Genomic DNA, 60,948 nt, shown 5'->3' with positions numbered 1-60,948 from the left:
AAGTTCATCAGCAATACATTTTGTGTGAATCAGCAGAGTTAATGAATGAATGAATTAAAAACAAATCATACGGTAAAACTACACTTGAAAGTCAGGCAGGATTGATACATTCATATTGTGCATGCTCTCCAGAAATTCCTAGTGGAGAGAGAATGAGGATAAGACTTATTTTTAGGAAAACACCAATTCAATACAAATTAAAACGGAACAAAAATGGAAATGACATATTTGCGAAACAAAATGATATGCTTCTTTTCTATGTGTGCTGCTTGAATGAGCCGTAGTGCAAAACCCATGTTTTAAACAGACCGATGCTTCATTAAATTCAGTATGTTTCGGCTTCATGCACTGCTATACTGAAGTACATGAAACGCACTGAACTCTCTTTGTAAAGAAGCCATGAGTTTTTTTTCTCCCCCCCTCACCACTACTTGTACAACGAAGAGTACATCTGAGTGTTAACACTTACAATTCACAGCAGGCCATATGGTGCGATCGCTGAGAATGGACACAAGCAGATGTTACACTCACAACAGATTAGGGGTTACAAGCATACTTGGCACCTTAATATAAAAGCTAAACGGAAATCAATCCGAATACTAGATCCGTGACAGCAAATCAATAGGGGTGACACGGGAACATGTGGAGCGCGCTCACAGGCTCTGTTTGATCACGCTGGACCCTAGATTCAAAGCGAAATGTTTGACCAGTTAAACGATAAAGGAGGGGCAGGAGAAGAGCGGAGGCCAGTGCTTTTTAGATCGTTTTCCAAGATCGCTCCTTTCTTGTTCAAAATGCCCTTTTTAGATTTATGCCCACCAGCAGCAGGGGTCAGCTGCAGCCCGCAGGCACTGATGTCTTTATACTAACGCTTGTTCCTTCACGCACACGCACGTGCACATACACACCCTCACATACAGTTAAATTAGCTCAGTCTTTTACAGTCACACATGACTCTTCATACGGGGAGGCTTGTTAACCACTTGCTGCCACCCTCCATGCAGACCAAACAAACAAAATGGACATTTAATTAGGACACACCCCTACACTGACCAGTGCCTTAGTGCTATAACCGTAGACCACAATACTCATTTCCTTCTGTTTTAACACTGGGGTGAAAATCCCCCCTACAGCATAGCCATGTTTGTATGTTGGAGGAGGCAAATGTAAAAACTGACTTTAAAAATCACGTTTATAAAACCTGCTTGTTTTTTGCACATCATCCATCTTCCATTCAGCTCAGCTCTAAAAATACAGTATCTCAATAAATCATTAGCAATGCACATAAAAAGTGTCCCTCAGTGTGTTTAAAACAAACAAAAAAGGCTCATAAAAATGTATCCCTCTGCTTATCCAAGGATGCTATGCCATCTGAAATTAGCAAAAGCCCCTTTAGGAGACACCCTTCCATTCACATTTACCGCCACTATGAACGATACATCATCATTACTCATTATTATTACTATTATTGTTATTGTTTGTTACGGTTGCCTGAACTTGACCTTGAGCCTTTAAAAAAGGACAACAGTCCATGGAGGAAGCCCGTAAAGAGAGGAACTCTGATATGGTCGTGAGAGAGATGGCGGATGGAGTTCCTGGGCCTTGAGCTGTGCAGTCCTATCTGCTTTAGCATTGGCCTTCGTGGTGGCCCCTGAGGCACACCGCACCTCGCTGACTATGCAGCCATTAGGTACTGGTGGTAGAAGAGGCCAAAGAGGGACGTGGAGAATAAACAGGCAGCGATCCACCAGGTGAGAAAAGAGAGGAGGCCACGAAAAAGCAAAGGGGTGAAAACGGTCCTCAGTCCCCCTAAAGCCACAGACAACTGGGCTACCGTTTGTGTACCTTGTGCCTCTCCTTGCCCAAGTGTGGCAGCTTCAGAGTCTTCATTCACAACGCAAGGCGAACTATTGTCTTCAGGGTAAATCCCCCAGGAATGTCCACCTGAGAGGAGACAGTTTAAGCAAAGATCAGAAAACCTGAGATTTGCGGAAACAAGTTGAAGCCTTTTCACCTTCAACATACATGCTGCAGAACAGCACACCTGATCTACTCACCTAACGTTTTTAGCAGCAAAGTCATGTGCAGCAGCATCACCAGGGGCGCCACATACTGAAGAGCTATCACACATAAGTAGTAAAAGACACGAGCGACCTGGGCAGAAAAGGGAAGAAAACATATTTGCAGTTAAAAACAGCTCATTTACACAAATCCACTTCAAAAACAAGCTACTTCAGGGCAAGAGGAGCTCATCAAACAGACTTATGGAGAACGTTCAGTGGGAGCTTAACTATGGAGAAGGGACCGAAAACTCATAAATTCCGCGGATGGCTGTAAGACCAGACGCCGCCGCAGCCATTTGTGAACCTCACTTATGGCTTGGCACATCAAACAGGCTCTTTTCCTCAGCTCAAGCTTTGGAGTGCTGGGGGTTTTGATCTCGACTGAGGCTCTGCTAAGCCCAAATAGTAGGCTCATTTTGGAGCTCCGAGGGCAACAATACCACCCCATCCTTTTTCATACCGACACATTTCTGCCATTGAAGGATGCCGCCATGCTAATGTAGCAATCTTGAGCGAATGGTGGATGTAGGCATCTGGACACATTTATACACCTGTGTCTGGTGGGGGCAGCGATTCCTTCTCATCTTACCAGTCAACATGGTACCAAAGAATGACTTAGACGCTCATTTGATGTTGGAATTGTAACAGGAGCTACATCAGAGAAAATGTGAGGTTGGCTTAATACTGGAATAATTTATTGGAACAGTATAATTGAGACAGTAGGCCTCATGATGGAACCAGTTGTAAGAAATATTTGTTTCTTATGTAGGTACAAATGAAAGATCCACACTTATGTATTAATCATGTACAATTGGTGTGCCTTTCTCTAAAGATAGAAAACTGCTTTTGACTTAAGGCTTGTATCCATTTCTTTTCCTCTGAGAAAAAAAATTATATACAGTAAACTTTATAATGTTTTGAATATCTCAAATTGCAAATTCAGCATCTCAAACTGAAAAAAATAAGCTTCCACATTTAGTTTTTAAATTAGTTTAAATATTTGTAGCTTATTCCTTCTTTTAATGCTAGAATGTCTTAGACATGTTAATTCACAAATCTTATGAGCACACTCTCTTTAACAATCAGTGGGCATTCATCTTGCAGGTAATTTACGGCACTTTTTTGAAGTTACATGCATCAGCTGAATTTGAATTGGCACGCTCATATGAGCTCACCATTACAAGAAATTTAAGAATACAAAAATATTATTGAATAAGGTCCAATGTATGCCATTAAAGAACCAACTTTCCGTTTTCGGTATAATCCAATGAGAAAGACGGACAACACAGAACAAAGGGGTGCATCAGTCCACTCACCATCTTCTGCAGGTCCACTGTGCTTATGCGACCTGCTTCCTTCTTCATCTGCTCCACGCCCTTCTTGGCCAGGTTGAGGTAGGCCTGCAGGTGGTGGCGCATCATGGCCAATCTCAGCATACACAGCAGCAAGATGGCCCACAGGCGTAGAGTGTCATATGTCTTCTCTGACATCCTTGGCATTGAAGAAAGATTAAATGAATGTTTATTAAAAGTGGTAAACATATTTTATTTTGTATTCTCTGCAATGATATGATCCTGTAACGAGTTTATCTCACATCTGATTTCGTTTTACTACAAACAGCTATTTTTTCATTATATTAGCATATTTATCATGACACGGATTTAATTCTGAAGTATCGAAGTATCTGTCAAGTGCAGAAAGCCTACTTATGGGTATGTTATGTTTTAGACGAACGACAGCAGACTTCAAGGCAAAATTCTTCTGAGAAACTATTTAGATCTAAACATGTACAGTAGTGTCTGAGACCACTAGTGAAAATGCTTATTTTGCATCTTTTTCTAACTAAATACAAACGTTTTTCATTACAAATGATAATATCAGCATACCAATCTGAGTGTAAAGTAGAATCTTTGAAAAAACTGCATGAATTTAAGAATTTCTTTGTACTTGGTACGTCCCTCTTTTGCTTTAATGACAGCATGCACTCGTCTCCACACATTTGTACAGAACCTTCAAGTAGATCCATTCTTAACAAATCAAATCTGAACATGAGCTTCAGTGGAAGAGGTAAAACCTTGTTGTACTAAGGCCTTAACATGGTTAAAATTTGCTTAAATTTGAATAGTTCCATAGAAATAGTGCAGAATCTTGAATAATTCATTTTGCTTGTTCTAACTTTGTCGTTAAAACTTCTTGTTTTAATTCTTTTAAATTCTATAACTGGCGTTTATATCCAGGTTTAAATAAATAAATAAATAAAACGGACAGATTTTCAATGTTCAACCTTTTGGATCCCACTGTAGGTGTTTTCCACTGACTATGTATAACTGTCAAACCCTACTATGTTTATAGTGGTGCCTGAAACATTTGTCCAAACCACACTAATCCTGTCAGGTTCAGACATCAATTTCCAAATGTTTCAAATGTTTCATATGTTTGTAAAGTATTTATGTTTTAAATGTCGATGTCGAAAAAAATAAATAAATAAATAAAAGTGTAAGCTCTGTTTACAGGACACAGTAAAGTTTCTTCCAAGTAATTTGGGGCATTTCTGTTGGTCCATTCACCATGAAAGTTTCATACAATGTAAAGGACAGCCACTGTGTTCAAATGATGTAAAACTTTTTTGGACAGCATTTTTCCAGATTACAAGACATTTGGGATGTTGTTCAAAAGCACTGCTTGATAAATAAATCTGTTAAAGCTGTATTTAAGCTTAATTTTGGATGGCTGATTATTGTATTATAGTATATTATCTTACATTGTTTTTTCTTTTATTTATCAATGATCTAATTATTATTATTGTCACTATATAAGAGGGTAATTGGCGCTATTCTATCAGGTTTTATTTGGTGTGTTGGGCCGATTTGGGGGGGCGGTTATATTTGCAAAACTTAATGTGGTTTGGATTGAGCTCAGACTTAAAACTCAAGCATGTCATTAAAAGTAGTAAATAAAATCACTTATTTTCATTGTTGTAGTTTTTCAAGTAAAAGCTTCATTTTGTGAAAATAAAATAAAATCAAATATCAAAACAGAAGTACCCAGAGAATACAACAGTACACGCTCACAAGCAAACACAAAAGTTCTTCACAGCATCAAAGCTACACAAACACTGAAATGGAAATAAAGGAACTTACAAAGGCACACTTTCTTTCCCCAGTGTGGGATTCATTATGTAATCCTTGGTTATGGGCTTCACCCACAACAGGACCATTATAAGAGGGGCCAAGAAGTTGATATGCAGCAAAGTCCTGCGAAATGTCCAGAAAAAAAGAGAAACACATACTCAGACTCACTCAGACTCTGTCATGAATCCCCGTAAAACACATGGTCTTAAGTGCAGTCCGTCAACAGCCTTGGAGCACTTCTATCATAAAAGTAGTCCCTAGCGAGAAACAGTCGTGGCTCAAGCTCAGGCTTAAGCCAAGAAGAGTGGTAGAGACGGTGGATTTAAAAAGGACAGGGGATAGGTTGGGGGTAATCCAGGCTAGAGAAAGGGGTAACTATAAGCTGTGGAGTGAAATGGGAGCAGGTCTGGAGAGCCGGCCACACTGAAATGGATTAGCTGAGGGAAGTGTGCAGCTCCTGACCCCTCATCGACACCCTCTCCTCTGACATACACCCTGGTGCCTCACACAGGCTGAAATGGAGACTAGGTCCATCTGTAATAATACTCATCTGCTGACTACAAAAGGTGGAGGTCATGTGCTGATGCTCTGTGGAGAATTATGTGCAAATGCTAATGCGGTTACTGTGACCAGGTCGTTTTTGCCGCTAAAAGATGAGCCAGTTGGGCAAACGTATCAAACAGTGGTCAGGAAAATGGACTAGAGAAAAGAGGTGGAAAGTATTATGTATGAACAATTCTGTGTAGTACAGCTGCACATTATGGCCAAAATAGCAGTATTGTGCTTACATATGTTACATATACCAAATGCAATACATCTTGCAATAAGTTAACAACTGGTGAATCAATAATAGGTCATAGTTAAAAGATCCTTCGAAGATCTCAGTATTACAAAAGCTAATATTGCTAAAATTTGGAAGTGTTCACACTATAGCAGCAAATGCAATTATAGTACTTCCCTTTATATATGCTGGAGTGAGTTTATTGGTGATCTTTTGCAAACTTTGGTGTTCAAACAATGAAATTGCATTAGACGGCATTATTAATAGAACGTCCATTAACATGCAGCTCTACTATGTAGACATACCAATATGTTGAACCAAGATTCGCAAGATTTACTAACTGCAGACAGAATAACATACTACTGACATGCGAAAAAAAAAATTCATTAGACCATTATCTTTACTGTAGCTTTTTATTACAAATGAACTTATTGTGTTGCAGGTTATTTCTAGGATGGCTTCTGAAGGCACTCACTGTGTCATTTTGCCAGTGTTCAGGGTGAGGGCATCAAGATGCATCTGGGCCAATCTTAGACCAGGGAAGGTGAGGAACGCTCCAATCAGAGAGCAGAGCAGAGCCAGAATCAGCTTAAAGGTCAGTTTGGATATAGGGCCCCTGGAGAGAAACAGACAGAAAGCAAAGCCTGTTCACAGCAGGATCGCACACAAACACAGACACACACGTACATGAACACCTACACACACACACACACACACACACACATACACACACACGTTACTCACTGGGACTCGAGACCTTGGTTCTCCAGAAACTGCACAGCACTTTCAGAGAAATTTGCAAAACCTGTAAAACAATGATAATCAATGAAAGTTGGCCTTTTCTAAGCATTGAGTGCAACACTCATTCTAAAAAATGTCAGGCTTTTGGCATATTCCGTGTAATAGTGTTTCCTAATCTTGTTCCAAGACTATCCTGCTACCAACACACCTCACTCAACTCATCAGCTTATTAACAAGCTCTTGTTAACCCCTCTATCGAACGCTTAACTGTATTGAACTGAGTTTGACTTGTTCAAATCTGCTGCTAGAGGAGAAACAGTGCATCCAAGTTGGACAAATGGCCAATGAAATGTATTCACGCCCAGGCCTGTCACAACCATAAAATTTTAGCTGACGATTAATTGCCGTATAAATACCTGTGATAAATTTGACTGTCTTTGTTCACTGTATGCAACTATTAAGAGTACAAACCTATCTTGCCTCCTAGCTGTCGAAACGCAGTGGCTCCCCATTAAGGAACTATGTAATAATTATGACAGGCCTAATCGTCATTTTCTGCGTGCTCCTGTGTTAAAAACCTGAAAATCACGTTCTTTACACATATATAAATCCAACATCAATATTGTTATGAAATGGGTAATGGGTAAATGAGTTAAAATAAGAACGTGCAATACCTAAATAAGGAATCTGGGAACCTTGCTGTACAGCAGAGATCTTTAAATCCAGACCTTAAATCCAGATTCTAATCCTGGATTTTGTAATCACTGGTAGTTAAGTGAACTACTGATGTGACTCATTGGCCACTCAGTGCCATATCTACCAGAAATGGCAAAATCCAGGACTGTAAACTTTATTCGAGATCCAGACTTGGAGGCCTCTGCTGTATAGGTATAGTCTTCTATGTTCTTGTCAGTTCGACCACTTGGGGTAATTCAAAACTAGAAGCTTTGACACCTAAAATATGAGGTTTCTTCTAAAACTCAAACAAGATAAACCCAAGAGGACAAACTCAGATCCAAACCTAACATCTAATCAAGATGGCACCAAAGGCAAAATATGGCTGGACTTTGAGATACAGCATAGTAGTAGGTCATAAACAAAATGGTCATACCTGTTTCAAGTCCAAACTCCAGGTAGTTCTCAGTGACAATAAGGATGGCCATGGCTTTGACAAAGAAGAAGAAGGCAAAAGTGATGCAAAGAGAGCGCTCCCCACCTTCCTCCAGCTTAAAGTAATGAGCAGTGAGGGAGAAGAGGATCTTTCTAAGGGGAAATGCGTTAAGGAGTGGTTGTACATAAAGATATCTTATGGAAAAAAAATATGGAGAACTTCAAGAACACTGCTTCGGGCGGTGGAGCTCCAATTCTCCTGCTAATCTTCTTTTTATTTCTTCCTTTTTTCCCTAGGGAAAACAGACTGATTTCTAACTTTGATTAGTGCTCATGCTTATTATCACACCTGGTAAACTTTCTATTCCTCTTATTCAGGGGCCCATCTGGGCAACTGGATCTTTTCTTACTGTGCAATATCCAAATCTGAGATAACCTACCGCTGAGAAAGTAAATGCTAACCAATACAAGGTAATACCTGTTGAATCCTACAAATCCAAAGCGCCACTTGAGGCTCAAAATCTTTTTGATCCTACATTAATATGGGCTCAAAGGGATCTGTGGACCCCTGAGAAAAGCAGTAGCCTTTGATTGAGTTCAACATCAGCGCTTTCAGGGTATCGATCTAGTTGACTACTTTCCATTATCCTAGTCATCTCTCAAGACTAAATCAGCTCATCTGACAATGTCCACCAAAAGGCTCAGCTTTTGGACTCTCTATTAGGGACAGTGCAATAGAAAACCAGTTACAAAAAACAAGCCTTATCAAATCAAAATACCAAAATGACATTTTCCAAGCTGAGAAACCTGTGATGTAAATTAATTCATCCACTTTTAAAAAGAAAGACAAGATAAAGCCTATTATCAGTGGGAGGATGCCCAGATGTGCCTTCTCATAAGGCCAGTGTGCCTGAATCTACCACAGCTGATTACACTGGTCCAGGGTCAATCACGCGGTTGCATAGTGCAAAATCACGGAGGACCGCAAAAGGCCATCTAAGGAAATGTCTCGGTGACCATCACTTTGACAAGGTCATTTCTCCATCACATTCTGTCTGGAGCTAGCCTGGAAAAAAATGGCTCTTTCCTGACCACGTCCATCCATTTGCACTCACACAGGCCTATCATCATCCTCATCATCTTCATCATCCCGCCAGCCGGCCTCCCTCTTTCCCCATTCCCTCAGTCCTTTTTCCCAGGCAAATCAGTCTGGTGGGCCATGAAAATTGGGTGTCCAATCTTCAGTAGCAGGCAGTGAGTGGGTGAGGGGCAATGCATATAGCCAGGGAGAGATTGATCCTCGTGGACTGTGCTGGGGTTAATGTGTGTGATTTAGCGGCCAGCGAGGAAGAAAAGTAGCAGGTAAGAGGCAACAGGTGCTGACTCGGGTGCCTTACATCACATAGTGGTCAAGGCCTGCCTTTCACCCAACTGCTTTTTGACCGCAAAAAATGGAACTTCTCACAAAGGAGGTTGTTTTTAAACACGTACATACCAAGAGCATCACATATTAAAAGCGTTCTTAGAGCACACTGGATCTGAAACCAAACAACAACTATAAGGTTACCAAAGCAGAATGTGAGATTTATTTAAGTGCATTTACGTCTATATTGGTTAAACCATGTAGGACTCACAGCCATTTTTACACAGTCCCACAGTCTCATGGGTCCAAAAGCAATTGAACAAATCATCACAGTCTTAAATCATAATCAAAATGGTTATGCTTAGTATGTGGCTATGAACTGCCTGAAAGAGATTACCAAGTCCAGAGAGATTACCAAGTGTTGGGTATCTTCTCTGGTGATGATGCATGTTCAGTGAAATTCAAGTGAGGTGATTGGAACAGGAGCATTGTTGGAACTCACAGGCCTGTACAAACTCCAATGAATCACAATGTTTATATTGATCAGTTCAGAGGACTTGTCTTTTGAAAAAGCTGACAATAAAATCTTTTCTTATACAATTATGCTCAGGGACTAACAAAGATATGAGGTATTTATCATGCTAACAAAAATGTGCAAATACCAGTGCATATCTTATACGCAAGTACTGATCACATGGGCTTAATGGCATGAATTTGCTAAGCATTTTGGGCATTTGTGTTCTTTTATCAGGCAGTGACTGAGAGTCATCCATTACAAAATTACAAAGTGCTTGTACAAGTTCTCAGCAGTTATGTTAATAAAACAGTTCCTGTCCTTACATCTGATTGGCCGAGCCGTGTTATAAGCCTTTGTGAAATACTTAATAAGCAATGAGTCACAACAGCCGGTGAATTATTGTGATTTTACCACAGCTAAGGGGGTTTTAAGCACAACACTATTCTATGACAAAATCCAGTACTGCACATTTCTTCAATTTATACATAGAATCTATTACAGTGGAATCCCCCATTAACTTCAGCAAGTGTCTTGTCTAATACAATATGCTGATCTACAGAATTCAAAACAACAAAACTGTCATTGTCTAAATACTTACAGACTACACTGTATATCGCTGACAGTTAACTCACGAAAACCCCAAAATGCTATAACGGTGTGGACAGTCTTGTTTTACCCTGTACTGAACCAGTTGGCCCCTGTGAAGTAAACAGCCCAGACTGTCAAGGTAAAAATTGTGTCATAATATTTATGACAGCTCTTGAACACTTTAGAGAACCACTCATATGACGAACAACTAGAACAACAACTGAGAACATCCAGATTTAACACTTCCATAACACTGAGCATCAACCTTAAAGCGTTTGACATTAGTTTTATAAAGGATACATGACAAAGGCCAGCACCAGCAGACTCCAGACGACACTGATGTTCATCTCTCCACTAGGCTCAGCCATGCAGAAATATAACTCGGTGATGAGGTACACTGCTGTTGCTGCCACAGTGAAGTCCACCAGCCACTGAAACTCTGGGAAGTAGTGCAGAGCTAGCAGAAAAGAAGAAGTGATGAGATCTTCAGTGAAGAGAGCACTTCAGAATACATAAGAACACCAGGCTTCTAATGACCTGAAGCAGACAGAAGTGAATATACCTAGTGTGTCCACTTCTGCAATACATTTTGTTTCCAGCTGAAGGTCGAGGTCCTTGGGAATGGTCAGTGGCTTGTTGTCTATGTGCCCATTATATTTCCTAAAAGTACAAATAAAAACAAAAGAGATTCATTCTGAATTGCATACAGCAGTTTTCATGCATCTTAGATTCCAGCAATTAGTTCTGTCTGATGTAATTTCATGCAACTTACCTATTATACTGGTTGATCTGAATGCAAACCAGTTATAAATCAACAAAGCAAGCTTATTTCAAAACAGAGAAATATGACAACACATTTCTGAAACTCCCTCCATGAATGGAGATACCTACAAGGCAAACAGGCTCCCAGGTTTGTAATGTGGGCCATATCAATAAGTTACAGCTTGACAAAATCCAATTACTGATACTGAGCTCTATATAGTTTCCCTCTTTTTCATGAAACAGATTCTGGTGTGCTCACATGATGATACCCCCTCCACTTATTAGAGACTGAACACCAACCAGCAATGTGAAATAGAAACAGTTCCTGTTTAATGCAACTCAGTTACTAGCGATTTGTTGGGCTGACAGCAAAGGAAATATAACTTTGTTTCCAGCGACAGGACTTGCACCGCCTTAGATCCAAAAATTGTTGGCAATTCAATGCTGAAAGGTATATTTTAAAAGGACTGGAGAAGTGAAAACAGAAGAAAATATCAATTTTTCCTCCCTCAAAGGTGGAAAGGCATTACTCACTTACTTAGTAATGCTTTTTTTCCACAGCACAGATAAAGAACAAGTCAAATATGAAATATTTGATTAGTGTGCTCTTAAGCCCAAAAGATAATAGACAGATATGCTGAACCTGGCTTGTCCTGGACTTCAGAATTAGCATTTGCACTTTTTTTTTATTTGCAAACAGCGGATTACAGCTTTTTGTTTTAAAAAACTAAAATTGGCCGAAGTCCATACAATGCTCAATTCAAACATATTTCCCCCAGTACTAAGGCCGTTTGCATGAGCAGTGGCTAGATATGACGATGAATGTTGAATCTGCTTGGAACAGTGGGGTACTGGAAGGAGAAGGGGTGGGTGCACAGGCCTTAAAAATCAACAGGGGCCAGTGTTTGAGCCTTCCACCCCATGGCTCTGGGCCAGCTGTCCCAAGGAGTCTTCTAGGCTTCAACATGGCGCAAGCACAATGGCACTGTAGGAATCACAGGCTCCTTTCGTTTGATCTCGGGGTACCTGCTTGAGAAAATGGCTCAGGAGCTCTCCAAAGAGTAGAGAAGGGCTTTTGCATGATAACAGAAGGTGGACATAACAAGGTTGAAGATGAAAAAAAAAGGCAAGTGGACACTGTCTCATTTGCTTTTTAAGGGATTATTAGCATAACACACTTGACCTTCAGCATACATCTTCACACAGACAGTAGAAAGTCATCTATGAATTAGCCCAGCCAGAACTAGCAGACAGCAGTGAGGAATTCAAACCAATACAGGAGAAACAGCACTCTCTCTTAGCGCCAGCTTGGTGTATGTTATGGCCGCACAATATGGACAACATACTATGTTGTGATTATGCAGCTACATAAGATAGCGATATGACTTGTAATAGTTTCAAAATGATGTTGAACCTTCATGTTTGACCCAAAATATTTTAGCTTGTTGGATCACAAATACCTTAATGCATTCAAACTCCCACAGAACAACACTCAGTTATTGGCTGGTAGCTAATTTTCATACTTTTTGTTTACTTACAGTGTGTGTATATATACACATACACACACATATACACACAGTGATTTTTTGACTTTTAAAATGTGAAAAGAAAAGATACATAAGCAGAAAAAAGTACTTGATGTAGTACTTGGTTGTAAAGCCAGTGCTGGAAATTACAGCTTTGAGACATCTACAATAAGACACTAATAAGCTTTTTGGCAACACTGTGGTCAAATTTTGGTCCCTTCTTTTTGGCAAGCCATCTTCAATTCCCCAAGATTACAGAGATCCTTCAGATGGGCTTACAACTTCAAAATCTTTCATAAATTTTCAAGTCAAGGATACTGTCTACTCTGTATCACACAAACACTCTCATCTTCTTTTCTAGCAACCAGTCTTGAATTATTTTGTTTGTATATTTGAAGTCTTTTTCTGGTGTCTTTTCAGGGTCACTGAAAGAAACTCTCACCTCCGTACTTCACTATGAGTATGGTGTTCTTGGGATTATACACTCAACCCTACTTTCTCCAAACACGACGAGTTGAATTATTGCCAGTATTGCTTATGTGGAAATTTTAGACATGCATCACTGTGCTTCTTTTTTAGCAGAAGAGTTTTGCGTGGGGAGTAGAAATAGAGACGACTGAGGAGCGGAGCAGTTTACTGCTTATTGTTCTCTGCATAGCTGCTGTTTCTGCTCATTCAGGTTTCCTGACAGCTCTGTTCACGTGACTGCTGGCTTCTCTCTTACCTTCTTTATCATCATTAGTCTGGGAGCACGTTTTGCAAAATCTTGCGTGACGCATCTGTTAGGGGACGACTATGTGTAGTCTAATGAACTTTCCACTTGCATGTTATCACACCAATTGTATCGACAGGGATGTTTAAGGTTTTTGAGAACTTAAGAAAGCTTCTTTACCATTTGCCATAATTGCTACTTGCTGTGTGAAAATTTTCCAACCACAGACAAGTGCAATTTACAGCATTAATATTCATAACTGGATTTTAATTTCTTCATGGCACCTCACACACACACACACACACACACACACACACGCACACACACACACACACACGTCTCAGCTGACTTCTTCAACCCTCGACATGCATTTCAACTGAACACTAATGTGTCCTTACCTGTCCTTCTTGTTCTTCCCTCCTTTTTGGTGCTTCCCAGCCAAGCTCCTCAACTCATCTTCCGTTGGATGCTGGTACCAGCGCAGACTGAGACATGCAAAGCAATATAAGAAGAGTAAGGAAAGAGTAACAATGTGAAATGAGCTAATCTTATTTGTAGCATTAGAAGACAAACATTTAGCACAACCTCCTCAACTTTGTTTGGAAACCATCTTGTCACGAGCCCTGAGAGGGCTGTGCTGGTTTCAGTTGTTTTTTTATGTTTATTTATTCATTAATGAAAACTTAATTATGGAACTCTCCAGGGCAAAACTTCCAAGTCCTGCACTTGAGCCAGGAAAAAAAAAGTTTCACAGCCAAAAACAAGTACTGATGAATTATTGAGCCCGTTCTGAGGAGCTGTTTACTCTAAACACATATGGCGCTAATTAGGGGGAAGCGGGCGTGGCTCATGGTGGTCCTCTCGGGTTATTCCACTTTTTGATGCTGCCTTTTGGTTTCCTGATGAGCCATAATGATGCATCTTTGGTAGGCCCTTAAAACTAACAATAAAAGCAAAGGACTTGCGCAAAGTAGATTATGCTGATTCCAAAAGAACCTGCCTTTGAAACAAAGTGCCGAGATGCGATATTAGTTACAGCAATGGAGGGGTCACGATAAAGCGTTTCCTCATTACCTGCCACTGCAAAGGAGCCATCTTGCGAAGGAGTAGTGAGGTATAATTTTCTGAATCACGCAGGCCATTACCATGGTAACCACCAGCTGCACGCTGATCACACCCTGAGGGGAAAAAGGCATGAGAAAAAAAATAATAAAAACAAAAATAGGCTAATAACATTTAACAGAAAAAGACCTGTTAAATATGTATTTAGTTACATTAAAACAGAGTTTTGATTACATTTATTTTAAATTCTATTAACTTTAACTTGCAATAAGTTATTTAAAAGGGGGAAATATCCAGCCATGTCAACTGATGGCAACACTGCAATAAAAATTCATTCACTATTCTTAAATATGCTTGAGGATGATAAACTTTAATTTTTTTGGATGATCTTTTACAGTTACGGACAAAGACACGGTCAGATATCAGACAAGATGAAAATTCTTCTTGCATTTCAGAGAGCCTGCTGAGCCAAGAGAAAAGACAACAATTTCAGTTTCAAAAACAGACTGCATATTGCAAATATTCAGTCAAGTACCAAAAACCATAACTGCCATTTCAACCCAGCATCAAACTACTCCAGCTAGTGTGAGAGGACTACTGCCATTGCTGGGCAATCTTACCATCCACACCAGTGAGGCACAGTCGGTGTCCTGCACTTGATGGAGAGACAGGAACCTGCATTCAAATTACCTCCGATCTCTGCAAATTGCTATGTGCTTGGCTAGCCACTTCAGAAATCACAGGGATTTTATGACAACATGGCTGGCAAGCCACTCTGGTCTGGTGGAAGAGGAAATCATCAATGAAGGCACAGGTGTTCAAGTCTATGAGAATGACCTACACAAATTTAATGTCCAAATGCAGAAAGAGAAACTGATCTACCTGTCTCTTATAGGGTCTGCAAAAAAAACGAACATTTTTGATAGCTGATTATTCATGTGAATTAAATGACAAATAATTAATTAATCGGCTTAAATATGGCCTAAATAAAGCCGAAGAGCTGAATCAATAAATTAAAAATAAAATAGCAATGTTCCGGCAAACTGAAGTACTGTTTACCAAGAGCTAAACTACCATGACGAAAAGAACATCACATGCACATAATTTTGAGCTACAGCAAGTAATAAGCAATAGCTAAAAATAAGTGATGCCATTAAAAAAAGGGAAAAAGTATATATTAACATGAGAACTCTTGAAGCTGCAGCATCATTAAACCAGTTTAACATTTTAATATGCTATTTCACACTACAAGTTATATGTGAATAGTTTTTCAGGACAAGCAGAATTCATTTCTTTTCACAAACTATGATTACAAAATAGTTGTATTTTAACCTAATTAACCAGTTGTATGTAGTTAGCTAACTAGTTGACATGCACCACCCATCTATTAATGATGTCAGTACAATGTTCTGTCGGTTTGATCAGCAAAAACAGCGAACAGCGAGTAGTATGATAAGTAGTAGTAGTAGTATGATAAGTAGTATGATAATTAACAAAATAAAACCTTCTACAATGATAAGACATTATGTCGGGTTTATCAGCAGAAAAAGCTAATTGAATTCTGTAGCTATATTATGTACAGAAAATGGATTAAGTGATATGGCTATTGAGAAAGAAAAAGAAAACAATGATTCTGATACTGTATTAAGATTCCTCTTAACTCAATAAACAGAAGCAGCCAGGTGTTAACGTGCCAGGCTGCTCCTGCCATTGTGGCAGAAAGTGCATGTGCATGTGACGTCACTGTGGCTGAGAGTGCATGTCTGCAGCTAGACTGTATTGGGACGAACTGCCAAATGTTTAACAGTTTTTTAACAAGCCTGCTAAATACATCTAATTAACAGAAACTGATAAGGCTCACAGTATTCCAGTGACTGACATTAGTAATGTAACAGGATGAGCTTTCTTTGGACGTCACTTTGAAAAAGTAAAAATCAAAAATGGAATTTTTGGGACAAAATTATCGATATTATGGATAACGTCAAATAACTGTTTCAGCCCTTGTTCCTTATGCCATTCGGCCACAAGAAATCATGATGAATCAACACTTGTTTAATTGTAATGGGATGAAGTCAATGAAGTTAACTTTTCAGTGATTTCAATGAATAGACCATTTTAGGGTTGATTTTTGGACATAAAAACAAACCCCTTTCTTCTGTTTTAAGGCATAGTTAATAACGTCAATGGCATGCACTACAGATTTGTAGGTTTGTGGGCCACACAACTGGCTTGTCTTCCATCCTGTGCAACAATCATCAAATGCTCAGTCTATTGGTCAACTAAAACTAAACAGTCTAAGCAAAAAAGTACTCTCTTCGTTCTCCTTTTTGCTTACATTTGACTACCAGCCCTATGAACTACCCCTGCAATGACTAGGACGTACTAGAATTTTATGGATAACTTCAAGAAAGCCATGCAAACAAGAAGAGCATCATTCTGACACAAGTCCTGCTTGCCGTGCACTACCTAGGAGTCCATTACGAGAACAGTCACAGTAGCATTAAGAAGCATAGATTTGACATCATGTTATTGCTATTCAAATCAATTTCTCATGAAGTAAGCAAGAGAAAAAAATGGATCAAAAGTGATCCAAAGTTACATTTACTTGTACCAGTGAATACAGTTAACACACCACAATCAAATATATATTTTAAATGTTTTGTTAAATTTCACTGAACATAATGTTTCGAAAACACAGATGACGGTGCGTTTAGTCAACACAGTCCCTCTCGTGTTCTATTGCTTAAAAATTGCTCAGTCCTACTTGTCCCTGTCCCGATACAAGTAGCTGTTCCAATAACCTGGCTTCTGACTCTTTCTGACTCTACAAAATACATCTTAACTACAATATTACACCACAGTTCCATCGAGGCTGAATTATTATCCACTACAGAATACAGGTCACCCAGGGAAAGGAAATTAGGTCGTAAGTGGAAAGGAATGTGTTTGTAGGAAGGGGACTATTTAACAGTGCCTCTTTCGTGCATTCTTATTGGCTGCTTCTGTTGCTTTTCTTCGCCCTATATCTACAGAATGCTGATGGAGCACAATATACAGTACACTTTTAGTGACAGCTAATAACTATGCTATGCAGAAAGGGACAGGTCTAGGTTCTTTTCCTTTGCGACTGCTGCAGATAGGCATTTAGTATCCAGGGTATTTTCACAAAGCAGAGTCTTGGCTCGAGAAGGCAGCTGGATTGGCAAACACACTTCTAAACTAAAGGCTCATACTCATTCAAGTGTCCACGAGATGACAGTGGTACTATCTTGGAAGCATTTTGTTTTTACCCAACCAAAACCGTTAGAAGAGTGCTCCATCAATCTGGAAATATAACATACAAATTTCTACAGTATGTGTGGCACAGAAAATATGGGTCTCTCGCCCACACGTACACTCACTTGGAAGTAAGTGGGAGGGGTGGGCCTGACCTATTACTATAAGGGACTCTAAGAGACACATAAGGGGCTAGTTCCAGAGGGGAAAATTGAAGCAGCATGGGTACACTATCTGCCCTCAGTAGCACTGACCCAAAATACACAGGGGCCAAATGAGGTCTGAGGGGGGCCAGTGCAGATAAGCAGCAGGTCCAAGAGCTCAATCGCCAGGCCCTTCTTCACAAATTAGGCCTGGGCCAGAGGAGATCACGGTGTCAGCAACTTGTAAAAAGATAGGTGTGAGCAGAAGCGGTTGGGATACTTGACATGTTTTCATTGTAGAGTGCTCTTAAGATGTGCTGCTCTGTATTTCTTTCAGATAGCATTTTTTGTAAATTGGAAAAACTTGGCAGGAGCTAGAGACATGCATGCGAACTCAAATACTTAACCATTCGAGATGTGAGGATTTGCATACTTAAATCACTATACGGGTATTTGTTGCGTTTCATCAAAGGAAGACGGAAAAAATATACAGATCAACAATTCAGTAAAATGGCAATTTTGTATTTTTACATTTTAAACCATATTATATTTTGCTACTGCGAAACACAAATGCAAGGGAGGGGCAGAGATAGCGCAGATCTTCTTGCTAAATAGGCTAGACTGATGTTAGAAACAAAACAATCTAGAAACAGTTAAACTATACTTCTCTTATAAACTAACATGTTGACACATCGCCCAGTCGAGAGGAACCAAAAAAAATAATAAAAAATAAATAAATACACCTGTAGAAAACGACAAGTCTCCATCAGCATCCAGCTTTGTGCTGGTTCGCTGTAGTTTTAGTTTATTAGCTCATCTAGCCGCCTCCGTTATTCTACTCATCCCACATGAAAACCTACAGACTTCCTTTTTTTTTGACTTCCTATTTTTAAATAATAAAAGAAGCTCTGAAATAATTTCTTTTGCATGATGTTAAATTTTTGTGTAACACTAGTGCTCCCAAACAGGTAAGCCACAGTTCTACGTTTATTTCAGCTGAAATCTGTTTTTTGTTGGGTGTCTCTCTCTCTCTCTCTCGCTCTCGCTCTCATTAACCCAGACATTAACAAGAAGGTTGAATATAAAGAAATGGCCTATGGCACATTTTTTGACCAATTTTTATTAGCCTTTCTTTTAAAACCCAAAGCTCACACTGTGTTGCATAAATGATCACATGAACACACACTAGCACATTTCCAGTGCTTTCGATTAGCCAATTCCATTAGCATCATCCGCTCTTTAATGGGCCAAACTGGCTTTTTTAATTCTTAAATGAAAATATCAGTTTCCTATTTAAATTGCATGTCAAATAAAGTAAGAGACAACTGGCTATTTTTCATAATGTATCATATCGAAGTATGGACATTTTGGCCACATTCAAAGACAGAACAAGTGAACTTGCTTGCTCACTTTATTTACTTCTTAAAACTGCAACACTGGTCAGGCAAAATAAAGAAAACAAAAACATGCACATAAATGAATGTACTAATATAAAACATGCAGACTTGTGGGTAGGCCTAACACATGCACAGAAATCTGAGTGCAAACAGCATTCAAACGTAATGCACAACCACTTGGCTAGCCAACTTTCTTCACAACATCATTACACAGATTGGACAAAATAAAAATAAATTGGATAAATTGCACATTGGGAACGAGCAGCAAGTGAGTCTGATCTTGTTCTAGTTTCACTCAAAATCTGAAGACAGAAACAAATGACTCTTGGTGGGTCTAGAATCACAGATCGGTAAGCTAAACTTGGGTCCTTGAAGACCACGATATCCACTTATACTTGCCATGCACCACTCTGATTACAGGGTACTAAGGTACAGGTACGTTAATGGGTAGGACTGCACAATAAGAACAGAAATTGTTATTACTTTGAGAATGTTATTATTTTGATTACTATTTTCAGTAGTTGGACCACAGCCTGAGGAATGCCAGCATGCCTGCAATTTGACAGCATGAGTCAACACCTAGAGTATGAATCATCAGAATTCTCATTTAAGTAATGTAATTGGTCAGCATGGTCAGGGTTTCTGCGCCTCATTTGCCAGTTATCAGTTTATATTATAAATATACATACACCCATCTGCCTTGTGCCGACGCTGCATTAAGTGCATACATCAAACTGTGACAATGATTAATGTGATTAACAGTGAAGGCGTTTTAATGATATCACTTTTAATACTCATGTTTAAAAAACTAAAACATGGTTGATGCTTTTCATGAGCTTAATAGCAAGTCCTTCTTGAGTCAGGACTGGTGTTCGAGGACGCTGGCTTAACAGACACAGTGTTTACTGCAACACACTGCATCCCCCATGCATAAAACTTCTGAGTGCAAACACAAACAGCTAACTGCTCTTTAGACTAGGGCCATGTCACATAAAGCATGATGTATGGCTTAAAATGGCTACTTTTAAGCTTAGTTCAATCTAACTCTGGATTTTCTGCTTCACGACGGTAGATCACTTTTTATCAGGACAGAGTACCACGGCAACTTCTACTAACATAATAGCCACAGTACAACAAAAAGTAACAATAAAATATGATGTTATGACTCAACGCCATACAACATGATGTGAATCAATATGATGCAATGTAATACAACATAAGTTGTATTGTCACTCTTTTAAAATTTAGGGATACTTAAGTGTGTGCAAACATCAACAGACCATCAAGGATGTGATGTCATTTGTCTATGGCCATCCTCCTCTGTGGTAGACCAGAGACTTTATGGGAGGAGACCAGTCACTGGTTGGAAAATGAATGGGAAAGCTAGTAACACTCATCATGGAGTGTGTTTATAGAGGACGTCCTGCCCTTCAGCAGAAACAGCCAATGAGCCTGCTGGTTATGGTGCAAGCGGGAAAAGCCCCCCCTCAGTTGCAGAGATCCGCGCAAACACAGTAGCCAGAACAGCCTGTTTTTTGTGTGTTATTGAGCCAAACGCTCCAAACTATTTGGGATTTTTGTTACATTTCACCAGTGATTTCAAATTTATTTTTTTAAATGATAATTTAGCCTTAAATGTTGTGTTTTTAGGTAAGTCTGTCTCCCCATTCAAAAAGAGAGGAGTCTGGTCTTGTATGACTCACATGCTGAGTTTTCTGTACTATAAAGTTAATTCGATACATACCCTGAAATCACATGCAGACACTCAAAACACTCCTACTGACATGGCTAAAATGAGATTTAGCTGCAAAGAAAGCTAACAAGTAGGCTAATGTGACTTCATATAAAGGGCATTGTCTATCAAAACGACTAGGCATTATGTTTTAAACACCAACAGTCATCTGAATGTATTTTTATGACGTCTATACAGCTTGAGTCTGAATGGATACAATGATAACATAGCCAAAGTCACATGACTCACAAATATAATGCACTTAATGCACATAGGGATCATGTGAATCACTTAATACGTAGTAATAATATAATATTAAGTTATAATTGTAGTGTCAGATTATGGCACAAACTGTCAGAATAGATCAAGAAAGTAAGATTTTCTTGGATTGTACACAACTGCAAACAATGCAGCTGCACTTGTTATCTTAAAGCACAGTGCAAACATACTGTCTCCAAGCGGGAGGGCATCTCGAGGTCAAAAGCAGCCCTTGGAAGTGTACTGTACACCTGATCAACCAATGTCATGCACAGGTGCAACAGCTAAGAATGAACACTACTTTCATAGCATAAAATAATTCTATGCAAACAGCAAGCAGAGTTGGACCATCACATAGGCCCAAAACAACACCTGCAGTACTGAAACATGTTCATCTAGGTTTAAATGAATGGTTCAGTTAAAAAAATTCACACAATTTTCTTCTCCTTGAAATATAGTCGATCAGCCAAGACAGGTTAACAGTATATCTTTTAAAGATTGTTTAATAGAAACTGTCTGTCTTTTATATGGTATGCATTGTTAATTTTTCTCTGGAGGTACAAGGCTAATATAACCAAGCTAACAGAAGTCTCTCACACATTATTTGCAGCTACATTAGCATCGGAGCTCATGTGCAAAACCAATGAATCAAACTTCAGACACTAAACGTGTCTTGGCTGACTAACTGCATTTAGGGTAAGGATACAACTGTGAGTTTAATTTTTCAGTGACCCATTCATTTAAGCAAAGAGCAGCCGTGAGGAGGAAGAGAAGGCTCATCAGACCCATTAGCTAATGCTAGCCTGCCTGCAAAGTGAATGAGAACATGTTTGACAGCCCTGTCTTCATATTTTCATGACTGTGTTCATAAACAATGACTAACATGTACATACACCGGACACAGTAATGAATGTGAGGAAGGTGGAGGGATATCGGTTGTGAGAATATACTGAGCAGCAGATGTTAGCGTTAACGTTAGCATGAACCTGAAGTTGGCTAGCTACCTATTCGCCAGCTTCTTGCTCGAATTATCCCGTTCCACCTTAAATGGTGCAGCAGTTACATCCTGACTGTAACTGCTGAGGCGCCAGAATGTCACTGCTGCACCATTTAAGGTGAAACTGGAGAATTCTGTTAAAAAACCGGCCAATAGGTAAACCGACTTCAGGCTCGTAGCGTTAGCCTGCTGTACTCACCATGTTGCTGCTGCTGCTGCTGCTGCTGCTGCGGGCTCAGCACCGACGGTCACTCTGAACACCCCGGGTCGGAAAGGCGACTGACAGCGCGGAGCACATAGGCCTGCTTTACGCTGCTGTTATTGGACAGCAATGGGTCAAGAGGCCAGTTTAAACCCACACGAACTGCCAACTTCACATTACTGTGCCCACCCTGAGCCCCCCACTCACTGTTTTCAACTGCAGTAGAGGTCACGCTGGGATTCCGCGTACTGAGCACACAGCGAGAACGCCTGCGGTGCGGTGTAAAACTATAGAGTTAATTTACCTTCAAAATGATCCATTTAACGTAAATGTATATCAGAAACAACGTCATACCATCACATATACAGAAAGAAAGATATTTATCTATTTATACTATATTTCGATTTGGCGGCACACAGGCAAATAAACAAGCTCCCATTCGTCAGCCAAAGGACCCATGTTCAGAGGCAGGCTCGAAAGCGCATGTGACGTTTTCCTACCGGTGTTTAAGAGGGGAGCGGTTCTCTGACTGACGCCGCCTTTAGTGTTTGATTTGGTTTCTTTGTCATAATGAAATATGTGTACATTTTCTTGGGAGCTGTCACTGTTTCTGTCGACATTTCTAACCAGCCAGTTCGTTACTTGTGTGATTCTACGACTGGGCTGACATTTAAAAGGGGAACTCCACCAATTTTTTTTCTTCCACAAAATTTCTGAATTATACAGTTTTTGCGCTGCAAACAGATTGACTGAGTGCCTTGACGTGAAATGGTTTATTGTATAAAAGCTTAGAGACTCGTTTCTTTACAGTGGTGGTGATAAGACCAAGAGGTCACGATGTCTACAAGACAAATAGCTAATTTATTTACTTTTGAAAACCACTGACTCTGCATGTGCCCTCTGAGTTTTTATATGTATTGTTGATGAAGGTAAAATAGTGGAAAATCTGTAAAAAAATATGTTTTCTATGGGAACTATTTTGCCATAAAACGCCCGCATGTACCCTTTCATCATGAATGGATTGAAATAAATGGTTTAAATTAGATTTTAAGCCAAACTTTATCACAGAACTATCATGAATCGATGTCTCAGACATCGGGGAGCATAGATCTAACCATTTCATGTAATAACTTGTGAGGGAGCATTCAGAGGCATTAAGCTCTTTGGACGTCTGGTTCCTATCACCACCACTGTGAACAATTCTGACTCTGTAAGTTTCTCTAGAATGGAGCATTACACATCAAACCTCCTGAATGACTGTTCACATCTTAACTGTTTAATTATGTAGAAGTTGGAGCTCCACTTTAACTCTTGTAACCTGTAACTTGTATAGTAAACGTCATTTATCATTTTTCAAGGAAAAATGCATTTAATCACTGAAAAATGTGTTAACTCATCCAGGAACTAGGCATGTCAGAATTATGACAATCATTTCATCACAATTATTTGAGGCAATCTCAATGATTTAAGCCGACTGCAGTCATTTTTCACAGTCATAGTAAGTCACAGTTTGTTGGGTTGAGGCAAATAAAAGTAAATTAAGCGATAAATGCATTTATTGAGACATCATGGAACTTATGAAAACAAAAAAGTTCTAACTTGAGCTTGGTGCTCCAAAATGTTTAAAGGGCAGTGTGAGTAATGTTTACTTGTTGGGTGTGTTTTTAGCATGTATGCTAACAGAATGAGTGATTTTTGCTTTTTACTCAGGAAAACAAAAGTATAGCTATGATTAACTTTACACATGATTCTGTGTAACTGATTCATTTGTGTCTGTCATTTTATGTCAGTACCGGCGGTGTTAGCTACGAAGCTACACATGTAATCAGCCAATTTAATAGTTGCATACAATGAAAAAGAAAAGACAAATCTTTAATCCCAATGATTTACATGACAATTCATCATCAGATAAATTTGCATGATAGGGACAGCTGTCAGGAACCTCATTTTTTGCAAGAGTTCTTTGCTGACAATGGCTAATAAGTTAATGGGTGACACTTGGAAATAACAGGCTTTAGGTAATTTTACCATATAATTTTTTAATACACAAAATGTGGTTACCTGACATTCTCTCAAAGTCACCCCCTCAAACAATATCACACTATTATTGAAAATAAAGAAAAAGAACTTTTCTTCTTTCCACAATCTGTTGAATATGTGACTTGCATAGTATTCAGATATTTCGATTGTGAATGTGTTCCAGTAAGATGGTAGAGTGAATGTTATGTGATGCAACCAAAAGAACATTTTCCGTAACCTAAAGTGGATATAAAAAGTATACACACCCATTTTTATTTTTTTTTTTGAATGAAAATAAACATTTTCCATCTATTCCATTATTTTTTTCCTTGGACTGTGTAGTCTAATATAAGATTCTGATGAAACATCTACAGAATTGTATTGTTTAAAGGTACAAATCAGATATAATATACAATATCATATGTAAAGAATATCAAAAAGCATTGGAATGTACCATAGAGCACTATGACGATTCTTACCAATATTACTGACCTCTTACACTCCCTCTTGCTCTCTCAAGTCTTCCTGTAATTACTTGCTGTCCCATGCACTAGACTTTCCACTTTGGGACGTAGGTCCTTCAGTGCCATGGCCCCCAAACTCTGGAAGTCTCTTCCTTGATTCCTCCATGACTGTGCTTCTTTTTCTACTTTTAAATATGATTTAAAGACTTTTTTCTTTACTGCTTAGTCTTAACTTCTTTTTTTTTAATTCTGTGTTATGTAAAGTGATCTTGGGATTGTGAAAGGTGCAATATAAATGTAACATTATTATTATTATTACCACCAATAGGTGGGAAAAAACAGAACCACTGGGACTTTGCCAAGGGCAGAGAAATCCTCAAAAGATGATGACGGGACAAGAAGAAACCTCTTCAGGGAGGCTACTGTAAGCTACATTTTAAAAAGCTGGAAGTAGAATTTCTGGCAGGTTCTGTCCATTCCTTGCATGTGTTGACAACCCCCCATCTGTATAAAGGGTGTAGCCAAAAAATGGAAGCCATTTTCACAAGAAAAAATCAACCAAAGCCCTTCTGATGAGAGAAAGTTTGAAATTTTGGTCGTGAATTCTTAAAGTTATATGTTGTGTGCAACAACAACACAGCTTATTGACAAAACAACACCATACCTCCTGTGAAGCATGGTGGTGGGAGCATCATTTTTTGGGGCTGCTTCAACTATCAATATATTTTGGCACAAAACCTGCTTGCCCTATTTGCCCTTCTAACATAATAATGATCCAAATCCAGCATCCAAATCAACCAAGGAATGATTTCAAACATCAATCCCGTTGAAAAACTGTGGAATGACCTAAACAGGACTTTACACAGATCACCTGACAATTTGAACTGTTTGGCAAGAAAGAGTAGGATACATTTGCTAAGTCTAGGTGTAAAGATGTAAAGAATGGGAAACCACAAAAATAGGTCAAAGCACGCTAAAGACAGAACTGGAAACCACTCAGTATGCAACTGGAAATACAGCAATACTTCAAACAAAGAAGTATTTTTACAGACAAGCACAGGTGAATCAAATTAGAACTGTACATGAGGTACATCTTACAAACTGTCCTTGACAGGGTGATAGAGGGCGTATGTCTATGATGTATTGGTCTGTGGGATTGTGGGAAATGGAGTTCTGAGAGTCACTTGGATTGAAGGATGAATCCAGAAGCGTGACAACTATATCCACTATGTAACGGAAGACTCCTGAAAACTTATGCTTCAAGTATGAGATGTTGAATAGATTCACATATTAATGCAAGAATAATAAGACTTAGTGCTGTAGATAGATTTTCAATGTTCACAAATGGCATCTCAATCATGGAGTCACCCAGTTGCAGATTTGATGCTTCTTGATGGCTGACATTCTCCAAATCTTACAATGTCTAGTTAGAGAGGATAGCACAAGCTGTTAAGTGTCAGAATACATCTAGGGTTAGGGTTAGGGTTGCATGTTGCATCCTTAACATGTTTACATGTTTACATCCTTAACATGTTTACATTTTTACAATGACATGAGAAAATCAATCTGTCCCAAGTTCCATCAGATACTTTTCCCCTTAATTTTACATGATCAGATAGCCATGTGGATCCATATGCTAGTCATCCATCCATCCATCCATCATCTAAACCGCTTATCCTTCTGGGTCACGGTGGGGTGCTGGAGCCTATCCCAGCTGTCATTGGGCGGAAAGCAGGATACACCCTGGACAGGTTGCCAGTCCATTGCAGGGCAGACAGACAGACATACATACACAGTCACACACACACACTCACCCCTAGGGGCAATTCAGCATGTCCAATTAGCCTGACTGTATGTTTTTGGACGAGGAAACTGGAGTACCTGGAGGAAACCCACGCAGACAAGGGGAGAACATGCAAACTCCACAAGAAACGACCCTGGTCACCCGGCCGGGAAACGAACCCAGGCCCTTCTTGCTGTGAGGCGACAGCGCTACCCACTGTGCCACCGTGCCGCCCCATATGCTAGTCAGCTCTGCTGAAATATTTACTGAGGCCATGGGCTACAGATCAGACAAAAGTTCTCCATTAAAGTTCCAGTGTGTGTTCAATACTCTCAGCTCACACTTAATCGGGTTGTACACAACAATACACGTATTTTCAGGTTTGATGGTATTTCCAATTCTGAAGTAAAGATCTGATCCTAATTTACGTGGTAAAAATTTCTTCACAGATTGATCTGGCTCAGAATAAGCCCCCAAAGTCCTTACAACAGTCTGAACAGTCCTACTCCGAAGTAAAGTCATCATTTTGTAGCTGGTGACATGCACATGCAAAGAACTCCAGATCTAAACTTTCTCTACCTACGGGAAAAATAAATGGCGTTCTGGAAAATCAATAATATCACCTGTGGTATACAGTAATGTTCTAAATTTGCATCCTATGTACACTTTTCTTCCAAATGTCACAGGATCCTCTTAATTATGAGGTTGTTAAATAGTCAAAATATATAATTATAGCTACATACCAAGCTAACCCTGGTGCACACTGAATTCACAGAAGTTTAATAAACTTGCCAAAATACCCCTCGCAAACCAGCAAGTCGTGCCAGTTGTGGTGGTTAAGTTGCTTTGGCAGTGGTAGGCTACAGTTTCATAGAGTCAAAGCACAGTATTGAACTTACTTTCAATGTGCAGGACAGTTAGCTTGCTGTATCAAGACTACTAGTAGACTCCGACTACTAAACAAACTCATAATTCAGAGGATCCAGTAACACTTGGTGGGAAAGTGTATGTAGGACAAAGTATACAGGCTTTGGAACATTTTTATTTACATGTGGGATAGCAGCAATATTCAAAACCATCATTCATCTTTTTCTATAGAGACAAAAACGCCTAGACCCGGAGGTCCTTATGTGGGCATGCTCTGACTACTACATGACGCACTACTTCAGAGCTCTATAACCCCAGTCTATTTAGCATGGACATGTGTACAGCATAAGCCCCTCCTGACACACACACATTACTCTGATAGGATGCACTCAGATGCCTAGTTTTGTCATTGACGGTGGTTTCCGCAAAAGGTGACAAATGAAAAACCTCAGAAGAAACTTAACATCAGTACACAGTACACAACGTCTTAAACATCAGTACATTGTTTTGAAATTTTTTTCAATACTGTATTGAATAGAACTGTTGTAAATGTTTCGGTTCTGGCTGTGTTGCTTGCTGTTTGGCCATAAAATGGTTTAAAAATATAGTGGACAGGCAGGTTTATGTTCTGGAGGTAGATGATCATTTATGCGTGGAGAGTACCCCTACCCTGTGTAATGTCCATGAAGACCGAGTGTCAACCAGTTTGTGTACAGCAAAACAGAGTGTCCTGTCATTGTGTTTACATAACACCACTCTCGAATGCATGATGAATGACTTGAAATAATGAATGGTGTGTAATGATGTGACAATAAACTGAAGTGTCTTTGGGTTCATTTTCCAGCTAAAGGGTAAGAACAGCAATTTATTCTGGCTGCAATTGCATTTCTGTTTAAACCAAACTTATTTTAAATAAAGGATGTGTACTTAATTTCAGTTAGACAATCCACAAAACATGTCATTTGACCAGGGGTGACCAAAATTTACATTCAACTGTATAAAAGCCACCACCTCAGCCCCAGCACAGACACAATGAAACAGAACACACTGGTAGTATGTCTTAACAGTCTAGTGTACATCATATGTAACAGATTTTATAAATATAATATTGTGGCGTTGGCGCAGAGAAAGACGCAGGGGAAGCCATCATTCTGTTGCAGGTACTGCTCTTTTATTACAACACCAGCAGAAATACACAAACAAAACACAAAATGGCAGGGGGATCACCACTAGCCAGACACTCCCACTTCATAAACCCACACCTAAACCCAACCCCTTGACATAGAATAACACAAAAAACACATTCACACACCCTAGACTAAGAGAACCCAATTTTATAGGGAGCGCGGGCCTCCCATAAGCCTCTTTGCGTGACCAGTAGTGGAATGTTACAATATTAATACATTGCTGTTCATTGATCATGTGTATGTTGTATACAGCAATGCCTACATTATTTATGAAATTAAATCTGGATTTTGTGGTACAGCCCAGACTAGTATGGTTTGCCCTTTTGAATCCTCTTTTTTCTACCACTGCTGCCCTCAGCTTGCTCATTAGAGGTCTGGACCAGGTTTTCTGGAATTTCTGGCTTTGTGACAATGTTGTAAAAAAAGATGCAATACAAATATAGAATAGAATAGAATTGAATTGAACTGAATGGGTTAAGCCATTGCACATTTCCTGACATAGTGAGATGGGTTTTGGAAAACTATAGGCCTTTAGTTCTTCTGCTGCAGTATGGAACTTCATGTAAGCAGTACAAAACTATAATGAAAAAAAAACATTCTTATTTACAAAACCCTCACATTTTGTAAATAAGAGTTTATGTAAAGAGTTAGAGTTTGTAAACATTGTTAAAGTTTAAAAATGTTTGGGATCATAGTGCCCACATTTGGAAACTAAGCTACAAAATTTTGAATTAGTTATTATTGTGATGTCACAAAAACCGGTGCATTTACGTATATTTGCCTATGCATCTCATAGCACTTTAGCTTCGGGCACTCATGCTGAAGTTATAAGAAGTGTTTAGCCTGGACTTCTTTTGAATAAGGTGCAATGCAGGGCAGCCAGTGAAAACAGGTAATTTGCACATATCAGTCTTAAAGCACAGTAATAAAAACAGCTTGTTTGAAATCAGTGTGAACCAGGAAGCATTTCAAGCATTTTTCTTCTGTACTCTGTGTTTCCAAGTGTATCAAACATAGTATCAAGGAAAGTTTCTGTGCTAGCTGTGTGTTTTTGCTGGATAACAGATGCACTCTCAGAAAAACAGGTCTTAAACTGTCACCGTTGTTACTGATGGTGGTACCCCTTACATCACTTTAGTTAGGTAATGTAATTGCACCATATTCTGTTGCAGTCATTTATTTAGTTTTTTTAAGTTGCATTGACTCCGTAAACCCTGTCATAACATTATCTTCACATTTTGATGTAAGATTACAGAAAACAAGACTTTCTGTTTTACATGATATGATACAATGAATTGTTCGTAATATGACCAGAGACAATGTAAAAGGTAGCTTAGTTTTGATTTGAAGTTAACTTAAAATCTTAGGGATAAAGAGCAGCTGGAAAATGGTCAGGTTAAAATGAATTAGGACTCTTTGTGTTTCGTAAAAACATACAAAGTGTCATAAATAAAATAATTGTAAAAACAAATGTAGGATATGGACCTTAAAAGTTATCATAACAATACATGAGTCATCAGTATAAAATAGTGTAAGCAGCAATATCAATTTGTCAAAGCAATATGAATTTACCAAACTGTGGTTCCACAGTAAAACACAAAAAAAACAATTAAATATTCAGAACTTAGATTTTTACCAGGATTATATTATGATCTATTTAAACCCAAGACAAAGCAATATGATAGTAATAGTGTAAGTAAATAAATATATACTAAATCATCATTTATAGAGTACTTTCTATTGGGGGGGTGGCTATACCAAACCATAACCCCTAAATTTTACCTTGTGAAAATAATAATTACTTTTTTCTTGTTTTTTTTTTTTTCAATGTTTTTAAGATATTTTAATTTCATTTATTTTTTTAAATAAAAGACTTTCAAAAAACATTTTAAAAAATGTATATCACTACCGAAGCAAGTATTTTATGTGTATTTTTATCATTCATGTGTGTGTACAACTGTTTAAAACTATTCATGTACTGGTTAGCGTTTTTGAGTTATGCTCAAAATTAGCTAAAGTGTCACCACTGAAACATTTGGTGTAGTTTCAGTAGTATTATGATTCTTTTGGTTGTGACAAAATGGAAAGTTCAATCATTCAATCATTTTAAATAAAATAATCATAATTAAGAAATAAGGTCATTCAAAGCAAAAAGATTTAGATCTAAATTCCATGTTAAAAGTCTAAAATGTGTTTTAGCCAATTCAATATGATTCATTTAAAAGATTCAATCACCATTGGCCGTGATGAAGGCTGCCATGGGCACCAGTGTGATTGACCTGCCTGCGCTGCTGGTCGTCATGACACTGACTACACTGATTACTGATAGATGTCACAGAAGCCTTGTTATCCCAGAGACTGTACAGAGTCTTATTTCAGAATTCATCGACACATTATAATCCATTTAGCCACGTAAACAATATGACTGAACATTGTAATCTTAAAGGAGTTAGTATACAGTGCACCATATTACTCTACTAACAGCTTCTCACCCCCACCTCCACATCTTACAGTGCGTCACTGTTGTCTATTCTTTTCATTAGGCTCTTTACCAGTGGTTTTATTTTTAGATGAAACATTGTATCTAGGTCGGGAAGTACACAGTCAACTTTCACACACATTTTTTTTCCTGCTCCTTATCCATGTGATCTCTCCTTGGTGTCATCTCCTTTGTTCTGGCTCCCCAGCCCTGCAGTACAGATAAAGACAATGAAAAACTACTACAGCCAAGCCTTTGCATAATCAATCAAACACACTTATTTTGGAATGTCATGCTTTATTTTTAATGACATGAGGGGTTTTTTACCATTTGGAAACTGAACAGGATTACACTCCATTTCCATCTTTTATTAATCAAACATGATTCGAAATGTGTGTCACATCTCCCAGCTGTTGTGCCCTAGGGGGGAAAGAGAGAGAGAAAGAGAGAGAGAGAGAGAAAGAAAGAGAGAGAGAGGTTACCAAATGGTAAACTCCAGCATTTGTTTTTGTGTAAATTCCACCTCCAGTACCCATGTAATGTGAATTACAACGCAGATCATTTTTACCTCTGAGAAAATAAAGCTTTAAATTGTGATTTAGTGGTAACTTTGCCTCTGTTTTGTAACTAAGCATGGGTGATATATCAAAAATATAACAACTCAGATGATAATTAAAACATTTTCTCAACATAATTTTACAATATTTTTTTTCTAAGGTTTATAAGCAAGTTATACCAGGAACAATAGAGCAGCAAAACAGTGCCCCATTTAAAAAGGCTAAGAAAAATTATGAGTACAATTAAATGGGAAAAAAGTAAATTTAACACTAAAAAAAAAGAAAAAGAAAACCAAGAAAGAAGGTACGTCCAAAATTACCCAAAAGGGTAAAAAATAAAATTAAATAAATAAATAAATGAGGAACAGGAAGAAGAAAAGAAATAACAATGATGTCAGAATGGACTGACAACCAATCGGCTACTTGTTACTATGCAATTTATGCAGTTATTATGCATGTGTTGTTGTTGTTTGCAGGCTCTCTGATTGGTCTAAATGTGTCTATGATACATGCAGTTATTCCTTGTCCTAGAAGCACTGACAGTACCCATGACGTGCTCAGAAAAGCATGCTGAAGTAGTTTATCATATTAATGATAACATGCTGTCATATTGCCCACCTGTAATAGTGGTAACTAAAGAAGTAATGATGACCTTTATTATGAAATATGAATACTTCAGAAAAAAAGTATTCTTGTAATTTGATCCACATTCAATAAATATGAGCTATGTTACATATAAAAACATCTCCTACTGAAATCTTACATAAAATGGCTCCAGAAAGTCGCTCACTTTATCTTTTCAGAAGAAAGATGTTGTGCCCATCCCTGTTTTTGTGTACAGTATACATATTTCTTTGCCATTATTTTAGGGAATGCACAAGTGGCATTTATTTGCCATTATGGTATCGAGCCCATTTAGAGGAATCATACTCTTTTTGTCAAATGTCATATGATTTTTTTTCTGAGACATAATGTTATTTAAAAGAATCAGAGCAGCTAGTGTTGTTTTTTATTATTATTTTTTTTCGTCACACATATTTAAATGTCTTGCATGGACGTAAATGTCACCTCGGAGCACTGTTGACATTAGACCTGGGTTGCATACTCCAGACGTTCCTCTTGGAGAAAAAGAGAGAGGAATAGAGGGCTAGTGGGAGAAAATGTGATACAGCAAAACAATAACATCACAACACTTGAAAGCATTCAAGTGCAGGGCTGGGCAAAGGTCAGAGACCACCCCATCAATATTTCCAATCAAAACAGCCAATAAGTTATTAATTTTTCTGAATATTTTTCATAATATATTACATAATCCCATTTCCACAACCGGAATTCCAGAAACGATCAAAAGATGTGGAGAAAAGGGGACTCCTAACAACCGTGCAAGACCTGGTAGACCACCAACACTGTCAAAGAAACAGAACTCAAAGCTTTCATCTTTAAGAGTGAGGAGAAAATCAAGCTCCACTCTTACTTCAGATCAGAAAAAATCCACAGGTGTTTCTGTCCATCCTTCCACTGTGAGAGGACAACTCAACAATATGAGTCTGAAAGGATGTGTAGCTTTTACCGAGAAAGGAAATAGACAATAAAGAAAACAAAATGCAAATCAAACAAAGAAGCTGCTGGTGTTCTCAGAAGAACTGACTATCCCAGAGTCCAGACCTCAACGTCCCTGAATGTGTTTGGGATTATTTGGATTGTGAGAAGCAGAAAATGCAACCATCTTCTAAGACTGAACTATGGAGGTGTGGAAAAATATTCCTGCAGATTTACTGGAAAAACTGAAAGCAAGTCTCCCAGAAAGAAGGGAAGCTGTAAAAAAGTAAGAGTGGACAGATTAAATACTTTATTTAGTTGTTAAGACTTCAGTGCAATTTTTCTATTAAAAATGTATTTTCTTGTACTTAAAGGCCATTTTGACTGGAAATGAAAGAAAAGAATGGTGGTGTCTGACTTTTGCACAGTACTGTATGTATTGCTATTTAGGTTTTCTGAGCTCTGTGAAAAGGTTGGAATAAACAAAATGCACCAGCAAAACAGTAAAAAAGGCTAAGATAAATTGTTCTATGAGGTTGTATGTTGTAATTATCTGAAATTGAACAGTTGCAAAGTTAAACAATTTAAAATCAAACTAGTATAAATAAATTAATAAAATAATAACATAATTGGCTGACATCCAATCAGCTACCTGTTACTATACAGATTAGGCTGTTATTACACAAATGCTGTTGTTGTTTACAGTCTCTCTATAATTGGTCTAAATTTGTTTTTTTTTTTCAGTGTAAAGTTTCAAAAGTACTGGCAATTTCTATAATATCCTCAGAGAAAGGAATTTATTGTCACGTAGTTTATCATTACACCAATAACGTATCATCATATCGACCACCCTGAACTGTCACAGAGAAAATTCTGGGTGGAAAGTGGTGAATATTCAAACTTTGCGTGAGGCTTTTAGGCCAAACAGGGTTAATGGTAAGCACATAGACCCTTGACTGTCACCTCATGCATAAAGGAATTCTAATATGTTAATGCGACTACCATCCATTTACAGCTAACGCACACAACAGTGAATTACATTACTACATTACTGTACCTTTGTGTTGAAGATCCGTCTAGGCTTTCTTTATGCTACGCTCCTCTGGAATAGGCGCCATCCCAGACCTGAAAGGGAGGCTGGACCGGGCCTGAGAAGGCCGCTTTGTGGCCCTGTTGGGTCAGACGGACCCCCTGAGGGGAACCCCCACACCTCTCGCGCCATCACTCCATACGGGCCTCCGATGTGTTTTGAAGTGTCTCTATAAAGAGCGCCAGCTCTTTCAGCCCAGCCTGCTTCTGCTGAAATGGAGATGGGCCCCCCTTTCTCATTAGTGTCTCAGGCATGCTAGCGGGCATTTTTTTCACTTTTTTTTTTTTGGCAATGTAAAGATTTTAGAATGACCCATCCACATTGCCCCAAATAGAGATGTTTCAATGAGAAGTAGTAGAATAGCGCAGCATCAAATCGGAGCCTTCAGCTCATGCATGTTGGAGTTGAGTGCAATGCTGAGACGTGCTAATTAAAAAACGCAAGGGGGAGGGCAGTGTGGCTAGGCTAGAGAGAGAGAGTGAGAGAGAGAGAGAGAGAATTTGCTTGATCAGGTAATTAAACACCCAGCCGGAGCCATTCTCTCTCTCTCTTGGTTTTGGATTAGAGATGAAGAACATCGGATGCATCTGATTTATGGACGAATCTGAAGGCCTGACCAGGTCCAGCAAAAGAAGACAGTAAGAATTTTGATGTGACACAGAAAGGCCTTATGCACATTGCCTTCATCCATTGCCTTCTTTTACTATTATGTGCATGTTTGTACTGCATTCATGTATAGCTTTTCCATGCTGTATGCAAATATGTTGTCTATTTACTGTTTTTCTATTTTTTAAGTTAAAAATAATGTGCAGCCAATAATTTATCTATATAGATTTATATATTTGGCTATTCTATTTGATTTGTGCCTAGTTTTGACAGAAACCATGATAGTTATACTTCTTTCATTTATCTTATGGTTCCTTCAGCTTTTAATGAATTTGCTGATTGAAATAGGAGGATTAAGCCTATTGTTTAAATGTCATTGAATAAATAATAATAATAATAATAATAATGATAATAATAATAATAATAATAATAATAATAAATGATAAAAGCAATGTAATGTAATTTGGCTATTGAATTTAAAATAAATGTTATTCAACAGAATTTTGTGTCCTGGCACATTTTTATTAATACACTGTTTCCTTTATTGTTGTGTCATTTGAGCAGAGCTTTGCTGCGCTGCGCTGCCTGTACTGCAATCCACTCGCAATTGTTTTAATGGGCCAAAACTGGAATGCAGGCATGCATCCTGCAAACAGCAGCACGTGTCTCAGTGTTAAAGAGCTTGACCCCAGGTCAAGAGGGTTTGGCCCTTGACCTCAGGGATGGGTTACCTCCTTACCTCTGGCTCCCCTAGAGAGTGCAAACCGACTGACCAGTGGGGTTGGGTTAGTGTGTGTTTGTGTATTCAATTCTTATTCATATTCTTATTAATGGATGTTAGTTGTTTTTTCCCACCTTTGTTTCACATACACACACACCCACCCACCCACCCACCACACACACACACACACACACACACATACACACACGTGTGTGTGGTGTGTGTGTGTGTGTGTATTCAAAATAATAATACATTCAAAATAATTTAGCTTTTCTTTTTTCACTCTGGGTGCTGTGTTGCTTAGTAATTTACTCTAGGCAGTATGTTATTCTTTAAAGAATATGAGGTGGTGCCTTTTAGGGATGCACCCAAATGGGAACTGGGTCAATGCAATATCTGATATTTTCCATTTACCATTTTCCATTTACATATCTGCCAATGCTGTTATATAAACAATTTGTAAAATGTAGAAATTAGAACTAAATCCATCTGGATTAGCATTACAGAGAGAAGTAATATTCAGTTCTGTAGGGTTAGAAATGTGGTAAAATGAATACATTGGAGATATTTTAGCACAGTAGCCATGAGATGCCTAAATGTTCTGCTTCTCTGTAGTACAAAAATTACAAAAAAACAAAAATTACATCATCATAAATCAGTTTGAAATATCTAAACTAACGTTTGTTCGATGCTGATAATTGTTTTAAGAAAATATTTGCGGATACCAGTATGATTCCGATCTCATTGTGCATTCATAGTGCCTTTACCTACAAGCCTTTATTACATCTTCATCAGTAAGTGAATGACAACAACAACAACAACAACAATAATAATAATAATAATAATAATACTTTCATCTTTTTTATTTAGACATTTTTCACATTTTTACAAGAAATATGGTGTTTTGAGATTATTTTGAATATCAACTGCACAAACTGACCCTTGCTTTACCATCTTACATATATTTTTATGCTTTGTTGTTTTCTTGCTTGATTTACTGGTACTCTATGATCATAAATGATGCCATACATACATTATAGTTATGTATAGATTATTGGAAGTGCCTAATACTGTTTTTTTTATTTACAGAGATGAATAAGATTATATGGCAAAGAATAGGACAGTCAAATTCAAAGGCCAAAGTAGCTTGCGAAACATCACTGTAACAAGGTATGAGAATCGCAGGCCAATACCAATATTCAATATTTTTCATGTACATATTTGCTGATAATGGTACATAAACATTCAGAAGACTTTAGAAATTAGGACTAAATCTATTGGATTAGCATTATAGATAAATGTGACTTTTTATTTATTTATATTTACAAATGCAGTAAAATGAATGAAATGCATATATTTTAGCACCATAGCTCAGCCTAAACATTCTGCACATCAAATATCAGTTACAGATATTGGTTAAATCTAAACATCTGTCCTTTTCCAATATTTCTTATTTTAAGCAAACATCTGCTGATACCCATCTGATTCTGACATCATCGTGCATCCCTAATTATAACAATGTCAGTTCATCCAAAAATACCTTCATTTTCTGCCTGTACCAACCCACCCCACATACAAACACACACTCATACACACTCTCAAACACATTCTTGTGCTTGCTCCGACCCTCTGTGTTGAACTCCCCACAATAAATCCAGCCTTCAGCTTGAACCACTGACCAGGAATAACAACTCCAGGGCCAAAAGTTCTCAGGGAATAATTTCTGTCTGGCCGCAGTGCAGGGGCAGCTGATTTGGGCTAGCGTGTTAGCATAACAAAAGGCCCAGAGCCTGTGAACTTGGGGAACCTTTCGACCCCGGCGCTGTGGGCATGAATGGCGCGGGAGCCTCCCCATAGAGCGCCTCGGCAGCGCCCCTGTTCGTGGCTAAATTGTTAATCAGGGTAATTTAATATACTTTTCAATATGCCCCCATCTCTCATCAGGAGAAGCATTCACAGCCTCTGTCTGCACACACATACACACACTCTCACACTCTGAAAAACAGTACCACCCCCCCTTTCTCATTCAGACGGGCCAGACAGACAGCTGCAGTCCATAGCCCTCCACCCGAGTGAAGTGTAGGGATACACTTGACACACTGGAAAGGCCTGGGAAGTGTGTGGCTTCATGTTTGATTATGTGTGTGTGTAAGCTGTGTGTGGTGATGGTCTACACCAGTAACATAAATAACATCATAATCAACAGTGGTACTGTTAACCGTATTAATGAAATTGTATAACGTAGGTTACATGAACCCTTTTCATGATTCCGTATTTGGTGCAGTGGAAGTCATTAAAGTAGGGAAACATTACAGCAGTTATGGTGTCTATGAATGAGAATGTAGAGGACTGGCACATTTTCACTTTCTTAGGATATTTACTTAATTTTTCAACAAAAGACGATGTTTGTTTGGTGGAACGCTTTTCATTTTTAGAGAGGAGCTGCTTAAAGGGGCTACATTAAAGGGCTACTGCTGCTGCAGCACTGGATGGGCGAGCTTATGGTATGGATTTAAGGATGGTAAAAGGAGAAATGTGACTGTGTGGACATTGTGGGGTTACCTTAGTTATCTAACGTTTGGTAGATGAATCAGTGCACTGTGTGAAACTGACACAGGGCTATGTGTTTATTAACCCCTTAAAATCCCAGGCTTATTACAATACTAAGGATTTTTATTCAGTAACGACAGGGACTTCAATGCAATCTTGCTGAGCTATTCTTAGGTTATAGAAATATGAAATAAAGCCTTATCCCTGCTGGTGGGCCCTGGCCATTTAGGGGGTTAAACTTTATGTTTGTTAGCTTACACAAGAACACTGACCTGGTCATTTACAACACTGGACACGGCACAAAACAATATTAATATTACACTCTCTAAAAAAAAGGTACTAAAATGCAATTGGGATGATACCCCTCACTTAACTAGGGTGGGACGCTCAAGGGGAGGTCTTCGGTACCTTTAGTCATGGAACATAATTGTATCATATTCCATTGCAATTCTACTTTATCCTTTCTCCACACTTTTTTTTATTTATTTATTTTTTTTATTTCAAAATGTTAGGTTATGAAAAAGTACCTTTCCCCTGGGAAAAACTTATCCAAGTTCCAATATGGGACCTAAGGCCACTATACCTTTGAGGATAAATCAGAGACATTATAAAAGAGGACTACATTTTTGTCTACATTTTTGTTTGTAAATGCTGTCACTACTGTAACGTTTTCCTTACTATAATGACTTCTGATGCGTCAAATACAAAAGTGTGAAAAGGGTCTATTATTATCACAATACAATTACCGACTTAACAAAAACATTGTTACTTTTGTTTTTCATTTGTTTCAAAGATAACAATATTAAATATATGTGAAGTTTTTAAAACTAAATTTTATCTTTATAGATTATCAATGACAGTCTTGTATGCAAACAGTTGACTGTGTGACCTTGTGAATATGAGCAGAACAGCATGAGAAGCACCATAAACCCAGCAGCTCATCTGTCCAAACATCCAATCCCGCTAATATGAATCTGATGGATAAAGATATCCATACTGAAGAAGACAGAATCCTAACCTCATCTAAACAGGCTAGACAGGCAGCTCTGTAAACTTTGTATTTTATTCATGGAGATTTTATTTTGAGGTAGCTGATTTTGGACTGTTTCTAGCTTCTTGGTTTCCAAACAGTATCATCTGCTAATAATTATATATGAAGTATAACTTGAAAGGCAGGGATAGTGAAAGGTATCTTGAACTGTGTTTACTCTGATTGGCTGTTTCTTTCTCAATAGAGTAATTTTCCAGGTTTGTATGGGTATTTAAGAGTAACATAGAAGTGATGTAATGACTAGTGAGATTACTTTTTTCCACGAAGTAAGTTAGTAAGGAAATCCCATGAAAGTTTGAGTAAATTGTAATTTGTAATAAATAACTACCCCAACACTGACAATCAATCACTGATGTCCACAGATGTACATTTATCAATAATATCAAATTGTAATGCACTAGTACTTCATACAGTATACTGTACTATTTACTATTTACATGTTTGCTCTCTCTTTCAGTGAAAATACATCAAACCAGTAGTGCAAATACACAGGCATGCAGTGTATACTCACCTCTAAAAACGGTTATTTACCATATACTCACCTGAAACTAGTAAATGATACATCTGTGTCTGTATTTTGTGCTTGAGTTTGGTCTGAATGCCGAGAGCAGAGTCTTCAAGCTTGACGCATAATCAGTGTGCACCTTTATGTGTTGCGTTCTTTTCTCTCATCTCTCGCATTTTCTCATCCTTTAACGCTTTTGATGAACATTCACACTTTATACATGAATGAATACACTCACGAAATAAGCATAAGTCATTTTGATACTGATTTGTTTTTTGACAAGATTTTCAGATCAACTTGAGATCCTTAATTTGAGCTAATCCAGCTGCATGTATCCACAACATAAAACGCACAGTCACTACCATTCAGAGCTTTGGAGCCACTTCAGCATGTTAAAGCAGAAACATGTTATCAAACTGTTCAAAATTAATGAAAAGTGTGGGTGTGATAAATGCACATGCACATATTGGAATCACTGAGAAGGCCCAGTCTACTCACCTATCCAGACACCAGTACTGCACTGTATGAAACGAGAACAGGTGCTTCAACATATGTTCAAAATCGATTTTGACCTTCAGGAACAATTTTAGTTCAATGACATGAGGTGCAAAAGCACATAAGCAGATTGTTTGAAACCATTTATCTTGGCAGTAAGTGTAAAAAACACTATGTAGCATTAGAATAAATACAAACAAACACAAATACAGTAAATGGTAACGAGGTATCTTGTGAGTTGTAAGTCTGGTTCTTGACGTCTCCTCATCACAAGCCATCGAATAGATAAAACCACAACCAGCACACCTGAGTGAATTTAATGCAACACTGATTAGCCAAAACACATTCTGAACGATAACGACACATAATACTAGACTTCCACAAGGAAAGGTTTGGAAATGGTTAAGCAAACACAGTAACATATATAATCTAACTAATTATTTAATTAATATTAGTTGTATTTATCTAAATATTAATGTTTTTTCTAAGCAAATAAACCCTTACTGTTCAGTTAAATAGTATTTCTTTTAAATAGAATTTTCCTTAAAATTTTGCACAGTACATATGATGTATATAAATGAGTGTCATTTAGGGTTCTGCTACATTAATCAATTAATTGACTAATTAATATCAGTTTTAAATAAGACCAAACAACAAATTGGAATCAATCATAGCAAACTAAGCTTAGCCTTTGAAATATTCCAAAAAAGTGCATATTAAACATGCCATCAGTTTTTTGCTACAAAAAAAATATACATTTAAATGGATTTTTAAGCTTAGTGACAGACCTAACATAGACCACTCATTTTCATAATCACCTCATCCTGCACTGAGGATTTTACAATATTCGCAATATTTAATATATTCGATATACAACATTCAGACCAAATGTATGATGTCATCTCTTGGTGCCATGAAGCCCTTATAGCAGAGCAATGTCAGGGCAGTGTTGGCGAGTGTTGATGACTCAGTGGCCAGGTCCCTCTGTGTGAGTAACCGTACAGGTCCAAGCCTGCCTCAGACCTCCATAAATACTGCTGTAATACTGTGTGACTCAACCCCCATGAGTGTGTGTGTGTGTGTGAGTGTGTGTGTGTGTGTGTGTGTGTGTGTGCGGTGTGTGTCTGAATATGTGTACTGATCAGGGCTGTACGGTGGAGGGTCTTGTGCGAGTGGAGACCTCTAGGGTTCATTCCTCCAATATCTGAAAAGCACAAACACAAACACAAATCCGGGTCCGAGCCAGTCCCCAGGATTTCACCACTAATTGTACAACATTTTTTGGTATTTCAAATCGTGATTAACCCATTTTTACGGAATAGTAGGTAGATCAACAGGCAAATATTGGCCAACTATAAAACTGACATAGGTCTACTTTCCTCATTTTATCTCATTATTATAAAATAGATAGTTTCGGTCTTAAACTCTGATTGGCTGAGCCACGGTCAAGGCCACTACCAGGTTCATCAAAACTGGTATCATCCATTACACTAACAGAATAAAACATTAAATGGCACTAAGGAAAATCCAGAAGCACACAAAGGAGTACATTTGAAACATTTTGTTATTTAACAGGCACACAAGTTTGAAAAATGACAAAATATGAGCATAGGGCAACTTAAAGCAAAACAGGGGATTCTCAAAACCACATTTACATTAATTAAACCAACAAATTCTTTTAGCGACTGGGCGTTAAAAGTTTTCATGTCTAATAAGGAGGAGGTTTGAGTAACTAATCCTAATGTGAGCTAATGCTAAAGCTAACACTAAGAATCTGCATCTTAACGATGGACCTCATTCACTGATATCTTCCATTTTTAAATTCTTAAATTCTTTTGAGAAAATGTGTATGTCAGACTCATGATTTGTTCACACCTTTGTGCTCTTGAGTGTGTGTGGATTCTGTTCTTACCTAAAAACAAATCCCAAATAAGAAAACATTGGTGAATGTCAGAATCTTCGTGAAAACTGCATAAGTGGGTTTTAGGAGGAAATTTCTTCTTAAGAGCAGCTGCTGAACGAGGCCCAATGTTCTGTAATGTCATTTATTGTTTAGCATGATAGCAAATAGAGTAGGCTAGATAAATATTTAGCTTACCTTAGAGCTGCTTGTTAATATGCTGTAAGTGTGGTATTCATAATTTAGTCCAAAACTTAATGATCAAGTTAGCTGGTGTCTGTAAACACGTTCCTAAGTAACACTTTTCCATATATACTGACCTAAAAACTTTGGGTAATTTATTGCCACCACCATTCTCACTGCAGGTTTGTTCTTAGTAGGGATGCACCGGTGCCATTTTTTCACATCAAATCTGAGTATGAGTACATATATTATTAGTACTCACCAATACCGAGTCCCATACGATAATAAAATTACCTCCTTAGAATGAAGTACTTGTTAGTGTAAATGATTAGAAATGGTTATGATTGAGTAAGAGGTGTTTCAATCTTTTTTTTTTTGCATACTGTTTTATTAAAAATTCAAATTCTGTATTAATGTTATACAGTTATGACTGTTATGCCTACTGTTACAAACTACATTGCTTGGTAAAACAATTGTTTACTGTGATTAAAATTAGTTATACATTAAATTATTGATTGCCATATTTTATTTTATTGTAATTTCCATCATTTCATAAAAACAAGAAGCCATTTAAAGACATTATTGCGTGGCTTGTCATTGTTTGCTTTATGAGAAACATAAAATAGGCTTGAAAATAAAGAAGCCATTTAGGCTCTTTGTATCTTAACTTTTTATTCCCTGGACAAGGGCCCAGGACAACCTTGCAGACCTCACGGCCTTTCATCATAGTTTTACAGTATAAGCACAAGTAACTACTGTGTCTCAAGCCTTTTTCTTGTCTTTTTAAAAATAATTTAAGGAGTAGTCAAATTTCTTCATAGATCTCTATAAAGGGGACATGTGTCCATATTTGAATAGTCCATGATTTAAAACAGAGAGAATGGGCAGATGGATTTGAGTCAGCCCAGCCTTGAGCTCACTGCTCACACCAGATATTCTTATGCTCGTCGGGCTAATTTACATCAAAGTTAGCCATGCTAAGGACTCTCTCCCATTTAGGAACAGAGATGTGGTATAATAATGGTGGCAGAGACCACTCCCATGTGGGTCGTGGAATAAATGTGGCCCCCCCTTGTCTTTTAATGCCTGTCTAATGCCAATGTCTCTCAGTCATGTCTGAGCCGTATAGAGCCAGTCTATCACCTTGTAGACAAAGGACAACCATTACTAAAATCAGCGTTAAATGACAATTCATGGCAAAGCTTTGATCTGCATAAAATAATTATGATTAGAAAATTTATCTGCACTCTTAAAAATAGAGGTTCCTAAATACAGTTCTACATACATACAGTTCTAGGAAAAACCTTTAATTGGAATAGAACCTTTAAAAAAGAACCCTTAAAAAAAACAGCCATATTTGGAAAGCAGTTGTCTCAGAAAAGATACATTCTGATACGCATCTTGTCCAGTTTTCTAGATCTTGTCTGGTCTAGTGTTCCAATGTCTGAAGTTCAAGTTGAAGACCATGGCGGGTTTAGGAGGTGACAATTGGTCAGACAAGTCAAGCAGGGATAAAGCAAGAGAACAAATGAATGATGGCTCTCTGGGGACCACTGTTCCAGCCTGAGCCCTGGGTGTTGCGACTTTGTCTAGACTGAGCCACTTTTGTCTCTCGTTGGTGATCCCCAAGACCAGTCTGAATGAGACAACTTGACCTAGGCCTTGTCGTCAAGGGATACGGGGGGGCAGGGACCTAGACACACAACTACTGGTTTCATTTGTTTACCAATGAACCAAAAACCCCAAAACCTACAGAGAATATGAAATAATGAGTGAAAATAATAAGATCCATCTTATGTTTGAGACAAATTGGATAATAAAGAATGAAGCAGCCATTGAAGGTTTGGTTTCCACTGTTAATTTCAGCTCTTTAGCCATCATTTCGGCTGAGTTTCGCCAGCCGGGAGGCAGAAGTGGTCTGCCGTCTGGCTGGCTAACTGACCGAGTCACACTGATAGGCTGTCTGGACAATGCAACCAGACTAGTTATAGTCTATGCTTATAAAGGGATGGTTGCTTCAATCCAAAAGGGATTTAAAAAGAATTAGAATATTGCTAATCATCTAGTCGGATGCTGTGGCTGCACTGACTTTGGGAAAGTGTAGGGTGAGCCGTATATGAGGTCTGATCTACCCATCATCATGGTGTGATCACAGTGTCTCTGTTATGTTGTATTTGAGAAGCTATTCCTGTTGTCTGGTTGAAAATATAGGCCTATGATTTTCATTAAAAGAACAAAAAGAACTTACTTTTGACCCAAGTTGACAAAGGTTCAGTATTTCTATCATAGTTTTACAGAAGTGATTGAAAGCATGCTAACCGCTCCCTAAAAGGGATTACATGAAGTCATTCCCATTTTCTTGGCCCCACTCCCTGTTCTGTTGTTTTGTAGTAGCCTAAGAAATGGCGCTGGGGTTGACTGTAGGCTGTGGATTAATTGAAAGGCAGAAAGCGCTCCACTTGTGTAAACCATGTAGCCCTAAGGCACAAGGGGAAAAGAGGCTTGGCCCACGAGATACTACAGTACTAAAAGAGGAGTGGAGAAGATGCTCTGTGGTTTTTTGCCTTTGTATGAAGACCACCATGCCAAGCTCTTCTCTACTTCTCTACTTTCTTCTCACTAGTAAAAAGAAGTGCAATTTGCTTTGCAAATGTAAACCACTGGTTTTCATTAGGATGTTTGTGCTTTGAAATGTGGAAACAATTATCATTAATATTTTACAAATACTGACAAAACATTTTTCTAGTCACCGGAAAAATAATGCAATTTCCTACAACAAAGCAACAAATCAAACCACGGGATGCTGTTGGCAGGATATTTTGGTTGATGGAATATTCTCAGCCCAGTAGTGACAATGAGTTGTTTAAAATGAGAACGACCTACTAGTGAAATTATAATCTGTAATTGTGGAATCATAAAGTGCATCTATATTAGCATTCAAAGGTTTGTGATCACTGTTTTCATTAAAATAATTTTAAAAAGTTGCAGATGTAAAAATGATTGTATTATGCTGCTACTATTCTTCCCATATTTGAAGTAATTATTAGGAAATTTTAGAAAAATAAGAAATGATTAATCGTCCAGAATGATGACCAGTGAAGGTAGATTGCTCCTTAATGACTGAGAAAGCTAAATGTCTTTGAGAATGAAGTTATAATAAAACTCCCAGAATGCATCGTATTTGAAATGTCAGATCTCAGAACGTCAGATCAAATCTTGAGGTATAAAACTTATCAAGAAATTACTATGAATAAATATTTTCATTACCTGATTTATCAATTGAGTATTGTTCCCAAAATACTTCAAATACTGAATAAAACAGTTTAAAAGACCTTCTGGTGTCTAGGTTACAGCATTTCAATCTATTCAAACTTTTCAATGCTAGCGTGTGTTGAATAGACATGATAAACTGGACAGTAAGTGTAAATACGACATAGGTGTACCTAATAAAGCAGCTGGTGAGTGTATACACTGACATTCAAAAGTTAGAAATCATTGTTTTCATTAATGTCAAACCAATTTTGTTGCAGGTACATGTATAAAATATAATAATATGGTGTCAGTACTCTACAACTTCGGTTTCAACTAATTAGTGGAATGCTTTAAAAATTAAGAAATAAAAGATCCTACTGCTGTTCTTCATACAGCACAAACACTGACTGGCAAATTTAGGTTCTCGTATGGACCAACCGCCCGTTTCTATACCAGTTTAGCACACCCTCGTCCACCTGGCCTTGTCATTTCCCCTCTGGTGGAATCCCTGGTGCCATCTTGGAGGACGTTCTGTTACTTTATTAGCGTAAGTGAAGGGTGTTAGATGAGCCCTCAGAGGGGTGAGGAATTGAGTGAACACAAGCGTGGACTTCAGCAACACAGCTCCAAAATCAATGCAACCTGATGCATTTCCCTTTTCCAACCTGAAAATAACTGTGGACAGAGCTGTTTATAAGCCATAGCAGTAATCTACTTCACTCTAAATGATGTTCTGTTTGCTGAGATTTTAGAAACTACTCAATCTCTTACACACCACTGCTGATGTAACTTCATCACTTCACTCAACTAACTGGCTAGTTAGCATGCTAAAGGCTACACGACTAGCAACAGCAAAAAGAAAAACACTACACCATGGCTTTACACCAAAGTTATAGCCAGGTAAAGCAATTGCTCATAAATGTTCCTTAGTTCAAACTTCTCCTAAAAAAGATTTTATGTTGAAAAGTTTGCAACTTAAAGCTAACCTGCTGAGGGCGAGCGCATTTCATTTGAATATTCTGCCCCTTGCTGTCTGCTCCTCCCCATCTGCACGAGTGGCCACTTGGGCAAAGTAAGTGTGACGCTTGTCTGAGTGCTGAGTCAAAGTGAGCGAGGGCACATTGAATAGAGAATTGAAACAGAGCCCAAGAATTAAAAATGTACCCTAGTGAGCGTTATGCTCATGTCTTTGGTTACAAATAAGAAGATAAATAAATAAATAAACAAACCTAATAATGCTTGTTTATAGAGCAGTTTTCATAACAGTGGTAGCTCAAAGTGCTTTACAGACAGGTGATGAAGCTTAACAGTAATAGAAGAAACTAGAAGTATTAATATCATATAAGACGATCACACAGATGAACTTAAAAGATGAATACAAAAGAGACAAAGAATTTTAATTTTGATTAATTTTGAATTTTGTTTTCAAATGTTTATTAAAGGTGTGTACCCAGCTTATCTAATAAACTGTCTAATAAAAGGTGGAATTGAGTTCCACAGTTTAGAAGCATAATAACAGAAAGAGCCCTCTCCACCTTTTCTGTATTTAACAGAAGGTATTTGCAGAAGGCCAGTATCTGCAGATCTAAGATCACATGCTGGAACATAAACAGACAGACATTCAGTGAGGAATGCAGGTGCTTTAAAGCCATTTAGAGCCTTAAAAACTAGTACAAGAACTTTAAAATCTATCCTAAAAGTTACAGGTGGTTAGTTGTTATGGATATGTGCTGCTGCATTTTGTATGAGTCGTAGAGGATGGATTGTTTTCTTAGGAAGTCCAGAAAGAAGAGCATTGCAGTAATCAATTCTGCTTGTAACAAATGCATGAACAAGTTTCTCTGCGTTGCTCTGAGATAGAGAAGCCAAAACTTTAGCAATATTTCTCAGATGAGAAAAAAGCTTTGACTGTGTTGGCATGCGGAATAAAACAGATAAAACAGATCTCAAAATCTAAGATGACACATCAAATGTTGGTTTGTTTATTCGACTAGTGAATAGTGAATAGCTGATGATGAAAAAATGCATGAATTAATTTCTTGATTAATGCTTTTTTACCACTATTTAGTGAAAGTTGTGTGTCATATATCCTGTTTCCATCAAAACAGTTGGGAAGACCATCTGAGCTGAGTTTGGGCATCAAATCTGTGTGAATATTGACAGTCCCCCGACATGACATGAAAACCGCGGGTGGGGAAAACGTTCACTGCCAGTTAGAACATATTTTACCACATTTTAACATTATATTTAACACACATGAAACACACTATGTTTAATACTGAGCTGTTAAGTTTACAACATCAGCTAATCTACCTTAGCAGACTCCTTGGAGCTGCATGGCACCACTGTCCCATACTTGGCTTTTTTCTTTGGAAGCCACATTCATTGCCAATATTGATTATATTTATTTATTTTAAGCATAATGAGTAAATGGCTATGTTTTAACCAATTAAATTTTGTAGGCCGGAATATTGACGGCACAAAATGATGACTCTGAGAATGTTTTTCATATTAGGCTATTGGCCCAAATACAACCAGTTAAAATGCGTTTTGGTTGCTAAAAGGTTTTAAGTCGACAGTTATGTGATTAAGGTCGAGTCGATTTCGAATAATCGCTGATGACGTCATGAATAAACCCACAAGAGAAGGGATGCTACTGCAGCAAGCAAATATCCACTCCACAGGTCAGCAGAGCGTGACGTGACCTCTCCAACGAGTCCTGCTTCGCACTGCTAGCCTTCAGGACACCGGAGATACGGACCCTGGAATCACCAGGCTCCTCACCTGTTGTCTTCCCTTAAGCATCCATGTTGTTAGTGTCATCATCAGCGACTAGTCGTCATGAAGCGTAGAGCCAGTAATGAAGCCAACTAGTCTGTGCAGCGCCTGGCTGCTGAGTTTAGCCCATCTTCACGTCATTACAGTACTGTTTTACGTACGGTACAGTACGGCTTTGGGTGTTTCTCAATATCTGCTGAAACGGGAAAAGTGTCAAAGTACTGTAGGGAACACTGCGCTCTTACGTTAACGTTAGTTCTCCCCTGTCTAGCGCAAAACCAGTGAGGGAGTAGGATCCTTTTCCAGCCTAAGAGGTTCCACACTTGTAACTGGTTTAGAACGGACCCTCGCGCGCTTCAGCGTGCGTCCGGAGATTCACCCCAGGATCGAGGTTTGAAGCAGTTGAGGACGGAGTTTAACACAGTGGTGGAAATAAAGACTTTATGAGCGTAAAACACTCACACAACAGATGTACTCGTTCGTATGCAATGTATGCAAACTGAAAATGAACAAAAGTCGATCTCCAAGACGTCAAGCACCAATTAAAGCGCGCACGTACAGGTGAGCGACCTAGCTAATATGTTAGCTAGCTGTGTAGCTAGCTAACTACGTTGTCCTGTTTTGTTGATAGGATGAGAATGAGCATACCGTCAAATTGTTAAGTGTTATGTCGTGTAAATACAGTGAAACGGTTAATGATAAAAGTAGGTAACATAGTTTGATGGAGGTTTGAGAGCTACGCTCAGAAAAGACGTTTAGCCGGTCAGCTAAGCTAATGTAGCTGGCTATCGTACGCTAGCTAAGGTAGCTTAGCTGACATTAGTGGACGTGTCATATCAACGTTTGGGCGTTTACAGCTTGTCATCATTGTTTGTTATAATGTAGTACTTGATAGGACAGTCAGAAAGCTAAGTACTATTTAGGGCAAAAAATATGGATTTACTGTCCTATTTGTAGCAGGAGGGGTAGACTGGGGTGAAAAAAACAAAAAAACAAAACACAGATACAGGAAGAGAGGAGTGGATTTGTTCTCTGTCTATAAAATAAGGCAATGATTTAGTTAATCCAGGCACACATAATAGTTGAAAGTTAATGAGAAGTACATTGTAACAAATCAGAAATAAAACTTTACTTAAAAGAATGTAAATTTTAGTTTTCCTCAGTTTGACACAGTATCTTAACGTTAAGTGTAGTTAGGACGTATAGCGGCTTGAGGCAGCTAGCTTGTGATTAGACTGCTGCCGGTCATTTTAAAGTTGTTCTTTTATCCATTTGCAGAGTTAAGAAAAAACAAAATTGTCTGACTATAATGTATTTATTTTTATGCCACATGCATCACTAGTAATGCAACTTTAAGTCATAAGTAGGTTGTAGTCTGACAAGCTACAATTGCGAAGAGTCCAGAGAAGATTCCCCAGCACTCTGAATGAAATATCTCAATAAAAGTAGGCATTTTTTTTCTTCAGAGAGTATATCGCTGCAATCTTTGTTTTTGTCGTTTTCAGTTATTTACATAATTTGAAAATGCCCTTTACATTGTGTGTAAATTTCATGAAGAATGGAGCAACAGAAATGGCCAAAATGTACTTGGAAAAAAGTCTGGTTCCATTGACTTACATTACTACTAAAGCATGCTTTGTACTTCTCCTGTAATTTAGCATTTTGGAGGTATGAAGTTTTGTTCTGTTATGTTAGTTATGTGACTCTAAAATACTTGAACCAGGAGTCAATTATATGACCAATAAACACCTTGCAGGTGCTGCTTTTAATAGCGTAGTGTGTTTTTGCTCCAATAAACTAATGTTTCATGTCACTAAAAACATAAGAGGAGAGAGAAAGAGAGAAGACTGGCCTTGTGCTTCAGCTCGATGGTTTTCTGCATCTCTGGAGACTCTCACACTGTGCTGGATCTACACTTCAGAATCAATCACTATCTAGCAGGCTTCAAAATACAATGAGACACAGAGTCAGGCATGGGGTGAGCATGCACGTATAGGTGTGCAAATGCTCGCATACATACGCGCATACAAAGGGCAATCGAATGAAATCTTAGAATCATTGCGTTGCTCCCATGGTAAACATAAAAACAAGTGGTGGTTAAATAAAACAGACAGGGCTGTGCTAGGCTGCATTTCACACTAGGGTGTGAGCATGAGCAATGGGTGTTATATCCACCTCTGTTGTGGTTCCTCTAGCGGGGCTGCAAAACACATCATCCTATATCTGAAGCAGAGAACAGCCTCTGAAAAACCATTGCTGCAGGGGTTGGACAATATGACGATGTGTTAGCATTATTGTGATAAGTTATGTCGTGATACAGTTTTCTCAGGTAGCAGAACTCTAGTTACTACACAGGTTATTCAGTTACCATACACTGGTTGTTAACATAGAACATCAAGCTTGGTTCAGGCATACATTTGTTTTCTAATGAGTGATTTTATTACGTGGATTTGATTTTCTTTAAAGTATTATGCCAACACAAATTTCACACAGTCTCATGGACTCTCTCTCTCTTTGTCTCTATCTCTCTAGTAAAGTCATGTTCTATAGCTGTGTTTGGAATAACTGGGAGATTCTCACAGAGTCAACTTCTCACAGGTAGGGAAAAAATGTAAGTGTACAGCCATACTGGTCTTTTTTAAACAATTTTTTTTTTAAGGATTGTTACATTTTCTTTCTCAAATAGTTTATTTTCAAACATGTTAAAGTCAAAATAATCATTATTTTTATAGAAATTTTAAATGTGGCACTGCTCTGTGGCTGATGCATTGTGTTCTAACTTGCCCTCAAAATTAGTAGACCAGAAATATCCTGATACATATCTTATGTTGTGAAAACATCTTCAAGTATTGTGATGTTATAGTTTTGTGATATTGCCCACCCTCGCGCTGCCACCCATCCGTGGAAATCAATTCTGCGTGTGTGCTGTCACTTGGGCCTCTCGTATTGGCAGATTTGTGCTTTGGAGGACATCACCTGGCACGCCTGCGAATTCTGACGGGCAGACAGACACACTGGGAATGTGCTACACATTTCTCTCTCTAAAAGCTTTGTCTATAGTAGTCTGCCTGCCTCTGTACACACACAGACACACGCGTCCCTTTTTCAATGGCATATGCTCGACTGTTCTAACACGTCCTACTGTTTGTCTGTAGATGAAGCTGAAAATGGAGATTCTCTTACAGTACAACTGGGTCTCATTTCTCTTGCATGAAAGTTGGAAAAAGTTTGCGTTGGAAGCGTTTGGTATCTTGGCGTCCACAGGGAGCGCAGGGTGTAGTGCCTTAGAGTTTTTTTTTTCTCCTCAGTCTCTCTCCCTCCCTTCTTATTTCCCCAATAAGAATAAGATAACACAAAGACCTGCTATCTGAAGATAAAAGTGAAATACTGCATAGTACTTTCCTTTTTCCTCAAGGCCTGCAGTAGGTAATGGAGTTTAAAAGTTACATACCTTTCTTAGACCTCACCAAGGTCACTTACTTTGGCCTTAAAAGCACTTTCGGTTTATTTCTTTTTCTGTACAAATTCAAGTGTCAACAGCGAAACTTTCTTGGGTCTCTTTGTTTCTCGTTTATTGCGGATCAATCCTAAGTGATTCTGCTACAAGGCTTCCTGGGCTTTTTGTGGTTTCACATGCTCTCGGCCCAATCCAATTGTGTGGGGGCTGGCCAGCACCAGTTCTGGGAAGATCTGCTCTAATTCTGTGATTCATAACTGAAGATGGAACATCCATCATTATAGATCTGCGATAGACATCAGTCAATCACTGTGCCTAATGTGATTAGACTGCTGCCAGTCATTTTAAAGTTGTTCTCTTTTCCATTTACAGGATTGTAGATCGAGGGAAAAAAACATTTATCTGACTAAAGCAGCTGGCACATAAGATAATTATTTTCATTACTTGTCAGGTACATTTAGTGGTGTAGGTAGGCATAATTTGTTTCTAGCTATTTAATCATACAGAAAAATAGACAGACATACACCAACACACATATGCAGAGGCCCTACAGATGTACAATATGTATTATTATTATTATTACTACTATTACTACTACTACTACTACTAATAATGAATCTTTATTTTTGTAGTACTTTTCATTTAAGTCACAAAATGTCAAAGTCCTTTACACTGGAATATAAATACACCATTGGAAAGGTAGAAAACATTTTGCTCTAAATAGAAAAAAAACAGCACAATTACAAACCAAAGGAGAAAATGAGCTACAGTGATCTAGGCATAAGCTAGCCTAATCAAATATATAGCAAAGTGGCCTGGGTGTGCTGTAACGCTTCAAAAATTCAACGAGATACGCTGGAGCAAGGACATTAAGAGCTTTAAATGTCATAAGCAAGACCTTGTAGTCAATGTGAAATTTAACACAAAGTCAGTGTAAACTGAATAAGACTGTATTTTAAAAAATATTGAGGAACGCCTTCCACTTAGTGAATTCACCTTCTTTAAGGTGCCCTCATTACTGTCGGAGGTGTTGAATAATGAACACAGAGCTTGCATAATCTCCATAGAAAAGTGTTGCCAATAGAACGGGACTCTATGTAGCAGATGCACGTAACGTGAAGTCATCATATCCAATGCCAAGGGTTGTCTAGCAGGGCATAAAGCTGCACAGCTTTGGGCCATAGGGCAGTAGGATGACGTTCTCTGGATGAAGAAACATCAAATAGTCATGGAGCTCAATTGAATAAGTTTGGGATGAGTTGGAGTGGTGTTTATGATCCAGAACTAATCATGCAACATCAGTACCTGACCTCACAAATGTCTGATTTCAACAGAAACAATGGACTAGCAAATGTCTACAAACCTTAAGATATATAATGAATGTAACTCTATAAATTTAATAAAAAGTCTCAAGCCTAATCCTAAACCTAACCTTAACCTAAATAGCTAAAAAGAAATTGTTTTGCCCTGTTCGTATAAAAAGTATTAAACATAGTTTTACTAAAAACACCTAAGAAACCTTAGAAGTTCATTCTAGGTTTGCCTTGTTTTTCTCTGCTTTTCCAACAAAGTCAGGACATTTTGTCCTGAAAATGTACAAAAACAAGGCACACATATGCACACCGACACACACGTATGCACTTCCCAGTCACTGCCAGTACATTATCGTGTCTCTTACATCTTTGTCCCTTTTAGTCATGAGAACGAGGCACTCCACTGCTCCAGATACAGGCAACACCTGGCCATAGCATGGTCACATGATTCTGAGGTCAGGCCCACAGTCTCCCACACACAATGGCTGGCTTTGTCCTCAGGTGTGCTACTAGGCTCCCATGTGATACACACTGTATGACACAGTAGGATAGGGTAGAATATATGATCAGACTGTTCATAACCAAGACACACCACTTTATGTATCAGGACTCTTTCCTGATGCAATTCTGTGCAAATAGCATACCTACATTACACCCAAAATGTGAATTTTAACTTTCCCCTCCGCTAAGGGTGAGCTTATTTTCATTGTTATTTGTCAAAAATGTCAATTGTTTTGTGAACACAAATTAGAGCTGGACAATAACATTCCATCATAAACTGAATTCCTATTGCCTGCCATGTCATATGTGAAATGTCTATGTCAGTCAAATCTTGGCAGTACATATTGGGTGTCATAGTAAGTGGGCAATCCTCGCATGCATTTTATTTTTTATTTGTGTAAATGCTATTGTTATTTCTCCTTATTTTCCGTGTCCTCTTTGACCGGTAAATTCTGAGACTACAAGTTGATAGTAAAAGCCATGTTTTGGTCAACATAGGCATTGTTTGATTGCCATTAATGCTTTAATAGAACAGCGAATTAGAGACCAGTGTTGTCCCTGCCACAAAGATTGGAGGAGCAAAGAAATAGAAAGATGACTTCTAGGCCTGGATGTTGCTTGACTATGACTTTACAACAACAGGAATCATTCTCAAGAGTGACTGTAACCACTACATTTTAGGAACACAGCAATAATGCCAAGTGCATCACTCCTTTGGTGAGGTAATGATTGAGCCATGTCAACTATTTCAGTGGACCTAAGACTGATCATTTTAATATGCACCGTATTAGAAATTCCATCATCCACAATTCAGAAAAACAAATCACACAGAAAATGTGCTATGAGAAAAATAAACAATTTATTGGATAAATAAACAGCACAGATCAAACATATTCAATAAATTTTAGATTCATTATAAAGATTTATAAAAGAAAAATACAGATTCTTGTACGCTTCAGTTGTTGAAGTTTGCCAATATGCACATGGATTGTGCTCCATAATGTGATACTTGGGACGTAATCCAGAGGAGCTGATGTTATCAGTCCACCCAGGTAAAGATGAGTAAATGGCAGAGGTGTATTCGAGGTCTTGACTTTTGGCTCTTCATTTCATGTCTTCAAATACTAGACTCTTAAAGTCTGGAATGGGGTTGGAGTGGTCATCCATAGATGCCCTTCACCTGAGAAAGAGAAAAGGGTATATTAGTTCAAATTGCTGGGTAATTTAAGAAGCCTTCAGACTTGATATCCATATTGAACTTAAATGATAGCTGTGCTTATCATGGTTCATGGAAATTACAGATCCAGTCTTTCTGTGCATGGGGCTTTTCGCTGCTTCTGTCATGGTTCAGTTTTGAGCCCTGTTCTAATGATGCCCTGTGTATAAAAAAAAATTTCATATTTTTGTTCTAGATAGAAACTTTATTAATCCTGGAGGAAACTGCATCATTTCTAATATTGTGAGAAGCTTTTTTATTTATTTATTTTTTTGAAACATTGTAAGCACAAAATTTGCTAGGCTGATAGATCACCCATTTGCTTAGTTGAGAAATGCTTAATTTATTAATATGCAGGGTTCTGAAAGCCTCTGGACAGGTAGAAATACATTGGGAAGATTGTTTCTTTGAAATATGAATAATCTTCCTTCTGCTGTTATGATTAACGTGAGATGTGTTATGATGCTCAATGGAAGATTCTGATTTTGTGGAGATTTCAAACAGACCTAAAGAACCAGAACCAAACTGTAATATATGCTATAAACATGCTGCTCAGTAAATGGTGAATTGATGTGGCAGTCTTTTCAGATCGTCCTCTCACTTCTATTCTTTCTGAATGGTACATGCAGTAAACCTGGGGCCATGTGTATCAAATGTCTTAGATACAAGATCATATCTCACCTGTCTAAGTGATAATTTTCATTAGGTTGTGAAAGGCAAAAACTGATTCTAGATCAGCATTTTTACTCCAAATGACTTGGCATGGTGAAAACAATGCTTTCATGATTTGCGTTTCTGAGTTCTGACTGCAGTAGAGATCTTTGCACTATTACTTTTGTATTTGTATGCTATTTGTTACAACTAATCAAACATATCAATGCGAACACAGCACACTGCAATAAATCCAGAGCACTATTTATAGTGAGATTACTGCACTGTGTAAACATTCTTGAAGTTCTTACAATATATGTATCCTTTGCATAGAAGCATGACCTTGAGTCTGTGTTGGTTACATCAGGTCAAGAGTATGTAGTACATTTTATCATTCTTCTCCTTTCTAAGAACCTTTCTGTTGAACTAGAATGCAATTAAATCGCACGATACTGTTTCATGTCACTTTGACACAGGCATACAGACTTTCAAAAAAGCTGTGTATACAGTGTACTCAACTATCCACACGTGAAACATGCCACATCCAAGTATTAAATGTGAAACTTAGAGCCTATCGTATCAGATATGTTCAGAAACTGACTCTACTGCTTTGAGGAACAAAAAATCTTAAAGGTCTTAAGATCGCCATGTATTCAGTGGCAACAATGAGGACAACAATAATGGCTGACAGGCGTCCTGCCTATTTCAGGTTGCACTTTTGTTCCCTTGTGCCCTGAGTCTTCTCACATGGATTTTCTTACTATCCCTATAACTCGATAAGATGTTTAATTCTTTTTGTGTATGTGTGTTTGTGTGTGTGTGCGTGCGCACAACAGTGGTCTGGGAGTGTCTTGCATTTTAGCCCTCTCTTAATTTACACTACCCTATTTTCTAAGACGTGGTCAGGAAAAAGAATATGTGATCAGATTTCACCTGTCCCTCCAACAGCCTCTCTACAAGTATGTATTTTATTTTGTTTTCAGGTAAATACGGCATATGATGGGAAGTAGTGGGTGTAACAATATACAAAGTTCACAATTTGATTTGATATGATATAATGGTATTACAACATGGTATGTTTTTGTGCAGCAGAAATAAGGAGTGGCTAAATATGATTGCGTTGTATTAAAATGTTAATGTTTGCACAATGTGCACAGCATACATACAAGCACACTGAGTGTAGCGATGCACATATTTTCATGTTCAATACAATTTTCAATTCTGAGGTCATTTTTTTTCCCCCCAATATTAAGAGTCTTGACTCTACATACCTTTATTTATATCTTACACACATTGGCTTGTTTCAAATAAATGAAAGTTCTCAAATAGAACTTTCTTTTAATACCTGCCACACCTGCCTTCTAACAAATTAAGCCTCCCAAAAATCACAACCACTAGAGTTTACAATTGATTTATAAAAAGCCCAGTCAATTAAGCATGAGTGTGTGCATAACATAAGCCCCTCTCCCTCCCTCCCTGCCTACTTTACTCTCATAAGCTTCATCAACATGCCTAGTTTCGATTGCCAGTGGTTTCCGTGAAAGATGATAAATGAGAGGTACTTGGAAGAGACAGTAGGGCATGTCTGCGGCACAGTTGTAAATTTCGATACACTGTTTTAAATTCAATTTTTTGACATGCATTGAAACTGTTACACCCTTAATAGCAAGTATCAGAGATAAGTTTAAGAGGGGTCTTTGTCAGAGCCTGTATGGAAATACATGACATTAAAAAGATGCTAATTCATTTTCTTCAAAGTAAGAGCCGGAGCCAAAATAGTTGCTGAAACTGTTTGTTCCAGATCAGCATTGTATAATTTATCATATATTCTGACCAACACTGTAACAAAGCTTAAAACCAGTTATCTACAAAGCCAAGACATAACTTGCAGAACATCAAAAGATATTTCTCTGGTGTGTCTGAATGTTGTTTGACAAACACTAACATATAATTGAAGTCCAGACTTCCTAGAATATATCCTTGTTTTGTGTATAAATAGAAGACATTTGTGACTGTTGTATGTGCTAGATGTATATTAAATTTCCCCACAGCTAAACAGTGCTTAGAGAGTGAAAGTGGAAACTATAAAATTTAGTATACTATCTCTATACTATTTGTGTAATGAATAAAATCTATATTATGGATTAAAGGAAAACCCTATGTACTTGGACGTTAGTAACAATTCATGGCATGTTCACAAGACTAACTGGTAGCAGGTGAAGAAAATCATGTGTCAAGTGGACAGCAGATACAAGGTACAACTAACAACTGGATTTTACCAATCTGTCCATGGTTAGACGTATACTAGAGCTTACATGTTCATGATGTCAGTGTTGTGGTGTTCTTTCATACAAATTGTATCTTTTTTTTTATCTTTTCTCATTCCCCAAATGTAATCTGCTTTAGTTCCTTGAACTAGTTCCAACCTGCTTTAATGCTTCAGTAGATGCTGCAGAATCAGCTTTGCAAGCAGCCAACTTTAGCACTTCACCCACTGGCTAGGTGAATTTTAGAAGGTCTCGTTCGATGAAGACCCAATAACAAAAAGCACTTCACTCCGATGGGATAAATTAAAAGCTCCAGCTACACTCTGTACAGTGCCTCGGGAGAGAGAGAGAAACACGTTTGAAGTCTGATCCAAGATCAGCGTAGATGTGTGTTTCAGCATCGTTCTCACTCGTGCTGACTCAGCACAATCCACTGCCCTATCTGTGTCAAACTCTCCACATACTCTCCATTATCTCTCAAAGAAATGGAAGTGGCGCTTGATCCACACTTACCCAAACCGAACCTCCTGACTCGACAGAGTCGTGCTGAGATTGCACGTACCACCATCCTCAGTTATCAAGTAGGAGCTTCTACATGCCATTGAGTGCTTCCATTAAACTAAGCAGTTCTCTCCATTTAGCTAGAATGGCTGTTTCTTCAAGTAGTCACTAATAAATAGCCTACCAAGGCACACAGTGTATTACGTGCCTTCAACAAGTACCTAGTGATATACATTAGCCTGTAAAACAATGCGCCAGTTTGAACTATGTGACACAAACGCATGAGGACCAATTACTAGGCGGTGGTCTGATGTAATCTGTCTGCTATAAGAAATAACGGGGGCAATTATGCAACAGGGCCTCAAAAGCTCTCAGTGAATTGTGTTTGAAATTTGTATGCTAGATATGTAATAGTAGCTTGGCTGAACATGTTGTCACTCTATGTCAGAACCTTATGACAACACATTTATTTGTTAGTTTGTTTGTTTAGATCGTTTGAAATCACCAGCTACCTTTTTGCAATGCGGAAGCATTTCATGACGAATTGACCAGTAGAAATGGTTAAAAATGACGAAGTAAAATCTTTAAAATGTTAAAATACATTAAAGATTTACAGTTACAGTGTGAGTTATGTTACGCGCTCATTTGAGGTAAGTCAAGATCATTTTTGACAGGGCAAAAGACAAATAACACATAGCTGAAGTAACTAGAGTTCTTGCAGTATTTAGCAAAGATAAGCAATTGTAGCATTCTTAAATTTCTTATACACTTTGCTACACTCCCAAACCTAAAAATGATTGAATGAGAAAATGCCTCTACTAACCTTTACTCTCGATGCTAGCGAGCAATCCTTGAAGCCATTTCACATCTCCTCTCACCTAGAAGGAAAATAAACAATGGTATGTCAGATGTAGGGACTGCAGATGGCTCCATATGACTAGGTAAATCAGATATAACCCCCCTGAACCTGGGATATCATGACCTACTTCTTCTCCCACCAACTCTTTGAGCTAGATAAACCCATGCTTTCACCGCATATCAGACGATATATAAGCAAAGTGTAGTGCAGTGTGCACTCCGCATCCCCCCACACAGCTGAGGTACATTGAAACAGTTTCAGCTATTATAAATCATTTACCACACATTCCATTCCCTCTTTTAACCCTTCAGTGAAAGCCCATTTGGTCTGGGTTAACAATATGTCCTCCAAGGAGCGTGTACATGTATGTATGGTGACAGGAAGCCTTCACTTGTAGTGACCTGTGGCCCAATTGTGTGCTGGATTGTGTCAGAGTAAGTGCTTTTGTATTGATGTGGATATTAATGATTTAATGTATACTGTTGATTTGCCTATACCACACAACATGACGCACTCCAAGAACCACCAGTCGTTAGATCATGAGACTAACAATACGTTATCTATGTCTGCCATAGCTTGCTAAGTCATTAGCTTGACAATTTAGGTTATATTCACAGAAACTGACCTATCCTGGCCTCTGCTCACAATTTTTGGGAGATTGGACAAACTTTATAGAACGCTATAGCACACAGCTCAGTTCTTGTCAGAACACCTAAATGTGGAGTGTTTTGTTCATTTCAAATTATATTTATTTTGAATACGAGTGAAATGTCGACAGTATTAGGTTAGGTTGTATGTAGATTTTTTTTGTTGCGTAACTAGTTGAGATAATGCTGGCAAACTCATGATTAGGTGCTTCTTCACTGCTTTGACTTCTTGCATTACTTCTCTTCAAGTTTTGTGAGGCGGGTAAAGGATTGTTGTGGACATAAAGTGCTGTTCTTCACTGCTTTAGTCTTGATATCCAAGGAGAATGAAGCTATTGCCTACCATTTTGCAAACCTGCACACAGAAAAGTGACTTATGGAATTGGACAACTGATCCAAGGTCCGGATGGAAGCTTTAGGTGTGAAAGCAAACCAGCGATTTTAAGCCCCATCTCCAAACAAGCCCAGAATTGATCCTTGGTGCGGACTCTTATATTTGACAGCTGTTTACATGTGTTAAATACTCGTCGATATTTCCAAATGAGTATGCAGATACTTGTTCTCAAAATCACCTTAAAAGCAATAACATTTGAAGTTTCTAAAGAATATAAACAGAGAGTGCTGCTGGTAGGGAAGTAAACATTTTGTATTAAAGGTGCTCTGTGGCCAGGGGTTCAAAATCTTGAGAATAACATGAAAAACCATGGCACTCTTTATTAAATAAAAAGCCTCTATTATAACATGGTACCTGATGGTACACATTCGCTTCTATTTTAAGCAATAGACATGTGTCTGACTTGCATGTGTGAATGAACTCCTTAGCGATCCAATCAGATGACACACTTCCACCCTCCACCTAATAATTCCATTCTGTGGCTTAAAAAAGATTAATCTTCCAAATGCTAAATAGAGAAATGAGGACAGATGTAACAGACATATACTCGTATATTAAAATTATTGGGATGGCCCTGCTGAAATCTCAGCATCATGCATCAATTCTAAACCAAGTTCGCTACAGTGTCTTATTGGGCTGAACAGGATAAAACTGTTTCCTTGAAACACATGCATACAAAACAACAGAACACAGCTTGACTGTCAATACAGATTTCGGTTTTAATGTGCTACACTTTAACAAAGACATCTGAGTGT

At 38.2% G+C, this 60,948-nt stretch overlaps 1 protein-coding gene and 1 long non-coding RNA gene across 4 annotated transcripts in view; both read right to left on the bottom strand.

Moving 5' to 3' along the window:
• Positions 1-297: 297 nt before the first annotated feature.
• tmem161b (transmembrane protein 161B) lies at positions 298-22,683 on the bottom strand. The gene is made up of 12 exons (XM_036598576.1): positions 22,359-22,683; positions 14,369-14,472; positions 13,693-13,779; positions 10,857-10,954; positions 10,595-10,751; positions 7,828-7,979; positions 6,720-6,780; positions 6,451-6,591; positions 5,204-5,317; positions 3,380-3,554; positions 2,058-2,154; positions 298-1,944 (listed from the first exon to the last, which is right to left on the bottom strand). The coding sequence occupies exons 1-12, from the start codon at positions 22,359-22,361 to the stop codon at positions 1,676-1,678; spliced, it is 1,458 nt and encodes a 485-aa protein (XP_036454469.1). The 5' UTR covers positions 22,362-22,683; the 3' UTR covers positions 298-1,675.
• Positions 22,684-54,523: 31,840 nt separating this feature from the next.
• LOC118827518 overlaps positions 54,524-60,948 on the bottom strand; it is a 42,168-nt gene continuing 35,743 nt past the window's right edge. For all 3 annotated transcript variants that reach the window (XR_005008871.1, XR_005008872.1, XR_005008873.1), the window contains exons 3-4: positions 59,117-59,171; positions 54,524-54,838 (exon numbers count right to left, since the gene is read on the bottom strand). This is a non-coding gene — a long non-coding RNA (uncharacterized LOC118827518). The remainder of the gene's footprint in view (positions 54,839-59,116; positions 59,172-60,948) is intronic.

This window comes from Colossoma macropomum, unplaced genomic scaffold (genome assembly GCF_904425465.1).
Source record: "Colossoma macropomum unplaced genomic scaffold, Colossoma_macropomum, whole genome shotgun sequence".
NCBI lineage: Eukaryota > Metazoa > Chordata > Actinopteri > Characiformes > Serrasalmidae > Colossoma > Colossoma macropomum.
Note: the sequence above shows the minus strand (reverse complement) of the source record. Positions and strands in the feature narration are given on the sequence as shown.

Coding starts and splice junctions, on each gene's coding strand:
- tmem161b (XM_036598576.1), bottom strand. Junction 2,155..3,379: donor CAGTGGACCTGCAGAAGATG/GTGAGTGGACTG, acceptor TTTTCTGCCCAG/GTCGCTCGTGTCTTTTACTA. Junction 1,945..2,057: donor TTTGCTGCTAAAAACGTTAG/GTGAGTAGATCA, acceptor GTCTCCTCTCAG/GTGGACATTCCTGGGGGATT.